Here is a 72,089-nt window from a genome sequence, read left to right as displayed (position 1 = left end):
ATTGTGTAGGTGACGGAGGAGAGGCCAGTTCATGGACGTACAGTTGAAGACTTTGTGCGAGCGGGTGGTGAAAACTATAATGTGCTCACTGACAACTGCCATGATGCTTCCAGCAGAATGATGCAAGAATAGACAGTTCTACTGCTATACGTCATGGACTGTAATTTGAAAATGATTAAATGATCCTAGTTACAAGTCAATCAGTGAAATCAAGCAAAATGTTGGATTCTTACACAATCTAAAACAAAAGAATCGAAAGATATCTTTAATCTGTTTCGTCTTTATGATACAATCATTTCCATTTCCACATTAACCACATGGTATCCTCTGGAAAAAACAGACATATAAATGTTCAGAATACTACACAATAAAGGGTTCTTCATACATGGCACAGTCTGACCAGATTGCTTCAACATATCTTTAGAGAAATGTTACATTTTTGCAATGCAAGAAATGTAAAATGGCTTTAATTGTTCCATTAGGATTAAATCAAATTATCAATGATTTCAAACTACAAAGTGGATATTTTGATTGTATATTTCACATTCTGGAATCTGAAATTGGGGGCCGTTCATCATTACTCACCATCGGTAATGCCTTGAAGTGTCCTTGAAAATGGAAAAATGCTTTCAATTTGTTATCATCAGACAAAACCCTTGCCTCTTATTCCCCTTTTCTGCTTCTGCTTTTCATTAACCCATTTTCACCTTTACTCATGCCATCAATTGTTGTTTTCTGTTGCAAATGTCTGCTTCTATCACACAAACTCAAAGCTGGAATATTTAACTGGGAAATTGTTTTCAATTCTTTCGTGGGATGTGGGTGTCACTGACTGGCCAGAATTTATTGCCTGAATGTAGTTGTCATTGAGAAAGTGCTGCCTTCCTGAACAGCTGCAATCCACACGCAATTGGATTGCAACACTCTTGTGAGGGAATTCCAGCATTATGACCCAATGACAGTGAAGGAACAGCAATATATTTCCAGTTCAGGATGGTGTGTGATTTGGGAGGGATTTGCAAGTGATGGCATTCTCATACATCTGCTACCCTTATCCTTCTAGCTGGAAGTGGTTATGGGTTTGGAAGGTGCTGTCTCCGGATCTTTGATGGGTTTCTGGTGGATCATGTAGGTCGGATGCTGTAATGTCTCAAAGAGAAAGTTACAGAGCATGCAGGGACATCAAACTCGGGAGCAAAGTTAAGCCATTCATCTTAAAGCCTGCTCCACCATTGAGTAACTTCATGGCTAACTTGATTGTAGTTTAAACTCAATTTCATAATCTGATCCCCCCCCCCGCCCAATTACCTTCCAATGAGTAAACCCAGGAATGTGTTGAATTGCCTTTCTCTGAAGTACATCAAAAGTTATTATATACCTTATCATAGAAGGAGAATAAAACTCCAGAAGTGGTCATACCAAGGCTCTATGAACCTTGTAGAATTTTCAAACTCTTGTGTTCCATTCCCCTGAACTCTTTTGTAGTTCATGCACCAGCACATCCTGATCCCTTAGTCCACAAAGCACTGCAAATGTTCTCCATTTAATTATATCCTGCTTTTCTCTCAATTTATTTGTCAACCAGACCCTTCGACTCATCGACATCGACCAGAGATCCCAACCCAACCTAGTCCCACTTGCCAGCACCTGGCCCATATCCCTCCAAACCCTTCCTACTCATATACCCATCGAAAAGCCTTTTAAATGTTGCTATTGTACTAGCCTCCACAACTTCCTCTGGCAACTCATTCCAGACATGCACCACCCACTGAGTGAAAAAGTTGCCCCTTAGGTCTCTTATATCTTTCCCCTCTCACCCAAAGCCTATGCCCTCTAGTTCTGAACTCCCCCACCCCAGGGAAAAGACTTTGTCTATTTATCCTATCCATGCCCCTCATGATTTTATAAACCTCTATAAGGTCACCCCTCAGCCTCCGATGCTTCAACATCTCCCTGTAGCTCAAATCCTCCAAACCTGGCAAGAACCTTGTAAATTGTTTCTGAACCCTTTCAAGTTTCACAACGTTTTTCCAATAGGATAGAGACCAAACTTGGACGAAATATTCCAACAGTGGCCTAACCAATGTCCTGTACAGCCGCAATATGACCATTCCAACTACTGTACTCAATACTCTGACCAATAAAGAAAAGCATACCAAATGCCTTCTTAACCATCCTAACTACCTGCAACTCCACTTTCAAGGAGATATGAACTTGCACTCCAAGTTCTTTTTGTTCAGCAACACTCCCTAGGACCTTGCCCTCAAGTCCTGCTGAGATTTGCTTCCCTAAATGCAGAACCTCGCATTTATCTAAATTAAACTCCATCTGCCACTTCTCAACCCACTGGCCCATCTGATCAAGACAGAACATAGAACTTAGAACAATACAGCGCAGAACAGGCCCTTCGGCCCTCGATGTTGCACCGACCTGTGAACTATTCTCAGCTCGTCCCCCTACACTATCTCAAAGTCATCCATGTGCTTATCTAAGTATTGTTTAAATCTCCCTAATGTGGCTGAGTTGACTACATTAGCAGGCAGTGCATTCCACGCCCTCACCACTCTCTGCATAAAGAGCCTGTCTCTGACTTCTGTCTTAAATCTATCACCCTTCAATTTGTAGTTAGGCCCCCTTGTATCAGCTGACATCATCATCTTAGGAAAAAGACTCTCATTATCTACCCCATCTTATCCTCTGGTCATCTTGTATGTCTCTATCAAATCCCCTCTTAGCCTTCCTCTTTCCATTGAGAACAGACCCAAATCTCTCAGCCTTTCCTCATAAGACATTCCCTCCAGACCAGGCAACATCCTGGTAAATCTCCTCAGCACCTTTTACAATGCTTCCACATCCTTTCCGAAATATGGGGACCAGAACTGTACACAATATTCCAAGTGTGGCCACACTAGCATTTTGTATAGTTTCAGCATGATATTATGGCTCCGGAACTCAATCCCTCTATGAATGAAACCTAACACATTGTATGCCTTCTAAACAGCACTATCCACCTAGGTGGCAACCTACAGGATCTATATACATGGACTCCAAGATCCCTCTGCACATCCACGCTATCAAGAATCTTTCCACGGACCCAGTGCTCTGCCTTCCTCTTATTCTTCCCAAAGTGCATCACCTCACATTTTGCTGCATTGAACTCCATTTGCCACCTCTCAGCCCAATTCTGCAGTTCATCCAAGTCCACCTGCAACCTAACATACTTCCACACTGTCTACTACTCCACCGACTTTAATGTCATCTGCAAATTTACTAATCCATCCACCTATGACTGCGCCTAAGTCATTTATAAAAATGACAAACAACAGTTTTCCCAAAACAGATCCTTGTGGACCATTAGTAATCGGACTCCAGGCTGAATATTTTCCATCAACCACCACTCGCTGCCTTCTTTCAGAAAGCCAGTTTCTAATCCAAACTGCTAAATCACCCTCAATTCCATGCCTCTGCATTTTCTCCAACAGCCCACAATGTGGAACCTTATAAAGGTTTTACTGAAGTCCATATATACCACGTCAACTGACCTACCCTCATCTACAAGCTTGGTCACCTTCTCAAAAAACTCAATGAGGTTTGTGAGACATGACCTGCCCTTGACGATCTGAAAACAAATTGTTGCTTTGCTAGATGATTCTAAATCTTATCTCTTATAATCCTTTCCAAAACCTTTCCTACAATAGAAGTAAGGCTGACTGGTCTATAATTACCCGGGTCATCTCTATTGCCCTTCTTGAACAAGAGCTCAACATTTGCAATCCTCCAGTCCTCTTATATTAAACCTGTAGACAATGACGACTCAAATATCAAAGCCAAAAGCTCTGCTATCTCCTCCCTAACTTACCACAGAATCCTCGGATACATCCCTTCCGGCCCAGGGAACTTCTCTATTTTCACTCCTTCTAGAATTGATAACACCTGTTCATAACTAACCTCGATCCTTTCTAGTCTAATGTCACGTACCTCATTCTTCTCCTCAGCTATATTCTCCTTTTCCTGAGTGAAATCGAATGAGAAATGTTCGATTAGCACCTCCCCAATCTCCACAGGGTCCACACTCAACTTCCCACTTCTGTCTTTGACTGACCGTATTCCTACCCTAAGCATCCTTTTATTCCTCACATTCCCAAAGAAAGCTTTAGGGTTCTCCTTTATTCTATTTGTTAAAGGCTGCCCGTGTCGTCTCTTTGCTCTTCTTAACTCTCTGTTTAAATCCTTGCAAGCTGATCTGTAACTCTCCATCGCCTCATCTGTACCATCTTGCCACATCAACACATAAGCTTCCTTCTTCTTCGTTACAAGAGATGCACTTTCTGTTGTAACCACGGTTAACTTACTTTATCACTTCCCCCCTGCCTGACAGGGACATACCTATCAAGGACACACAATATCTGTTCCTTAAACCAGCTCCACATTTCCATTGTCTGCATCCCCTGCATTTTACTTCACCATTCTATGCATCCTACTTCTTGCCTAATTGCATCATGATTGCCCTTGCCCCATTGGTAACTCTTGACCTGTGGCATGTACCTATCCCTTTCCATCGCTAAACTAAACGTAACTGAATTATCGTCACTCTCTCCAAAGTGCTCACCACAACTAAATCAACATCTGGTCGCTTCATTACCAAGCACCAGATCCAATGTGGCCTCCCCTCTTATCAGCCCTTCGATATACTGTGTCAGGAAATCCTCCTGTACACATTGGACAAACACTGATCCATCCAACGACTGGAAATGCTATAACTCCAGTACAATGTTGGGAAAGTTAAAGTTCCCCCATAATGACCACCCTGTTCTTTTCACTCCTACCCAGAATAATTTTGCTAATCCTCTCTTCCACCTCCCTGGAACTCTGCGGCGGCCTATAAAAGAAAACTCCAAGCAGTGTGACCTCCCCTCGCCTGTTTCTAACCTCAGCCCACACTACCTCAGCAGACTAATTTGCATCAAAAATTCTCTCAGCCACCATTATACTATCCTTGACTAACAAGGCCACGCCTTCCCCTCTTTTACTGCCTTGCCTGTTTTTAATGAAAGATCTAAACCCTGGGACCTGCAATATCCATTCCTCACCCTACTCTATCCATGTCTCCGAAATGGCCACAACATTGAAGTCCCAGGTACCTATCCATGCTGCAAGCTCACCCACCTAACTGCGGATACTTCTGGCGTTGAAGTAGACACACTTCAAACCAGTTTACTGTCTGCCAGCACATTCCTGTGACCCTGAAACCCTGTCCCTGTCCTTCCTACTCTCATCCTCCTGTGCACTGCAACTACATCCCCCTGCTGAGCCACCTGAATAGCACGAGCAAGTTTCCCACCCAGGATATTAGTACCCTTCTGGTTCAAGTGAAGATTGTCCTGTTTGTACAAGTTCCACCTTACCCAGAATGAGCCTCAATTATCCAAGAAGCTGAAATCCTCCCTCCTGCACCATCCTTACAACCACGTGTTTAGCTGATATCTCTCCCTATTCCTTGCCTCACAATCATGTGGCACGGATAACAATCCAGAGATAAAAACTCTGTTCTAGCTCTCAGCTTCCACCCTAGCTCCCTGAAATCCTGCCTTACATCCCTATCCCTCTTTCTACCGATGTCGTTGAAACCTACATGGACAATGACTTGAGGCTAGTCACCCTCTCCCTTCAGGACCACAAAAATATGATCTGAGGCATCACAGACCTTGGCACCTGGGAGTCAGCACACCAACCGCGAGTGTCTTTCGTTCCCAACAAACCTTCTATCTGAGCCTCTAACTATTGAGTCCCCAATGACTAAGACGCTCCTCCTTTCCCTCCTTCCCTTCTGTGCATTAAGTGAATACTGTCCAAAGCAAAGAGTTATATGTAGGAATGTAGACCGTAGACAGTATGTGAGAGAGCCTTCCTAGAGACCAACAGGGTTTTGATTTCACTGGGAAAATGTTACAAGTGAACAAAGCAAAGTTGTGCATTTGGCTTCAGCTAGAAGGTTCAAGAATTGTGCTTTTAGCCAAGGGAAATACTCACAGCTTGGAAAAGTTTCTTAATCTCAGTTTGATAAATTTATTCTTTGAAATTGAAGCTGAGCATGAAAACAATTGCGCATAAAGACCATTATAAAACAGATTGAAACTAAAATCCAAACACAGAAATAAAGTTCCAGACCAGAAGTGTTTAATTAAAATCCTGAAGGCATATTTGAAGCTGAGAAAATCTAGCGGCACTTGTATGAGGATCCAAGAAGAAACAATCAAATTCTCATGACTGAGAAACTGAAGCACAGTTAGTTTACGCCCTATTGATATGACAGGGAAGGGAATTTTCTCTTGTGTGTATTCAATAAAGTACAGCTGCTCAAATTAATTGGCTTGTATTTTACCAAGAGCTTCGAAGTCTTTACATTTGTGTCATATGTAAATAGTTTGATTTATTTATTTTCTCTGTTCATTTGTGTAATAAATCCTTTATTCCCATGAAAATCAAATAATTTCAGCTTTGCATGCTTGTGTTTCAGAGAAGACCCCCTTGTTAAAACCAAAAGTGATGATCTATCAAGGCATATTTAAGTCTTAGACATGGTCTCGTAATAACATTAATTGGAAACATAACACTTTGAAACAAAGCTTTGTACAGGCTCAGAGATAACCCTGTGAAGACAGTCCAAATATTACCTCCCACCCTTCAATTGTCTGGTTTCCCATTATCTATCTGTAATTCATTACATTATATATCTCATACACCTTTTCTCAGCAGATTTAAACTACTCTTTGCAAAAAGAAATTATATCTAATCTATTTGTCAACATTTCCTCATCTAATACATGAATCCACTTCTCCTTGCACTTCAACATGTACATTCAATCAGTGCTTTAAGTTGATCTGCTTAATAACATTTTGTTTGAATATTGTTACCTCATTGCATCTTGGTTTTTTTCTGCCTTGCATTGCCATTTTCATTTTAACATTGTTTCCATGAGTTGTCAGCATTGAAGTTGAGCACCTCCATCAGGGTTGTACATCACAGATTAGTGTCCGCTGCTGCCTGCACTCCTGATGCTTCTCCCCAGTTTTTCTGGTGATGGGTTTTTCTTTGCCCCAGTCTTACCTCTTTGTTCTTTGTTAAAAATGACACAACACCAGGTTATAGTCCAAAAGGTTTACTTGGAAGCACTGGCCTCCAGAGCGCTGTTCCTTCATCAGGTAGTTGTGGAGCAGGATCATAATACACAGAATTTATAGGAAAAATTTCAGTGTCATGCAACTGAAATGATATGTTGAACAAACCTAGATTGTCATTAAGTCTCTCATCTTTTAGAATGTGTCACAAAGCTGGTCCCTTTTTTTCTAAATGCTGCTCCTTTTCTTAAGGATGCTGTGTCTTGATTTTTTTCAGAAGGGTCATAAACCAGGCTGGGTTCCCATCAGTCTGATGAAAAGAATTTTTAGAGGCCTTTTGTTTATATGTAAACAGATAAGACTTCAGGCCAAAGTGGTCATGTTTTGGAAGTGTAATGAAAGGAGAGTGGTCAGCTCTCTAACTGAGCAGTTCAGTGCAGAACTGGTTGGGAGTTCAACAATGAGCTGTGTGTAAAGTCTCTCTCTCTCTCTCTCCCTCTCAGCCCTTCTTACATCAACCTGTAAGCATCTGTTCTTTTTATTTACTGTGTTTTAAAAGGCTATGCTTATCGGGAATGTTGTGTATATTCAGAACAGTATAATCAAGTCTAGTTTGGATAGTCTAAGCTCTGCAGGGTTCTTTATTCTGTTCTTTGTCTTTCGTTGTGTAATTTTGTGAATAAATTTCTGTCTGTTTTAACATCTAGTAGTCAACCTCGCTACCTCACTCCGGGTAATTTTCACTGTACACTTACTGAAACAAATTGTTAAGTTATGGTCTGGGCTGCCTGCTTAAGAATATTTTGTGTGATCTGGCCTCATCCATAACACAGGTTTCAGTTCATTTATATGTAAAACATCTCTTAAGGTCACATTCTTGAGATAACTTCAAGTTTTATATAAAAAAAAGTGACATTTCAACTCGGATAATGCAATAAAGGTATTCCAGTCTTGAGTCAGATCAATTCTATTTCCAAAGTGGAATTTATAAAATACTACATGGATTGACTGCCTGCAGATTGTGCATTTTTGAGCAAAATAGAATGCATCTGTAAATATTATTCTGCAAATACAAATTCACCCCATTGAGTTATATGTGTGCACGCATGCATGTGAAAGAGAGAGAGAGTGAGTGAGTGTGTGCATGTGAGTGTGAGCGCACGTAAGAAAGTGTGTGTTTGAATGTATGTAAGATTGATAAAGTGTGTGTGAGTGTGATGGAAGATCCGAGGCCAAATGTCCCTCACCACTGAAATGTTCACTGCCTTTGTTCTTACCTTTTGGCCCCATGTCTGTTCTTCTCTTCGTTCATGAATTCAAATTGAGATGATGCCCTCCATCTAGTGGCAGAAGTCAGTCAGTGCAAGTAGCTCTGGCAGCAGTAGAATTGACAATTCGGGCATGAAAAGGGTGGAAAGGGGTGGTGAGGGAAATATATCCCTGGTGGTGGGGTCTTTTTGTAGGTGGCGGAAATTCAGTGGATGATTTGGTTTATGCGAAGGTTTGTGGGATGGAAGGTGAGCACCAGTGGCGTTCTGTCCTTGTTACGGTTGGAGGGGTGGGGTCTGAGGGCAGCGGTACGGGTTGTGAACATCTCGTCCACTTCCCGCACCTCCACCCTCAGACCCCACCCCTCCAACCTTTCCGCCTACCGCAAAGACCGTTCCTTCTGTGACTACCTGGTCAGATCCACACCCCCCTACAACCCACCCTCCCATCCTGGCACTTTCCCTTGCCACTGCAGGAACTGTAAACCCTGCACCCACACCTCCTCCCTCACCTCTATCCAAGGCCCTAAAGGAGCCTTCCACATCCATCAAAGTTTTACCTGCACATCCACTAATATCATTTATTGTATCTGTTGTTCCTGATGCGGTCTACTCTACATTGGGGAGACTGGGCGCCTCCTAGGAGAGCGCTTTAGGGAACATTTCCGGGATACCCTCACCAATCAACCACACCGCCCCGTGGCCCAACATTTCAACTCGCCCTCCCACTCTCCCGAGGACATGGAGGTCTTGGGCCTCCTTCACGGCCGCTCCCTCACCACCAGACGCCTGGGGGAAGAACACCTCATCTTCCGCCACAGAACACTTCAACCCCAGGGCATCAATGTGGACTTCAACGTTTTCTCATTTCCCCTTCCCCCACCTCACCTTAGTTCCAAACTTTCAGCTCAGCACTGTCCCCATGACTTGTCCAGACCTGTCCTATCTGCCTATCTCCTTTTCCACCTATCCACTCCACGTTCTCCTCCCTGACCTATCACCTTCATCCCCTACCCCACTCACCCATTGTACTCTATGCTACTTTCTCCCCACTCCCACCCTCCTCTAGCTGATCTCTCCACGCTTCAGGCTCTCTGCCTTTATTCCTGATGAAGGGCTTTTGCCTGAAACGTCAATTTTGCTGGTCCTTGGATGCTGCCTGAACTACTGTGCTCTTCCAGCACCACTAATCCAGATATTGAGTACGGGAGTTGGGAGGTCATATTGTGGCTGTGCAGGACAGTGGTTAAGCCACTTTTGGAATACTGTGTGAAGTTCTAGACCCCCTCCTATAAGAATAGCATTGTGAAATTTAAAAGGATTCAGAAAAGATTTACAAGGATGTTGCCAGGGTTGGAGAGTTTGAGCCACAGGGAGAATCTGAATAGGCTAGGGATGTTTTCCCTAGAGCATTAGAGGCTGAGGGATGACCTTACAGAGGTTTATAAAATCATGAGGAGCATGGATAAATAGGGTAAATAGACACATCCTCAGGAGAATTCATACTTTCAACAAACAGTATTTCAACTCCATCTCAAATATCAAAAACTGTAAGTACAACAGATTTTTATCTACCCACTTCCATAACCAGCACTCCTCAAACATTCCAGTAGATTCCCCGGTCTCTGGAGCTGCTCAGATGCCATTAGCCGTGCGGCTGGTGCAGCCACCATCCCCACGCTGATTGATGACATCACTTCCGTCCCTATCATGGCCACTTCCACAGCCACTTCAGCCCCACACAATTCCTCATGTACCACACGTGACATCACTTCTGCAACTCATATCATCACTGATGTCACACGCTCAGTGACTTCCGCCCCCCATAGTGCTGTGTTTGCTACCACTTCCGCCCCCACCAATGCCATTCAACTGCATTCTGCTGTCACGCCCCCACAGATCCCACTGTCACTATCCCCACCCCCCAGAACCCTGAGGGGAACACCACCCCTGCTCATGACTCCACCCCCATTCCCCCCCCCAACCACAACCCAATTCAGTTACTGGCTCCACCCCCTCCCAGCTCCACACCCACTCCAGGTCCCAGCTTCCAGCTCTGCCGGGTTTTCACCATCCCTTCAGACCGCCCCCTTACTGAGGACGAACGATCAGTCCTCAGCAAAGGACTCACCTTCATCCCCCTCCGCCCATGCCTCAATGAATTAAATACATGCTGTGATGTCGAACACTTCTTCTGCCTCCTCCAACTCCGAGCTTACCTTCACAATCAGGACTCCCGCCCACCTTCTGAGGACCCCTTCGCCCACCTCCAACACACTGCACCCACCTGGCCACCCCGTGCTGGCCTATTATCCGCCCTCGACCTCTACATTTCCAACTGCCGTCAGGACATTAACCGCCTCAACCTGTCTACCCCTCTCCCCCACTCCAACCTCTCACCCTCACAATGCGCAGCCCTCCAATCCCTCTGCTCCAATCCCAACCTCACTATCAAGCCAGCAGATTAAGGGGGCACAGTGGTAGTCTCGTGCACTGACGTCTACATTGCTGAGGCCAGGCGCCAACTTGAGGACACCTCTTCCTACCGCCCCCTTGACCATGACCCCACCCCATCACCAAACCATCGTCTCCCAGACCATACAGAACCTCATCACCTTAGGAGATCTCCCACCCACAGCTTCCAACCTCATAGTCCGGGAACACCACACTGCCCACTTCTACCTCCTTCCCAAGATCCACATACCTGACCACCCTGGCTGATCCATTGTCTCAGTATGCTCCTGCCCCACTGAACTCATCTCTATCTACACTGTCCTTTCCTCCCTAGTCCAGGAACTCCCCACATACGTTCAAGACACCACCCACGCCCTCCACCTCCTCCAAGACTTCTGTTTCCCCCGGCCCCCAATGCTTCATCTTCACCATGGATATCCAGTCTCTCTACACCTCCATCCGCCATGACCAGGGCCTCCAAGCCCTCCATTTCTTCCTCTATCGATTTTCCCAACAGTACCCTTCCACCGACACTCTCATTTGTTTGGCTGAACTGGTCCTCACTCTTAACAGTTTCTCCTTCGAATATTCCCAGTTCCCCCAGACCAGAGGGGTAGCCATTGGCACCCATATGGGCCCCATCTATGCCTGTCTCTTTGATGGCTACGTAGAACAGAACAATGTAGGGGGAGGAGGGGTCCAGGATTTTGACCCAGTGATGCAGAAGGAGCAGCAACATATTTCCAGTCAGAATGGTGAATGATGGAACTTGCAGGTGATGGTGTTCCCATGCAGCTGTTGCTCTTGTCTTTTGAGATGGAAGTAGTTGAGAGTTTGGAAGGTGCTATCTCAGGATCCTTGGTGAATTTCTACAGTGTGTCTACTGCAACTCAACACTGGTGGTGGCGGAGGTATTGAATATTTGTGGATCTTGCGACAATCAATAGGACCTCTTGGACCTGGAAGCTATCAAGCTATTTGCGAGTTATTGGGGCAACACTCATTCAGACAAGTGGGAGTCACACCTGATCACATTCCTGAATTAAACCTTGGAGAATGGGGCCTGACCTTGGGGAGTTAGGGAGTGATTTATTCATTGCAGGCTTCCTGGCTTCTAATCTGCTCTTGCAGTAACAGTATTTATATGGGAAGTTTAGATCAGCTTCTGTTCAATGGTAATCTCCAATTTGGTAATATTGGGGACATCAGTGATGGTAATGCCATTGACTATCAAAGGAAAATTTTTTTTCAAAGAATGAGTGCTTATTAGTGAGTTAATGTAATCTAATTAGTAGAGGCATTGTAATGGAACATGCACCGGTTAGAGGATAAGTGATAGTTAACTGCCAATAGGATTCAAACTTTTAAACTTGGCTGGTTGACTCTGATTGTGAAAGCATTTCCCTGTCAGATGAATCAGAAAGTGATTGTCACCTATTCTATCCCATTGAAACAGGGGCCATGTGTGTACACATTCCTTCTGTTCTCAACAAACAGGACCGTGTATTAATATATGTAGCTTCCATTATGCACACAATGTGCAAATGTGCTACATTGCAAGTCCTACTGGAAAACCCAAATTGGTTGTTAGTATAATTCTTTAAGCACACAGGAGTATGGAACAAATGTTGCACAATTGCACATTATAACATTTGATTTTGAATTTTGCAAGTACATATTCATTGCCACACTCAGTACCCTGCCTATTGTGCACAACCAAAGAGATATGTTATCTGGTATATTCTTCCAGCCTTTAGGATATACAACCAACATACCTAGCACCACATCAGCATTGAAGTCAATATATCCACATTGCCGTTTTGTGTGACAGACTGAAAGTATCTCAGGATTATCAGCAGCATCCCATTCGTGACAGAGTGATAAATACTTAAAGGTAATATTGCAATTAACCTGAGTCCACCTGTCAACCAATCAGCACTCTCCTCTTACACAGTATAAATGTTGAATTGTTGCTTTCCCTTTACCTCAGTAATTGGTACAGATTGCTTTGATCACGGCAAAAAGAAATCCTTTGACAAAATGCATCTCTTTGTATCCATACTCAATCAATGTATTCTTTAGTAATAAAAGTAATGATTTAAGCCTTTCTGCTGCAATTAAAGCAAATATTTACCATGAAGTACCAACTTTAACACTGCTGTGTTCATATAACTCCTGCAGCAATGTCTCCACCCACAAACATGAGCAGTGGACCTGACAGGGTTGAAAGCCAGCAAAGCAGAGATGTCTAGCAAGAAAGACCTAACCATCTTTCACATCTGTGACCTTTACCACAAAGAGGTGAAGGCTGGTAGATGCATAGAAACACCAGCAGTATCAGGTTCACCTCCAAGCCACACAACATCCTGACTCCACACTTGACTGCAATCCCTTGACTGTCACTGGATCAAAATCCTGAAGTTCTCTAGTGGGTGCACCCCACCTTGGATGGAGCAGTTCCAGAAAGTGGCTCATGATCATTTTCTTGAGGCCTATTTGGGATGGATAAGAAATGCTGGCCCAGCCAGAGGTGCCCATATCCCATGAACAAATGAAATAAACAGTGGACATGACAGAAGCTCAGTGCAGGAGAAAGTTGCACCATTCCAGTCTGGCAGTCAGTTTTATCCCTGGAGTAATAGGTGCTGAGATGACATCCAATCTCTGGTGGTGGACATGCACCTGTACCTATTGAAAATGACTGTTATCATTAACGTTCACACCTCAGGATCATTCCAGGATCCTGGAGAGGAGTTTTACAATGTGTTGCAGCCAGCTGCCCTTAGTGAATGTAGTTACATGGGACACACTGTTCAGGGGGGTAAGTGCTCTTATAGAAGGGTCCCTTTTACACCTTTCCCCCTCACTTTAAATCTATGCCCTTGGGTTCGTCTGGTGACCACGTAAACGGGAATTGCAATTTATCCTTCAAGTTCAGCATTTCCACCAAGCCCTCTACCGGCATAGATTCTGGTTTTGTGGACTCCGACAACTCAGGGAAAATACCTTGGTAAAAACAGTGACTGCAGATGCTGGAAATCAGATTCTGGATTAGTGGTGTTGGAAGAGCACAGCAGTTCAGGCAGCATCCGAGGAGCAGCAAAATCGACGTTTCGGGCAAAAGTCCTTAATCAGGAATACAGGCAGAGAGCCTGAGGGGTGGAGAGATAAATGAGAGGAGGGTGGGAGGTGGGGACAAACTAGTATAGGGTACAATATGTGAGTGGGGGAGGGGATGAAGGTGATAGGTCAGGGAAGAGGGTGGAAAAGAAAATAGGCAGGTAGGACAAGTCATGATGACAGTGCTGAGCTGGAAATTTGGAACTGGGGTGAGGTGGGGGAAGGGGAAATGAGGAAACTGTTGAAGACCACATTGATACCCTGGGGTTGAAGGGTTCTGAGGCGGAAGATGAGGTGTTCTTCCTCCAGGCGTCTGGTGGTGAGGAAGCGGCGGTGAAGGAAGCCCAGGACCTCCATGTCCTCGGCAGTGTGGGAGGGGGAGTTGTAATGTTGGGCCACAGAGCAGTGTGGTTGATTGGTGTGGGTGTCAGGAGATGTTCCCTAAAGCACACTGCTAGGAGGCGTCCAGTCTCCCTAATGTAGTGGAGACCGCATCGGGAGCAACGGACACAACAAATGATATTGGTGGATGTGCAGGTAAAACATTGATGGATGTGGAATGTTCCTTTAGGGCATTGGATGGAGGTGAGGGAGGAGGTGTGAGCGCAGGTTTTACAGTTCCTGTGGTGGCAGGGGAAGGTGCCAGGACGGGAAGATGGTTTGTAGGGGGGCGTGGACCTGACCAGTTAGTCACGGAGGGAACGGTCTTTGCAGAAGTTTGAAAGGGGTGGGGAGGGAAATATATCCCTGGTGGTGGGGTCCGTTTGGAGGTGGCGGATGATTTGGTTTATGCGAAGGTTTGTAGGGTGGAAGGTGAGCACCAAGGGCTTTCTGTCCTTGTTACAATTAGCGGGTTTGGGTCTGAGGGCAGAGGTGCGGGAAGTCGACAAGATGCGTTGGAGGGCATCTTTAACCAAGTGGGAAGGGAAATTGTGGTCTCTAAAGAAGGAGGCCATCTGGTGTGTTCTATGGTGGAACAGGTCCTCCTGGGAGCAGAACCGGCGGAGGAATTGGGAATACGGGATGGCATTTTCGCAGGAGGTAGGATGGGAAGAGGTGTAATCCAGGTAGTTGTGGGAATCTGTGTGTTTGTAAAAAATGTGGGTGTCAAGTCGGTCATCATTAATGGAGATGGAGAGGTCCAGGAAGGGGAGGGAGGTGTCAGAGATGGTCCAGGTAAATTTAAGGTCAGGGTGGAATGTATTGGTGAAGTTGATGAATTGCTCAACCTCCTCGCAGGAGCACGAGGTGGCACCAATGCAGTCAGCAATGTAGCAGAGCAAGAGGTGGGGAGTGGTGCCGGAGTAATTACGGAAGATGGACTGTTGTACGTAGCCATCAAAGAGACAGGCATAGATGGGGCCCATATGGGTGCCAATGGCTACCCCTCTGGTCTGGGGGAAGTGGGAATATTCGAAGGAGAAACTGTTAAGAGTGAGGACCAGTTCAGCCAAACAAATGAGAGTGTCGGTGGAAGGGTACTGTTGGGAAAATCGATAGAGGAAGAAATGGAGGGCTTGGAGGCCCTGGTCATGGCGGATGGAGGTGTAGAGGGACTGGATATCCATGGTGAAGATGAAGCATTGGGGGCCGGGGGAAACAGAAGTCTTGGAGGAGGTGGAGGGCGTGGGTGGTGTCTTGAACGTATGTGGGGAGTTCCTGGACTAGGGAGGAAAGGACAGTGTAGATAGAGATGAGTTCAGTGGGGCAGGAGCATACTGAGACAATGGATCAGCCAGGGTGGTCAGGTATGTGGATCTTGGGAAGGAGGTAGAAGTGGGCAGTGTGGTGTTCCCGGACTATGAGGTTGGAAGCTGTGGGTGGGAGATCTCCTAAGGTGATGAGGTTCTGTATGGTCTGGGAGACGATGGTTTGGTGATGGGGTGGGGTCATGGTCAAGGGGGCGGTAGGAAGAGGTGTCCTCAAGTTGGCGCCTGGCCTCAGCAATGTAGACGTCAGTGCACGAGACTACCACTGTGCCCCCTTAATCTGCTGGCTTGATAGTGAGGTTGGGATTGGAGCAGAGGGATTGGAGGGCTGCGCATTGTGAGGGTGAGAGGTTGGAGTGGGGGAGAGGGGTAGACAGGTTGAGGCGGTTAATGTCCTGGCGGCAGTTGGAAATGAAGAGGTCGAGGGCGGATAATAGGCCAGCACGGGGTGGCCAGGTGGGTGCAGTGTGTTGGAGGTGGGCGAAGGGGTCCTCAGAAGGTGGGCGGGAGTCCTGATTGTGAAGGTAAGCTCGGAGTTGGAGGAGGCAGAAGAAGTGTTCGACATCACAGCATGTATTTAATTCATTGAGGCATGGGCGGAGGGGGATGAAGGTGAGTCCTTTGCTGAGGACTGATCGTTCGTCCTCAGTAAGGGGGCGGTCTGAAGGGATGGTGAAAACCCGGCAGAGCTGGAAGCTGGGACCTGGAGTGGGTGTGGAGCTGGGAGGGGGTGGAGCCAGTAACTGAATTGGGTTGTGGTTGGGGGGGGGGAATGGGGGTGGAGTCATGAGCAGGGGTGGTGTTCCCCTCAGGGTTCTGGGGGGTGGGGATAGTGACAGTGGGATCTGTGGGGGCGTGACAGCAGAATGCAGTTGAATGGCATTGGTGGGGGCGGAAGTGGTAGCAAACACAGCAATATGGGGGGCGGAAGTCACTGAGCGTGTGACATCAGTGATGATATGAGTTGCAGAAGTGATGTCACGTGTGGTACATGAGGAATTGTGTGGGGCTGAAGTGGCTGTGGAAGTGGCCATGATAGGGACGGAAGTGATGTCATCAATCAGCGTGGGGATGGTGGCTGCACCAGCCGCACGGCTAATGGCATCTGAGCAGCTCCAGAGACCGGGGAATCTACTGGAATGTTTGAGGAGTGCTGGTTATGGAAGTGGGTAGATAAAAATCTGTTGTACTTACAGTTTTTGATATTTGAGATGGAGTTGAAATACTGTTTGTTGAAAGTATGAATTCTCCTGAGGATGTGTCTATTTACCCTATTTATCCATGCTCCTCATGATTTTATAAACCTCTGTAAGGTCATCCCTCAGCCTCTAATGCTCTAGGGAAAACATCCCTAGCCTATTCAGATTCTCCCTGTGGCTCAAACTCTCCAACCCTGGCAACATCCTTGTAAATCTTTTCTGAATCCTTTTAAATTTCACAATGCTATTCTTATAGGAGGGGGTCTAGAACTTCACACAGTATTCCAAAAGTGGCTTAACCACTGTCCTGCACAGCCACAATATGACCTCCCAACTCCCGTACTCAATATCTGGATTAGTGGTGCTGGAAGAGCACAGTAGTTCAGGCAGCATCCAAGGACCAGCAAAATTGACGTTTCAGGCAAAAGCCCTTCATCAGGAATAAAGGCAGAGAGCCTGAAGCGTGGAGAGATCAGCTAGAGGAGGGTGGGAGTGGGGAGAAAGTAGCATAGAGTACAATGGGTGAGTGGGGTAGGGGATGAAGGTGATAGGTCAGGGAGGAGAACGTGGAGTGGATAGGTGGAAAAGGAGATAGGCAGATAGGACAGGTCTGGACAAGTCATGGGGACAGTGCTGAGCTGAAAGTTTGGAACTAAGGTGAGGTGGGGGAAGGGGAAATGAGAAAACGTTGAAGTCCACATTGATGCCCTGGGGTTGAAGTGTTCTGTGGCGGAAGATGAGGTGTTCTTCCCCCAGGCGTCTGGTGGTGAGGGAGCGGCCGTGAAGGAGGCCCAAGACCTCCATGTCCTCGGGAGAGTGGGAGGGCGAGTTGAAATGTTGGGCCACGGGGCGGTGTGGTTGATTGGTGAGGGTATCCCGGAAATGTTCCCTAAAGCGCTCTCCTAGGAGGCGCCCAGTCTCCCCAATGTAGAGTAGACCGCATCAGGAACAACAGATACAATAAATGATATTAGTGGATGTGCAGGTAAAACTTTGATGGATGTTAAAGGCTCCTTTAGGGCCTTGGATAGAGGTGAGGGAGGAGGTGTGGGCGCAGGTTTTACAGTTCCTGCAGTGGCAAGGAAAGTGCCAGGATGGGAGGGTGGGTTGTAGGGGGACGTGGACCTGACCAGGTAGTCACAGAAGGAACGGTCTTTGCAGAACGCGGAAAGGGTGGAGGGGTGGGGTCTGAGGGTGGAGGTATGGAAAGTGGACAAGATGTTCACATCCCGCACCGCTGTCCTCCAACCGTAACAAGGACAGAACGCCCCTGGTGCTCACCTTCCACCCCACAAACCTTCGCATAAACCAAATCATCCACTGAATTTCCGCCACCTACAAAAAGACCCCACCACCAGGGATATATTTCCCTCACCACCCCTTTCCACCCTTTTCATGCCCAAATCGTCAATTCTACTGCTGCCAGAGCTACTTGCACTGACTGACTTCTGCCACTAGATGGAGGCCATCGTCTCAATTTGAATTCATGAACGAAGAGAAGAACAGACATGGGGCCAAAACGTAAGAACAAAGCCAGTGAACATTTCAGTGGTGAGGGACATTTGGCTTTGGATCTTCCATCACACTCACACACACTTTATCAATCTTACATACATGCAAACACACACTTTCTTACGTGCACTCACACTCGCATGCACACACTCACTCACTCTCTCTCTCTTTCACATGCATGTGTGCACACATATAACTCAATGGGGTGAATTTGTATTTGCAGAATAATATTTGCAGATGCATTCTATTTTGCTCAAAAATGCACAATCTGCAAGCAGTCAATCCATGTAGTATTTTATAAATTCCACTTTGGAAATAGAATTGATCTGACTCAAGACTGGAATACCTTTAATGCATTATCCGAGTTGAAATGTCACTTTTTTTATATAAAACTTGAAGTTATCTCAGGAATGTGACCTTAAGAGAAGTTTTACATATAAACGAACTGAAACCTGTGTTATGGATGAGGCCAGACCACAAAAAATATTCTTAAGCAGGCAGCCCAGACCATAACTTAACAATTTGTTTCAGTAAGTGTACAGTGAAAATTACCCTGAGAGAGGTAGCGAGGTAGACTACTAGACGTTAAAACAGATAGAATTTTATTCACAAAATTAAACAACGAAAGACAAAGAACAGAGTAAAGAACCCTGCAGAGCTTAGCCTATCCAAACTAGACTTGATTATATTGTTCTGAATATACACAACATTCCCAATAAGCATAGCCTTTTAAAACACAGTAAATAAAAAGGACAGATGCTTACAGATTGATGTTAGAAGGGCTGAGAGAGAGAGAGAGAGAGAGAGAGAGAGTTTACACACAGCTCACTGTTGAACTCCCAACCAGTTCTGCAGACCACTCCCCTTTCATTATACAGGTCACTTCCAAAACATGACCACTTTGGCCTGAAGTCTTATCTGTTTACATATAAACAAAAGGCCTCTAAAAATTCTTTTCATCAGACTGATGGGACCCCAGCCTGGTTTATGACCCTTCTGAAAAAATCAAGACACAGCATTCTTAAGAAAAGGAGCAGCATTTAGAAAAAAAGGGACCAGCTTTGTGACACATTCTAAAAGATGAGAGACTTAATGACAATCTAGGTTTGTTCAACATATCATTTCAGTTGCATGACACTGAAATTTTTCCGATAAATTCTGTGTATTATGATCCTGCTCCACAACTACCTGATGAAGGAACTGCGCTCCGAAGGCCAGTGCTTCCAAGTAAACCTTTTGGACTATAACCTGGTGTTGTGTCATTTTTAACAAAGAACAAAGAGGTAAGACTGGGGCAAAGAAAAACCCATCACCAGAAAAACTGGGGAGAAGCATCAGGGGTGCAGGCAGCAGCGGACACTAATCTGTGATGTACAACCCTGATGGAGGTGCTCAACTTCAATGCTGACAACTCATGGAAACAATGTTAAAATGAAAATGGCAATGCAAGGCAGAAAAAAACCAAGATGCAATGAGGTAACAATATTCAAACAAAATGTTATTAAGCAGATCAACTTAAAGCACTGATTGAATGTACATGTTGAAGTGCAAGGAGAAGTGGATTCATGTATTAGATGAGGAAATGATGACAAATAGATTCGATATAATTTCTTTTTGCAAAGAGTAGTTTAAATCTGCTGAGAAAAGGTGTATGAGATAGGTAATGTAATGAATTTCAGAAAGACAATGGGAAACCAGACAATTGAAGGGTGGGAGGTAATATTTGGACTGTCTTCACAGGGTTATCTCTGAGCCTGTACAAAGCTTTGTTTCAAAGTGTTATGTTTCCAATTAATGTTATTACAAGACCATGTCCAAGACTTAAATGTGCCTTGATAGATCATCATTTTTGGTTTTAACAAGGGGATCCTTTTCTGAAACACAAGCATGCAAAGCTGAAATTATTTGATTTTCATAGGAATAAAGGATTTATTACATGAATGAACAGAGAAAATAAATAAACCAAACTATTTACATATGACACAAATGTAAAGACTTCGAAGCTCTTGGTAAAATACAAACCAATTAATTTGAACAGCTGTACTTTATTGAATACACACAAGAGAAAATTCCCTTCCCTGTCACATCAATAGGGCTTAAACTAACTGTGCTTCAGTTTCTCAGTCATGAGAATTTGATTGTTTCTTCTTGGATCCTCATACAAGTGCTGGTAGATTTTCTCAGCTTCAAATATGCCTTCAGGATTTTAACTAAACACTTCTGGTCTGGAACTTTATTTCTGTGTTTGGATTTTAGTTTCAATCTGTTTTATAATGGTCTTTATGCGCAATTGTTTTCAATTCCAAAGAATAAATTTACCAAACTGAGATTAAGAAACTTTTCCAAGCTGTGAGTATTTCCCTTGGCTAAAAGCACAATTCTTGAGCCTTCTAGCTGAAGCCAAATGCACAACTTTGCTTTGTTCACTTGTAACATTTTCCCAGTGAAATCAAAACCCTGTTAGTCTCTAGGAAGGCTCTCTCTCATACTGTCTACTGTCTACATTCCTACATATAACTCTTTGCTTTGGACAGTATTCACTTAATGCACAGAAGGGAAGGAGGGAAAGGAGGAGAGTCTTAGTCATTGGGGGAACTCAATAGTTAGAGGCTCAGATAGAGGGTTTGTTGGGAATGAAAGACACCCACTGTTGGTGTGCTGACTCCCAGGTGCCAGGGTCTCTGATGCCTCGGATCATATTTTTGTGGTCCTGAAGGGAGAGGGTGACTAGCCTCAAGTCATTGTCCATGTAGCTTTCAACGACATCGGTAGAAAGAGGGATAGGGATGTAAGGCAGGATTTCAGGGAGCTAGGGTGGAAACTGAGAGCTAGAACAGAGTTTTTATCTCTGGATTGTTATCCATGCCACATGATAGTGAGGCAAGGAATAGGGAGAGATATCAGCTAAACACGTGGTTGTAAGGATGGTGCAGGAGGGAGGATTTCAGCTTCTTGGATAATTGAGGCTCATTTTGTGTAAGGTGGAACTTGTACAGGACGGTCTTCACTTGAACCGGAAGGGTACTAATATCCTGGGTGGGAAATTTGCTCATGCTATTCAGGTGGGTTTAAATTAGCTCAGCAGGGGGATGTAGTTGCAGTGCACAGGAGGATGAGAGTAGGAAGGACAGGGACAGGGTTTCAGGGTCACAGGAATGTGTTGGCAGACAGTGAAGTGGTTAGAAGTGTGTCTACTTCAACGCCAGAAGTATCCACAGTTAGGTGGGTGAGCTTGCAGCATGGATAGGTACCTGGGACTTCAATGTTGTGGCCATTTCGGAGACATGGATAGAGCAGGGTGAGGAATGGATATTGCAGGTCCCAGGGTTTAGATCTTTCATTAAGAACAGGCAAGGCAGTAAAAGAGGGGAAGGCGTGGCCTTGTTAGTCAAGGATAGTATAACGGTGGCTGAGAGAACTTTTGATGCGAATTCGTCTCCTGAGGTAGTGTGGGCGGAGGTTAGAAACAGGCGAGGGGAGGTCACACTGCTTGGAGTTTTTTTATAGGCCGCCACAGAGTTCCAGGGAGGTGGAAGAGAGGATTAGCAAAATTATTCTGTGTAGGAGTGGAAGGAACAGGGTGGTCATTATGGGGGAATTTTAACTTTCCCAACATTGTACTGGAGTTATAGCATTTCCAGTCGTTGGATGGATCAGTTTTTGTCCAATGTGTACAGGAGGGTTTCCTGGCACAGTATATCGAAGGGCTGATAAGAGGGGAGGCCACACTGGATCTGGTGCTTGGTAATGAAGCGGCCAGGTGTTGATTTAGTTGTGGTGAGCACTTTGGAGAGAGTGACGATAATTCAGTTACGTTTAGTTTAGCGATGGAAAGGGATAGGTACATGCCACAGGTCAAGAGTTACCAATGGGGCAAGGGCAATCATGATGCGTTTAGGCAAGAAGTAGGATGCACAGAATGGTGAAGCAAAATGCAGGGGATGCAGACAATGGAAATGTGGAGCTGGTTTAAGGAACAGATATTGTGTGTCCTTGATAGGTATGTCCCTGTCAGGCAGGGAGGACGTGATAAGGTAAGGTAACTGTGGTTACAACAGAAATTGCAACTCTTGTTACAAAGAAGAAGGAGGCTTATGTGTTGATGAGGCAAGATGGTTCAGATGAGGCGATGGAGAGTTACAGATCAGCGAGGAAGGATTTAAACAGAGAGTTAAGAAGAGCAAAGAGAGGACACGGGCAGTGTTTAAGAAATAAAATATAGGAGAACCCTAAAGCTTTCATTGGGAATGTGAGGAATAAAAGGATGATTAGGGTAGGAAATACGGCCAATCAAAGACAGAAGTGGGAAGTTGAGTGTGGACCCTGTGGAGATTGGAGAGGTGCTAAATGAACATTTCTCATCGGTTTTCACTCAGGAAAAGGAGAATATTGCTGAGGAGAAGAATGAGGTACGAGATACTAGATTAGAAAGGATCGAGGTTAGTTATGAATAGGTGTTATCAATTCTAGAAGGAGTGAAAATAGAGAAGTTCACTGGGCTGAAAGGGATGTATCCGAGGATTCTCTGGGAAGTTAGGGAGGAGATAGCAGGGCTTTTGGCTTTGATTTTTGAGTCGTCATTGTCTACAGTTTTAATACAAGAGGACTGGAGGATTGCAAATGTTGTGCTCTTGTTCAAGAAGGGCAATAGAGATGACCCAGGTAATTATAGACCAGTCAGCCTTACTTCTATTGTAGGAAAGGTTTTGGAAAGGATTATAAGGGATAAGATTTAGAATCATCTAGCAAAGCAACAATTTGTTTTCAGATCATCAAGGGCAGGTCGTGTCTCACAAACCTCATTGAGTTTTTTGAGAAGGTGACCAAGCATGTAGATGAGGGTAGGGCAGTTGACGTGGTATATATGGACTTCAGTCAAACCTTTGATAAGGTTCCACATTGTGGGCTGTTGGAGGAAATGCAGAGGCATGGAATTGAGGGTGATTTAGCAGTTTGGATTAGAAACGGGCTTTCTGAAAGAAGGCAGCGAGTGGTGGTTGATGGAAAATATTCAGCCTGGAGTCCGATTACTAATGGTGTGCCACAAAGATCTGTTTTGGGAAAACTGCTGTTTGTCATTTTTATAAATGACTTCGGCACAGGCATAGGTGGACGGATTAGTAAATTTGCAGATGACATTAAAGTCGGTGGAGTAGTAGACAGTGTGGCAGAATGTTATAGGTTGCAGGTGGACTTGGATGAACTGCAGAATTGGGCTGAGAGGTGGCAAATGGAGTTCAATGTAGCAAAATGTGAGGTGATGCACTTTGGGAAGAATAAAAGGAAGGCAGAGCACTGGGTTAGTGGAAAGATTCTTGGTAGTGTGGATGTGCAGAGGGATCTTGGAGTTCATGTATATAGATCCTGAAAGTTGCCACCTAGGTGGATAGTGCTGTTTAGAAGGCATACAATGTGTTAGGTTTCATTCATGGAGGGATTGAGTTCCGGAGCCATAATATCATGCTGAAACTATACAAAATGCTAGTGTGGCCACACTTGGAATATTGTGTACAGTTCTGGTCCCCATATTTCGGGAAGGATGTGGAAGCATTGTAAAAGGTGCACAGGAGATTTACCAGGATGTTGCCTGGTCTGGAGGGAATGACTTATGAGGAAAGGCTGAGAGATTTGGGTCTGTTCTCAATGGAAAGAAGAAAGCTAAGAGGGGATTTGATAGACACATACAAGATGACCAGAGGATAAGATGGGGTAGATAATGAGAGCCTTTTTCCTAGGATGATGACGTCAGCTGATACAAGGGGGCCTAACTACAAATTGAAGGGTGATAGATTTAAGACAGAAGTCAGAGACAGGCTCTTTACGCAGAGTGTGGTGAGGGCGTGGAATGCACTGCCTGCTAATGTAGTCAACTCAGCCACATTAGGGAGATTTAAACAATACTTAGATAAGCACATGGATGATTTTGAGATAGTGTAGGGGGACGTGTTGAGAATAGTTCACAGGTCGGTGCAACATCGAGGGCCGAAGGGCCTGTTCTGCACTGTATTGTTCTAAGTCCTATGTTCTATCTTGATCAGTTGGGCCAATGGGTTGAGAAGTGGCAGATGGAGTTTAATTTAGATAAATGCGAGGTTCTGCATTTAGGGAAGAAAATCTCAACAGGGCTTATACACTTAATGGTAAGGTCCTATGGAGTGTTGCTGAACAAAGAGACCTTGGAGTGCAAGTTCATATCTCCTTGAAAGTGGAGTTGCAGGTAGATAGGATAGTGAAGAAGGCATTTGGTATGCTTTCCTTTATTGGTCAGAGTATTGAGTACAGAAGTTGGAATGATCATGTTGCGGCTGTACAGGACATTGGTTAGGCCACTGTTGGAATATTGCGTACAAGTTTGGTCTCTATCCTATTGGAAAAACGTTGTGAAACTTGAAAGGGTTCAGAAAAGATTTACAAGGGTCTTGCCAGGTTTGGAGGATTTGAGCTACAGGGAGATGTTGAATAGGCTAGGGCTGTTTTCCCTGGAGCATCAGAGGCTGAGGCGTGACCTTACAGAGGTTTATAAAATCATGAGGGGCATGGATAGGATAAATAGACAAAGTCTTTTCCCTGGGGTGGGGGAGTCTAGAACTAGAGGGCATAGGTTTAGGGTGAGAGGGGAAAGATATAAGAGACCTAAGGGGCAACTTTTCCACTCAGAGGGTGGTACATGTCTGGAATGAGTTGTCAGAGGAAGTGGTGGAGGCTAGTACAATTGCAACATTTAAAAGGCTTTTGGATGGGTATATGAATAGGAAGGGTTTGGAGGGATATGGGCCAGGTGTTGGCAAGTGGGACTAGGTTGGGTTGGGATCTCTGGTCGATGTCGATGAGTCGAAGGGTCTGTTTGACAAATAAATTGAGAGAAAAGCAGGATTTCATTAAATGGAGAACATTTGCAGTGCTTTGTGGACTAAGGGATCAGGATATGCTGGTGGATGAACTACAAAAGGGTTCAGGGGAATGGAACACAAGAGTATGAAAATTCTACAAGGTTCATAGAGCCTTGGTATGACCACTTCTGGAGTTTTATTCTCCTTCGATGATAAGGTATATAATAACTTTAGATGTACTTCAGAGAAATGCAATTCAACACATTCCTGGGTTTACTCATTGGAAGGTAATGGGCGGGGTGGGGGGGAGGGATCAGATTATGAAATCGAGTTTAAACTACAATCAAGTTAGCCATGAAGTTACTCAATGGTGGAGCAGGCTTTAAGATGAATGGCCTAACTTTGCTCCCGAGTTTGATGTCCCTGCATGCTCTGTAACTTTCTCTTTGAGACATTACAGCATCCGACCTACATGATCCACCAGAAACCCATCAAAGATCCTGAGACAACACCTTCCAAACCCATAATCACTTCCAGCTAGAAGGATAAGGGCAGCAGATGTATGAGAGTGCCATCACCTGCAAATCCCTCCCAAATCACACACCATCCTGAACTGGAAATATATTGCTGTTCCTTCACTGTCATTGGGTCATAATGCTGGAATTCCCTCACAAGAGTGTTGCAATCCAATTGCGTGTGGATTGCAGCTGTTCAGGAAGGCAGCACTTTCTCAATGACAACTACATTCAGGCAATAAATTCTGGCCAGTCAGTGACACCCACATCCCACAAAAGAATTGAAAACAATTTCCCAGTTAAATATTCCAGCTTTGAGTTTGTGTGATAGAAGCAGACATTTGCAACAGAAAACAACAATTGATGGCATGAGTAAAGGTGAAAATGGGTTAATGAAAAGCAGAAGCAGAAAAGGGGAATAAGATGCAAGAGTTTTGTCTGATGATAACAAATTGAAAGCATTTTTCCATTTTCAAGGACACTTCAAGGCATTACCGATGGTGAGTAATGATGAACGGCCCCCAATTTCAGATTCCAGAATGTGAAATATACAATCAAAATATCCACTTTGTAGTTTGAAATCATTGATAATTTGATTTAATCCTAATGGAACAATTAAAGCCATTTTACATTTCTTGCATTGCAAAAATGTAACATTTCTCTAAAGATATGTTGAAGCAATCTGGTCAGACTGTGCCATGTATGAAGAACCCTTTATTGTGTAGTATTCTGAACATTTATATGTCTGTTTTTTCCAGAGGATACCATGTGGTTAATGTGGAAATGGAAATGATTGTATCATAAAGACGAAACAGATTAAAGATATCTTTCGATTCTTTTGTTTTAGATTGTGTAAGAATCCAACATTTTGCTTGATTTCACTGATTGACTTGTAACTAGGATCATTTAATCATTTTCAAATTACAGTCCATGACGTATAGCAGTAGAACTGTCTATTCTTGCATCATTCTGCTGGAAGCATCATGGCAGTTGTCAGTGAGCACATTATAGTTTTCACCACCCGCTCGCACAAAGTCTTCAACTGTACGTCCATGAACTGGCCTCTCTTCCCTCACCTACACAATGAAAAAAAGATATTAATAAATATTATATTCCATAAATTCATTTGGGTTTTAGTAAGAGCTTCCAACAGCATTAATACGTACTGTCCACCGATCTGACATGTGAGCAGCATCAGTAACAACGGTCTGAGATGAGCGACCATATCCACCTCCTTTGTGAATTAGCAACTGGCGTCCATCATCTGTGGTAACTCTGATACATTAAGAATGTTTGTCTGTAAGTGATCCAAACTTTCTCAAATTAACGATCAATAGTACGTTTCTGCTTTTCTGCTGTTTTATTTTGTAGCTTTGTCTGAAAATTATTATATCAGCCAGTGTTACCCTTACAATTCCCACTTTGGAAATGATACATCAATTTTGCTGAACAAGCCTATTACATAGGACAATATTACAATTGCACAGAAACAGAATAATTACAGTCAAAAGAATCACAAGTTTTGAAAAACACTGCAGTGGTAATCTAGAAGCCTGAACTAATGGCGTGGAGTTCAAATCAGATCACAGAACCTCGGATAGTTTAAATTCCATCTAATTTATTAAAATCTAGTCTCAGTAATTATGTCTGTGAGATGACTAGATTATCATAGAAAATCTCTTGTTCAGCAATGTATGTTTAGGAAAGAATTCTGCAGCTCTGATTTAGTCTGTGTGTGACACGGGATCATTTAGCTGGGCAATTGGAGTGTGCTGCAGAGTGACACCAACAGGATGGGTTCAATTCCTGCACCAGCTGAGATTATCACAAAGGTCCATTACTCTCAACCTCTTCCCTTGCCTAAGGTAGGGTGACCCTGAGGTTAAACTCACCACCAGTTATCTCTTTCCAACGAGTAAGTGGCTGTATTGTCCTCAGGGACTTTACATGTGGCAACAATGTGTATTCTTTACAATGTTATAGATTCTGAAATACCCTTTAAAATGACCTGACTTATATGAACCACAATCGGAAATTCAATATTAAAGGTGGATGGATCATCTCTCAAAAACACAGACATCGGTTACTTCAAAGTCAAATTACACTCAGAGGAAAATCATCCTTTGCCAATAACTAAAGATTTCTGCCAAAAGCCAGAAAACCATCTCACAATCTGTCAAACAGCAGTTGGATATAGTCATATTCACAGAATCATTCCTGTCAATCGATGTCCCAGCCTCTTCCATCACCTCCCTTGATATGCTCAGTCTCACCATCAGAAGCATTGTGCTACTGACAGAACCGTGATCCCAAAACTGAAAAACCTGGTTAAAGGTCTGAGGTCATGTTGCATCCAATAGAGAATGATGGGGAACAGTAAAATAAATAACCAGAGAAGGAGGTTTTACAATCACTTCATCATGAATGATGGCACAGCCCAGCATAGCTGTGCATGGGATAAAACCGAAATGTTTGCAAACTTCTTCAGAGTCAAGCATCAAATAAATTATCTATCTTGGACTTCTCGTGAGGTCCCAATATCACAGTCATCTCTTCAGATAACGTCTTTAATTTCATTTGATAGCAAGACATGTTTGAATGCACTGGACAGAGGAAACCTGATAAAACCTGAATATATTCTGGTTTGTGCTCCCAGTCAACCTTTTTTTCCCAATACAGCTGCAATCGTTGTCATCTTTGCCATAAAGACCATGTATATACTGTTAAAAAAAAGATAAATATGGTCCAGCCAATTACTTTACTCATGGTCTACTCTGAATCATCAGTAATGTGATGAAAGGTTCCATGACCAAGCTATTAAGCAGAATTGACACAGAAATAACTTGTGCATTGATACTTCACTTCAGTTCTGCGAGGGTCACTTGCTGCCTTACCTCATTTCATCCCCAGTTTGTACATCGAAAACAAGTTGAATTCCAGAGTTGAGAAAGCATGTAGCCTTGTTATCATGGTGCACCAATAAAATCAAATCGAAGTGAAAATGCATCCCACTAACTGGAGTCATACTTAGCACAAAGGAAGATGATTGTAGTAGAGACAGCCCTTGTTCAGCCTTGAGTCATTAAATTCATTTAAGATCAAAAATCAGGTAATACAGTAGTTTCAATGATCTGTCAATCAATGGTTTCATTTGACTGGTAGGGGTAGGACTTGTACCAAGGACACATCAAGTAATTGCATTTGAATTAAATTTGAAAAGGTTAGAAGGACCATCAATATGAGAAACAGAACTGAGTCAGGCTTCATATGATTGCTAGGTCAGCGCAATGGCGGGTCATTAATGATGATTTGATCTGACCAGGGATGTTATGCACTGCAGTGGTCCAGGGGGAATAGATATAACATTCCCAAATGAGTCCAGGTGATGGAAACTCATTGTTTGTGAGTGATAGCATCATGGGTTTTATGGGTGAGAACTGTTTGAACTGAGTGGAATGTACAACCAAAGGAAAGAACTTGAGTATATACAGATTATAGACACAAAATAATAGGTTAACATAAAGCTTGGTTGGCAAGTTTTAAAGAACATCAAGAGGAGAGTGAGGTGGAGACACAGAAAGGAATTCCTGAGCTCAGGCAGCTGTCACCAGTGACAAAGTGATTAAAATTGGGGATTTGTAAGAGGTCTGATCGGAGGTACATACAGACCTTGAAACTGACTTGGTTATTTTTCTATTTATTTACTGTCACATGTATTTTGTTACAGAATGACACAAAGCATCAGGTGTTGCCTCACTCTGGCATCATCCTGAAACACAGAAAAATGAACCTAAACATTCAATATAAATGCAGAAATTTGAAGAAAAGATGTTCAATTTTGTAATTTCCTTGTTAAGTGCTCTACCACGGGCAATCTAGAGTTGGATGAGGAAAATGAGAAACAGGAACATGTTAGGTTAAGCAGCAAGGTGAGTATTTTATAACTTAGGTGTTGACAAACTGTGCCCTTATAGGTCAATGAGCATAGGAGGGATGTGGGAACAGGGCTTGGTTTAAGTCAGGAAAAAGGGGCAGCAGCGTTTTGAATGAGCTCCAGTTTATAGAAGCTAAAAGGTATAAGAGCAGACAAGAGAGGTTTGTAATGGCTCTAATGTCATCTATTTGAGGTAAAATGTGAAAGTTAAGAAAAGCTATTTTTCTCAAAGGAACGCCAATGATGATTTTTAAAAAATTCTTGTGTGCTCAAAGATTTGATAATGGCTGAATATGGCTTGTGAATTCTGTACCTACAATGCAGTGTGTTTGATTCGGGAGCAAAGAGGAGGCGTGAGAGATGTAACATGCTTGGGACTAAAAGCCAGTATGGAACTGGTATCGGAGGTATTGAGACATGCAGTTTTCTCACTTAAGTTGATTCCAGCCAGTTTTATTGATTTACTGACGTTGGTTGAGGAATTAATACCTCTTCTGCTGTTCTTCAAAATAGTACCAGAGGAACCTTTGCATCCTACTGAGAGGACATGCTAAACTATGAGAACACATCTCATTCAATGGACACTGGCTGTGCCAGTGCCTTACTCACTCAGTACTCTCAGCCTATAATTTTTGCTCCAGTTTCTGGAGTGGGATTTAAATCAACAACCTTCTGAATAAGATGCGAGCTAACATGTAATTAGAGGAAATGGTTGTGAAATGATTATCCATGGTCTTTGTCGTGCAGGTCTGTACTTGCTTCTACTAAAATGGCCCATGTTTGAAAGACACAAAATGGCCAACAAAATTGTTGTTTCTTTAAAATTACTCGCAATGTTAAGAAATAGTTAAAGTTTCTTCAAATAAACATAGAGGTAGTTTTCAAAACAAAAGATAAATAGATACACATACAAACAGAGCATAAGACAAGCATCAGAAAAAACACTTAAACATAGATGTGAAAGTTAATTAGCCTCAAGAAATGCCCTCCCTTGCAACCTGAACAAAATTTTTCACAGCTCATTAATCACAAAGTGCTAACAGCAGAAGTGGTTGTATAACTTTACTCTTTATAACTAACATCATAACAGAAATCAATATTGCACATCTTATACCATGTAATTAAATTACATGTATAATTAAGACAGTGGGATATATAAGAGGAATAACTGAATTTGATAAAGGCAGCAAAATGAACAACTGAATTTAAGCTACTCTCAGAGATAAGCCAACCTGAGACAAATCTGAAGAAGTATCGCCAGTAACTTTGGAATGCAAAGGAATAGAATGCATCAGAAGACTCCAAAGTCTACAGATTACAGTGACTGGTAAATATCATCAGACCAAGGGAATCTGGAGTTGTCCAAAGAGATGCACATCATTGATTAGGTGATACACAGGATTGGGTGTATGGAATAAAAGGGAATGACACAGTGACCACACTGTGTGTAATTATTGGAACATAAAATGTATTAAAATGCTGCATTTTACTTTAACACACAGGGTGCATCATTGATCTACTGAGCTGAGCCAAGGATTAAGCATACAATCACGTTTGTGAGTCAAGGCCAGATTCAGGGAAGATCCTTAGATCATCTCCGTGCATTAAAAGATTTCTTTTCTTGAATAAAAATCCACTACGTGCCTGTATTCTACCTGCCTCCTGAGTCTTTGTCTCCAGTTGGGGGAATCTCATACTTAAAGTCATGATGTTTGACTTTGCTTTGAAAGTTTCTCCACACACTCTTTCTTCATTCTTAATTGTTGGCTGTTCTCTCCAGAGATAGCTACATTTGATAGCCTCTTCTTTCATTAATTTAACATGAGCGGGGAGAAACACAAAGTTTGTGTATATTGGATTGTAAAGTGACCTCAAATGTCTACCATCTTGGATATTCATTACCAGTTGGATACTGATACTCACTGATGTTATAAGAATATCTAAATTTTACAATTTCACCACATCACTTTTCAGTTCTTATTTTGCAAATGCTAAACACAATGGAAAGTTCTTTGACATGGCACAGTTTTAGAGGACATCAAATCAAAATTGAAACTTAGTGCAATTAACTTACCTTACTCCTGAATGTGTTATTCCTAACCAACCAAGATAATCCAGGGGCCTTGTTACTCTTTCAGCTTGTACCACTGGAGTGTTGTATAGCTGTGTCAGTCCAGATTGGCTTGTAATATCATGAGGAAAAGTACGGTCTCCACCTGAACCAAAGCCTTATGAATAAAAATTAAAATTCACAATTAACACAAATCTTTATTGCTTGCATCAAACCGTGTAAATGACATTAGAATTAATGTGTTTACAGTTATTTGGTGTTAGACAACTTGAGTATATGTGAAAAAAATCATTTTTTGAAACATCGCATCTTACACCTATCAGGAGAATTTGCAAGAACACATTTTAAAAGAAATAATTCATAGGATGCTGGAGTCGCTGGTTGGTCCAGCATTTATTGCCTATCCCTAGTTGTCCTAGTGCATTGTTTATATAAATGGTTGCATCATGTTACAGGTTGGCCAGTCATGCTTTCAGACCTAGAACGGGCCTTTGTATTGAACCTTGAACAACAGGCTGTTTTCTTTATGGTCTGCAGAAATTTCATTTCATATGCCTCAGTGTGGTCTTATATTATCAGTCACATGTGTTGAAAGGTATAAAATTATTTAATTAGCACAGTTAAAGATCTAATAAATATCTAAATACATAAATACTTACTTGGTGCTGCATTAACAGCACAGAAGGAAATTGCAAGAATCACCAGGAACATGGTCCTCTCAGTGTCAGTGCCTAGACAGTGGACAGTTACATAACAGATTTAGCTTGTGATTAAAGTAAAAAGTTAAACACAGAAAATTCTTTGCATTTTGCTTAGAGTTACTATTTTGATTTTTTTGACAGAAAAGCTTTGCACCTAAATTAAAGTTTGCCCTGGTAAAATTTTTATGCTTATACTGACATATCCACGCCATTTCTCTATTTAAAATAAAATCAACAGCCACACACAGTTCGATTTTGTTCTCCAGTTAACCAAAATTCATAATTATTGTTCTTTAATTTCTATATTCCTTCAATCGATCAATTTACCTGAGGCTTAGAAGAGCTAAAGTCGTGTTTCTGTGGAGATTCTTTGATCGTGTTTCTGTCACTGGACTCTTTGCGTTGGGACACAGTGCAACCTGAAATTTAAAGAACTCGTTTACTGATGTCATAGACTGTAGGAATGACCATCTCAACCTTTGTAATCAATGCAAACTATTGGGACACAGTGATAAGGATGTTTGTCATGATACATTGAAAACATTATCAAACCTTACAAACTTAGTTTGCTATATTCAGTTAAATAGAGCATGATCTATATTATCTCAACCTACGATGAACTGTCACGCAGTAGAATCATACAATCCCTTCAGCAAATATAGAAGCCGTTCGGCCAATTGTGTCCGCACCTTTCCTCCAAAGAGCATCCCACTTCCCTATCCCCATGGCCCTGCCTTTCCCAAGATTAACCCACCTTGACTGCACATCCCTGAACATTATGGGCAATTTCCCACAACCAATTCACCTAACCTGCAATCTTTGGAATGTGGGGAGAAGTCAGAGCACTGGGTGGAAATGGGAAGAGGTCACATCTTTGAAAAGTTGTTTTCAAAAATAAGCAGAATATGTATTAATGCCACAAAACAATCCACTGAGTGATTGGAGGAGAAAATGGGTGACAGCTCCAGTCCCCTGAACACTGTGATGCAGACAGTACATTAACTTGCTGCTGCCTGTGTACCTATTGATCGATGTGTGCAGCGGTCATTCCTTTCTGTCTCATTTAACGTCTGCACGTATCATCAGGACTGGCAGTGCACCTGACTAATGGTATTTAAAGACATCTTGCAATTCTCAGAGGGGAAGGTATACTGCAGTTGGGAAAAATGTTGAGGGATTTTCAAAGTAAATCTGTTCTGTGATACTTTGTTAAAGGCTGAGCATGAGAAAGAGCAAAGTCTAAGATTTTCAGGTAATAAACTGGACATCTTAGAAGGAGAGCACCAAAGGGAAATACCGTCATTACTGGTACCAATGGAAGGTCAATATATTATGGTATTTGTGATCAGTAATACTGGTCATGACACCAGTAAAACTGGCCGTGGTGCAGTAATACCACCTGTGACACCAGCAAAACTGGCCATGATGCCAGTAATACTGTCTGTCACAGCACAGTCAAGAGTGTGGAGCAGGAAAAGCACAGCAGGTCAGGCAGCATCTGAGGAGCAGGAGAATTGATGTTTCAGGCATACGCCCTTCTTCAGGAATGAGGCTTGTGGACCAGGGAGCTGAGAGATTAATGGAGGGGAGGAGGGAAAGCACCAGAGGGAAATACCAACATTACTGGCATCTGTGGAAGGCCAATATGTTATGTATTTGTGATCAGTAATACTGGCTGTGACAACAGTAAAACTGGTTATGGCTCCTGTTAGGGTGCAGCATCATGGGACCTGTGTACATGAAGTGGTGGTAGTGCTATGTGCAGGTGCTATATGCTCAGATGGACTTTCTGCATTTTCCCATATAGAATGTAGGGAACTAAATCTAAGCATGTGCCTGCAGCTGATTAAAATAAAGTTGCATATGGCAATGTCAAATGTGATACTTAATTTAGAATTTGAAAGCTTATTTGTCGTTAATCTAAATCATGAAAGTACACACTGATATAATAAAGGACGGCATTTTAAAAAATACACCTTGATAAACAATTGAAAAAATCATTAACACACATGCTATCCCCATTCCCCAACAAACCATCACCCCCACCCCAGCCCTTATCCCCTTTGATTGGAGGTCAAGGTCATTACATTCTTCAGACAGGGAGAAAAGATGGAGAATATAATTCATGACTTCAAGCACAACAAAGTCATGAAGCTGTGGGACATACAGGCTGTGGGACATGCAGGATGTGATCAAGGGCATGTCGGTGAATGCATGATGCATACCATGCCTTTTTGCAATGGAGCTCACCATTAACAGCATTCAGAAATGATGCAGACCAAAGTAATGTGAACTTGTAGGTTGTACACATACAGATGTTACATTTTGAACCAGGTGACCACTGAGAGAATCCTGTCTTTAACATCGTACTTCTACCTTTTGATCACTTGGAGCAGCCAAGGAGCATGCAGTGCAGCTTACTGTGTATCAATGTTCTCAGCATTCTCTCCACTTCCTGAAAGACCAGAGTAGATCTTGAATCTTGAGCTTCTAACCAGCTGTCCAATGTACAATCTTGCCTCTCCCTGACATTTTATATACCTGAAAAGGATTCTTGCACTTATCTTTTACATTACAAGATAGCCTTTATTTTTAGATTTATCCTTTACCTTGAGTTTACAGTTTTTTTGCAAATGACACCACCGAATCCAACACTCACTGTTTAGTTTAAAGCCATATCCATAGCCTTAGTTATTTACCAGGAATCTGCTCCCAGTGTGATTCAGGTGGACCCAGTCTCATCAGAACAGCTCTCTCCCTCCCCAATACTGTTGGCAATGTTCCATGAATTTAAACTCGTTTCTCCCAAATGACTCTTTGAGCTACACATTTACTTTTTACTTGGCCAGAGATTATTACCTTGTAATTCAGCCCTGAACTGCTCATATTCCCTCAGCAGACCCTTTTTCTGCTTTCTACATATTTCCTCAGTGCCTATGTGGATCTTTACACTCCCACTCCAAGTGGATCTAATGTTAAATTGTTGCCAGGTTAAGCAGCCCAGGATGTATCATTATTAAAACCAAAACCTAAGAAATCACAAACCTACAATTCAAATAGTTTAAAAGACACATCCAAAAATGTTCAACTAAGTCAGGCGTTGACTTTTTTTCCTATTTCCTGTATAAATTTGATACTGTTATGTTCCAAATAGTTGGTTTTTATCTTTTATATATAAAATATTGGCATGTAGAATTATAAACTTAATTGTCTCAAGTGAACTTTACAATTCAAAAATACTTAGTTTCCAGTAAAGGTTTAGGTCAATTGTGTTGGGTATTTCTGGATTATATTGCTTAACACATTATCAGAAAGTCCCTTTAATAATTCATTCGGAGGTCACGTTTATCAACATATTGATAGTTCTGTGTCACTTGAACTAGATGTGGTAAAAGGTTACCAAATTCCAAGCTCTTTAGTTTAAATTGCATTTGATTTTACTGATGATAAAAACATAGAATTACAGAATTGTCATGGGCTGAAGGTCATCTTTCAGTCCATTGTGACTCAGCAAGTAAAATTAGTGCAATCTCTTGCCTTTTCCCCATATTTCAGCTCCTTGTTACCGTTTAACCAATCATCCAATATCCTCTCAAATGCCCATCGTGTCCAGGCTTGGTGGGTTAGCTATGGTAAAAGCATGGTTAAAGGGATAGAATGGAGGCATGTACCTGTGTATATGAGTGGGATGTCCTTCAGGGGACAGGTGAGATATATTCGGCTGAATAGCCTCTATATTAACTATAGGGATTCTTGATTTAAGTTGATTTGATTTATTATTGTTACACGTACCTAGGTACAGTGAAAAGTTTTGTTTTGCATGGAGTACAGGCAGATAAATCCATACAAAGATCACAGGGTGATAGAACAGAGCAAGGAATAGAAAGTTACAGCTGCAAAGAAGTTGCACGAAAATCAAAAACAACATCAGATTTGAATTTGAACAGATCCATTCAGCAGGTAAAAAGTGAGGTCTGCAGATGCTGGAGATCACAGTTGAAAATGTGTTGCTGGTTAAAGCACAGCAGGTTAGGCAGCATCCAAGGAATAGGAAATTCGACATTTCGGGCATAGATTCCTGATGAAGGGCTTATGCCCGAAACGTCGAAGATCCATTCAGCAGTCTAATAACAGCGGGAAGAAACTGCTCTTGAACCTGATGGTGCATGTGTTTAAACTTTTGTATCTTCTGTTGATGGAAGAGTTTGGAAAAGATTATGACCAGGGTGGGAGGGGTCTACGATAATGTTGGCTGCTTTTCTGAGGTAGCGAGAAGAATAGATGGAGTCAATGGATGGAAGTGTGATGGACTGGGCTGCATTGCAACTTTCTGTACTTTCTTTCGGTCCTGGACAGAGCAGTTGCTGTTCCAAATCGTGATGCATCCCGATCGAATGTGTTCCATGGTGCATCTTGTTACGACACAGTGGGGAGCTCTTCTGTTAATTAAACCAACCACCCAGAAAAGCTCACCTCACCTTGGAATCTGTGAAAGTATCAGTGACAGAGACCTCCCAAATTCTACTATTTAAAGAAAATAATATCAATTTATTCTTTAACTGTGAAAGTGAACATCAAACAACAATTATTTTAAACTCTAAGCCCTCTTTCTCTTAACTGCTTTTCTGCCTCCAAATCTATAACAATATATTGTTCCAAAAATAAAACCATTAAAACACCACGTCAAATTCATTTCAAAATCCACATAGCAGCTGTCGTCTCTGTATATGGAATTGTTTTTCCAGCATGTGTGTATTAGCTTGAACAATCCAAAACATTCATATTCCTGTAAAGAGGCAAGTTAATTCCCTTCAGTTACGTTGTGGCGATATTGCATAAACTGTTGTTTCACAAATACCTTTTCGTAATATGCCAGGAAATCAGTGATTTTTTTACCAAAGTATTGATAGCCCCATGTGACTATGTCAATTTGATTTAAAACCTCTGCCAAACCTCAAGGTCTGTGTTAATTTAAATGGCATTTTATTCTTCCACATAATATCTTCAAAAAATACCGAATGCCTTGAAAGGAACTGCATATAAAAGTAACTTCACCCATCATATGAAAAACATCAAATAGTTCACTATCCATTCTTTACAAACAGAAGTACATACCTTGCAAATGCTTTGAAAAGAATAATCTCGGAGTGTAGGTGCTGCCTGTCTCCTGTTCCAAAAAAGGAGCTTCAGCACTGACCCAGTGTTGGTCTCTGGGGATTATTCACATGAGGTGGGTGAGCTGCAGCTTCTGGTGGGCATCCACTGGCTGCTGCCGGCTGAGTTTTATTTAAATGGCAGTGAGTGAGCTGCAGGTAGATCCTCGGAAAGCCGTAGGGCAATTTGGAGAAGGGAGCAGTGACTAGAATGGGGGAGGGTAGCAGCCTCCTGTGTGGCATCCTCTCAAAGAACCTCTGAAAATTCAAACAGATAATATCCACTAGCTGCTCTGTGTCTAATTTGCTTGTTATCTCCTCAATGAATTGTAACAGATTTATCAAATACGAGCTCCCCTTGATAAAGCTGTGCTACCTCAGCCTTACTTTCACATGCTTTTCCAAGTACAACTCAATCACATCCATAATAATGAACTCTAACATCTGAATAGGTTGACTCCTTGTCCTACAGTTTCCTGTCTTCTGCCTCCCTCCTTTCTTAAACACTTTCATTAACTATTTTCAGATCCTCTGGGGCCCTACCTGACTCGGCCTGTCTTCAGTGATGCCTGAAAGATCACCACCAATACTTCCACAATCTCCTCAGGTTTCTCCTTCAGAACTCTGTGTGTAGTCCGGTGATTTCTCCACATTCATCCCTTCCAGCTTCTCAGCACCTTCTCCTTAGTAATGGCCACTACACTTAGCTCTGTCCCCTCACTTTCTTCAAGTTCTGGTATGCTACTGATGTCTTTCACAAAGAAAACTCTTACAAGTACCCTACTTAGCTCCTCTGCCATTTCTTTGTTCCTCATTCCTATTTCTCCAGCCTCATTTACCAGCTGTCCAATGTCCACTCTTGGCTCTCTCTTACTCTTTATATACCTAAAAAGGACTCTGGGACTCATCTTTTACATTACAAGATAGCCTTTATTATTAGATTTATACTTTACCTTGAGTTTATAGTTTTCTTGCATCTGACACTACATAATGCCAACCTTACTGTTTCGTTTAAAGAATTATCCATAGCCCTAGTTACTCACCAGGAATCTGCTCCCAGTATGATTCAGTTAGACCCCATCCCATCAAACAGCTCCCTCCCTCCCAGTACAGGTGGCAATGTCGCATGAATTTAAACCTGTTTCTCCCAAATGATTCTTTGGACCACACATTTAGTATTTTAATCTTGTTGATCCTTGCATCAAAATGCTCTTGGCCAAAGATTATTACCTTGTAATTCAGCCCTGAGCTGCTCATATTAGATTAGACTTACAGTGTGGAAACAGGCCCTTCGGCCCAACAAGTCCACACCGACCCGCCGAAGCGCAACCCACCCATACCCCTACATTTACCCCTTACCTAACACTACGGGCAATTTAGCTTGGCCAATTCACCTGACCCGCACATCTTTGGACTGTGGGAGGAAACCGGAGCACCCGGAGGAAACCCACGCAGACACGGGGAGAACGTGCAAACTCCACACAGTCAGTCGCCTGAGTCGGGAATTGAACCCGGGTCTACAGGCGCTGTGAGGCAGCAGTGCTAACCACTGTGCCACCGTGCCGCCCACATATTCCCTCAGCAGAACCTCTTTCCCCTTTCTACATATATCCTCACTGTCTATGTGAACCACAACAATTGGAACTTCACACTCCCACTCCAAATAGATCTAATGTTAAATAATTGGCAAGTTAAGCACCCCAGGATTCATCTTTATTAAACTGAAATCTAAAGAAATCACAAACCTACAGTTCAAACATTTTAAAAGGCACACACAAAAATGTTCAACTAAGGCCAAAGTTTAGTCAGGTGTTGGCTTTTTTTCTTAGTTCTGGTATAACTTTGCGATTGTAATTTTCTAAATAAATGGTTTTGTCTTCTTTATGTAAAAATATTGCCATGTAACAATTATAAAATTATTTGCATCAAGTGATTGCAACAAATTTAGCGATCAAAAATACTCAGTTTCCAGTAAAGGTTTAGGTCAATTCTGTTAGGTATTTCTGGGTTATATTGCAGAATGCATTATTGGAAAGAAACTTTTATAATTGATTTGGAGGTCACTTATAACAACATCTTGATAGTTGTTGTTATAAGTGACTAGGACTAAACATTGATAAAGTTAGCGAATTACAAGCTCTGCAGTTTAAATTGCTTTTGATTTTACAAATGCTGAAAACATAGAATCACAGAATTGTCATGGTGCTGAGGGACATATATCAGTCCATTGTGACTCAGTCATTCAAACTGGTACAAACTCTTGCTTTTTCCCCATATCTCTGCTCTACATATCTCCATTTATGCAATCATCTCTTGAATGCCTATGACTCCAGGGATGTGCATGCTGGGTGGATTAGCCGTGATAAAGGCAGGGTTACAGGGATAGAGCGGAGGTGTGTATCTGTGTATCTGAGTGGGATGCCCTTCGTGGATAGGTGCAGATACAATGGACTGAATGGCCTATATACTAGCTATCAGGATTCTTGATTTGATTTGATTTAATTTATTATTATCACATGTACCTAGGTACAGCGAAAAGTTTTGTTTTGTATGGAGTACAGGCAGATCAATTGATACAGAGATCAGAGGGTGATAGAACAGAGCAACATGAGTGGTTGATGACAGATTGTTGGTGATCGTCACACCTAGTAACTTGACACGCTCAATCATCTCCACCTCAGCTCCATGGATTGGGGCCTGTCATACCCTCCTTGCTTCCTGAAGTCAATGATCAGACCTTTAGTTTTGATCACGTTGAGGAAGAGATTGATATCTTTGCACCACAACACCAAGCACTATATCTCTTCCTGTATTCTGTCTCATCATTGATATCTGGCTTATAACGGTGGAGTTGTCAGCACACGTGCAGGTGGAGTTCAGGCAAAATTTGGCCGCACAGTTGTGAGTGTAAATGGAGTAAAGTAGTTGGGGGGGGTGGTGAGGGGCTGAGTACCAACCCAACGGATGCTGGTGTTGAGGATTATGGTGGAGGAGGTGCTATTGCCTATCCTCACTGATTATGGTCTGGTGTCAGGAAGTCAAGAACCTAGCTGCAGAGGGTGGAGCACAGTCCTAGGTCTCAGAGTTTTGAGATTAGTTTGGTTCAGATTTCAGAGTTGAAGGAGGAGATTTAGTCAATAAGTAGGAGCCTGACATCGGTACCTTTATCCTCCCAATGTCTCAGGGATGCATGTGGAGCTTGGGAGATAGCATCTGCTCTAGACCTGTTACACAGGGAAGCAAATTGCAAAGGATCAAGGCAGTCAGAGAGGCTAGAGTTGCTCTGAGCCATGACTAACATCTCAAAGCACCTTCTATGATTCTGATCAGTGGCAGTTCATTAAAGCTTTAGATAATATGTTTGAGTGGGCTTTCCAGGTTCAACCTGGCATGATTTAGTTTGAATTTATCTGACTAAACCAGAATTTGTATTAAGCCACAGGAAAAGTATTCCCTCTTTTACCATGTTGATAAAATTCCAAACTCTGAGTGCATTCATCCCAAACACGAATCTAGATTAATAAAGCAAACACTCTAGCCATATCAAAATTAAAAGTATATGTATTTTCTTGCATTAACAGAATTTGTGGACCAAATTAATTTTGTAATGTTTTACAAATCTTTGCAATTTATTATGATAAATATGTTTATCAGTTTGTCCCAACAGTTTGTATTGTTTACAAAGGTTGAGATGGTCACTTCTACAGTCTGTGACATCAGTAAAGAGTTGTAGAGTGTCCCAAAACAAACAATCCAATATCAAAGAATCTCCACGGAAACACAACTTCAGTTCTTCTAAGCATCAGGTAAATTGACTGATGAAAGGAATACAGAAATAAAAGAACAATAATTATGAATTTTGATTAATTTGAGAAGTAAGTCAAACTGCGCATGACAGTTGTTTTTATTTTACAATTATAAATGGTGGAGAAATGTTAGTATATGCTGAAGAATGTTACCAGTACCAACATTTATTTAGGTGCAACGTTTCTCTGCTAAAACCAAATCAAAATGGTAACTCTGGAAAAATGCAAAGGTTTGGTTTCTTTAATTTTTAACTTCAATTGCAAGTTGAATCTATAATTTAATTTTTCAATTCTGTAGCCACTTATATCATGAGGATTATGTTCCTGGTGATTCTTGCAATTTACTTCTGTGCTGTTAATGCAGCTCCAAGTCAGTATTTAAGTATTTAGATATTTATTCAAACTCTAGCTCTGCTGATTAATTAAATAATTGCATACCTTTTAACCTACAATGTGACTGGTAATATGAAGACCACATTAAGGCACATTTGACTTAAGTTCTGCAGATCATAAAACAAGGAGCTCTGTGGTTACGTGTTAATGCAAAGGTGTATTCTTGATCAGATCTGACTCTTAGACTAAAACCTGCCTGGCCAATCTGTAACATGATGGAAACGCTTATATAAACAATGCACGAGGATGATCCAAGTTGTAGAATGACCATAATTTATATTTGCTGCCTTAGCAGCCTTGATTAATACAAAGAAAGAATGCTTGAGAAAATCAGAAGGTGTGGCAGAGTCTGTAGAGAGAAAGTAAAGTTAATGTTTCAAGTCTAGCGATCTTTCGTCAGAGCTTTCCCCCTGTTTTGGTTTCAGAATTCCATCATCTACAGTTTTTTTTTGTCTATTTACCTGATTAAAACAGTAGGTATAACTTTACAAACAGTTGGGTCAATTTTAACACTTTCTGTTGTTTGAGTATTGGGATTCAGAATGCTGATGCAGACCAGTCAATGGGTGCTGGTCTCTTTCCCGACTCTAACATGGGGATTCGACAGGATATGGTGATCAGAAGTGCCCAGGGCTGTGAGCATGTGAAATCCCAGCATGCCCCTCAGTTACTCTGACTACCACATGGCTTCCACTCAATGGCGTCCTGGCTTTTCCAGAAACAAGAGATCATCCCCCTCACCTCTTACACATCCTGAATGCAAGTTCTCCTGATTTGCTCTGAACTCTACAATAGCATTTACCCTCCTGAACAGTGTGTCCCATGTAACTACATTCACTGAGGGCAGCTGGCTGCAACACAATGCAAAAATCCTCTCCAGGAGCCTGGAATGATCTTGAGGTGTGAACGTTAATGATAACAGTCATTTTCAATAGTACAGGTGCATGTCCACCACCAGAGATTGGATGTCATCTCAGCACCTATTACTCCATGGATAAAACTGACTGCCAGACTTGAGTGGTGGAACTTTCTCCTGCACTGAGCTTCTGTCATGTCCACTGTTTATTTCATTTGTTCATGGGATAGGGGCACCTCTGGCTGGGCCAGCATTTCTTATCCATCCCAAATAGGCCTCAAGAAAATGATCATGAGCCACTTTCTGGAACTGCTCCATCCAAGGTGGGGTGCACACACAAGAGAACTTCAGGATTTTGATCCAGTGACAGTCAAGGGATTGCAGTCAAGTGTGGAGTCAGGATGTTGTGTGCCTTGGAGGTGAACCTGATACTGTTGGTGTTCCTATGCATCTGACAGCATTCACCTCTTTGTGGTAAAGGTCACAGATGTGAAAGATGGTTAGGTCTTTCTTGCTAGACGTCTCTGCTTTGCTGGCTTTCAACCCTGTCAGGTCCACTGCTTATGTTTGTGGGTGGAGACATTGCTGCATGAGTTATATGAACACATCAGTGTTAAAGTTGGTACTTCATGGTAAATAGTTGCTTCTATTGCAGCAGAAAGGCTTAAATCATTACTTTTATTACTAAAGAATACATTGATTGAGTATGGATATAAAGAGATACATTTTATCAACGGATTTCTTTTTGCCGTGATCAAAGCAATCTGTACCAATTACTGAGGTAAAGGGAAAGCAACAATTCAACATTTATACTGTGTAAGAGGAGAGTGCTGATTGGTTGACAGGTGGACTCAGGTTAATTGCAACATTACCTTTAAGTATTTATCACTCTGTCATGAACGGGATGCTGCTGATAAGCCCGAGATAATTTCAGTCTGTCACACAAATGGGCAATGTGGTATATGGACTTCAATGCTGATGTGGTGCTAGGTATGTTGGTTGTATATCCTAAAGACTGGTAGAATATACCAAATAACATATCTCTTTGGCTGTGCACAACAGGCAGGGTACTCAGTGTGGCAATGAATATTTACTTGCAAAATTCAAAATCAAATGTTATAATGTGCAATTGTGCAACGTTTGTTCTATACTCCTGTGTGCTTAAAGAATTACACTAACAACCAATTTGGGTTTTCCAGTAGGACTTGCAATGTAGCACATTTGCACATTGTGTGCATAATGGAAACTACATATATTAATACACGGTCCTGTTTGTTGAGAACAGAAGGAATGTGTACACACATGGCCCCTGTTTCAATGGGATAGAATAGGTGACAATCACTTTCTGCTTCATCTGACAGGGGAATGCTTTAACAATCGGAGTCAACCAGCCAAGTTTAAAAGTTTGAATCCTATTGGCAGTTAACTATCACTCATCCTCTAACTGGTGTATGTTCCATTACAATGCCTCTACTAATCAGATTACATTAACTCACTAATGAGCACTCATACATTGAAAAAAATATTTTCCTTTGAGAGTCAATGGCATTACCATCACTGATTTCCCCAATATTAACAAATTAGAGATTACCATTGAACAGAAGCTGATCTAAACTTCCCATATAAATACTGTGACTGCAAGAGCAGATTAGAAGCCAGGAAGCCTGCAATGAATAAATCACTCTCTAACTCCCCAAGGTCAGACCCCGTTCTCCAAGGTTTAATTCAGGAATGTGGTCAGGTGTGACTCCCACTTGTCTGAATGAGTGTTGCCCCAATAACTCACAAACAGCTTGATACCTTCCAGGTCCAAGAGGTCCTATTGATTATTGCAACATCCACAAATATTCACTACCTCCGCTACCACCAGTGCTGAGTAGCAGTAGTGTATGTCATCTTGTAGACGCACTGCAGAAATTCACCAAGGCTCCTGAGATAGCTCCTTCCAAACTCTCAACCACTTCCATCTCAAAAGATCAGGGGAACAGCTGCATGGGAACACCATCACCTGCAAGTTCCATCATTCACCATTCTGACTGGAAATATGTTGCTGCTCCTTCTGCATCACTGGGTCAAAATCCTGGACCCCTCCTCGCCCACCCTCCCCCGCCCCCCATTTCTAACAGTATTGTAGAAATGGTTACACCAAAGGACAGCAGTGGTTCAAAAATGCAGCTCAGCATCAACGTCTCAAGGGCAACTGATGATGGACAATAAATGCTGGCCCCCTTGGCAACCCTCACTTCCTGTGAATAGTTTTGTTTACAGAAAGTATTCTTGCAAATTCCCCTCATAAGTGTTTCAAAAAATGATTTTTCTCAGAGATATTCAAGGTCTCTAACACCACATGACTGTTCACATATTATTTCTGATGTCATTCACATGGTTTGAAGCAAGCAGCAGACATTTGTGTTAATTATAAATTGACATTGTTTTTATTTAGGTTCTAGTTCATCTGGAGATCATAGTTTACCTCATGATATTACAAGCCAATCTGAACTGACACGGCTCTACAACACCCCAGTGGCAAAAGCTGAAAGGGTAATGAGGCCTCTGAATGATTTGGGCTGGTTAGGATTAAGACATTCAGCAGTAAGGTAAGTTAATTGCACTAAGTTTCAGGTTTTGATTTGGTATCCTCTAAAACTGTGCCATATAAGGGAACTTCGCACTGTGTTTTGTATATGCAAAAATAAGGTCTGAAAAGTGATGTGGTGACTCTCGAAACTTCAGATATCTTAAAATTTCAGTGTCAGTGTGCAAGTGGAAATGCACATTCAAGGTGATAGATCTTTGAGGTTATTTTGGAATGCCATGCCTTCATTGATAAACCTATCCTAGTAAACACAATCCGACATGCACAACACTTGTCACTCATGTCAAATTAATGAATCAAGTTGCTATCAAGGATAATTATCACCTAAGCCGAATAACTAACCCCTTAAAACAAGGACGTATGTGGAGAAATTTTAAAAGCCAAGCCAAATGACTGTGGATAATCCGTTACCTCTAATTACATGTTAGCTCACATCTGATTCAGGAGGTTGTTGATTTAAATCCCACTCCAGAAACCAGAGCAAATACTATCGGCTGAGAGTACTGAGGGAGTAATGCACTGTCGGAGGTACCATCTTTGGAATGAGATGTTTACTTATCGTGTAAGATGTCCTCTCAGTAGGATGCAAAACACCTAACTTTTAAAATACTCACCCTGCTTCCTAACACAACATGGCTAACTCATCCAACTCTGCAATAGCTGTTATGGAGCACATGACATGAAGAACTGTAAAGCTGAATTTTTTTTAAAATTCCTAATTTTTCTGCTTTTATATTCTTTGTTTTGGTTTGTTTTTCCATATTTTAAGATGGAGTCAGAGAGTGGTGACACTGTAGAACACCTTTCATTTCATTTTCTCACAAAATACACATGATGAGAAGTAAGGGAGATAATGGCCTCGTGGTATTGCCATGAAAATGTTAATCCAGGTCATGTTCTGGGGACCTGAGCTCAAATCGCACCATGGTAGATGGTTGAATTTGAATTCAATACAATATATGGAATTAGCAATCTCATGGCTACGATAAATTTAATGTCAGAAAAACCCATCTGGTTCACTGATACGCATAAAGGAAGGAAACTGCCCTCTGTACCTGGTCTGGCTTACATGTGACTCCAGACCACAGCAATGTGGTTGACTCTCAACTGCCTTGTGGGCAATTAGGGATGCCGCTTAGCGAGTGACAACCTCATCGTTTTACAGAATAAATAAATAAATAAACTTTGCGGCCTCCAGTCATCTCTCTTGCAAAAACCCAGTTTTACTCACTTTGTCATTGGTGAGAGCTGAGTGAGTTCTGGAATTTGTGACCTAAACCTTTCTGTTTCTCCACCTCACTGTCTTTTTGATGTTCTTTAGAACTTGCCAACCAAACTTTGTGTTGGCCTAATATTTTTTGTTCGTAATCATTTTATGATTGCGTGTCATAATTTTGTTTCATTTTCTTTAAAAATTCCATTCAGGTCAAGAAGTTTTCACCCAAGAAACCGATGACACTGTCACAGAGCTCCTAATTTGGGAATGTCTTCTACATTGTACCTGACCATTGCAGTGCATAAACAGTCCATGGTCAGATCAATTCATCATTAAAGATCTGCCATTGCACTGACCCAGCAGTCATATGAAGCCTGATTCAGTGCGGTTGATGGTACTTCTAATCAGTTTAAATTTAATGTAACTAAGCTTAAATGCAGTTAACTGTTGTGCCCTTGGTGCATGATCGACAACTATTGGCCTTTTGAAACCACTGATTGCCTGATCACTGAAACTACTGTGTTATCTGATTTTTGTACTTAAATAAATTTAACTCCTAATGTCTGAACAAGAGCCATCTCTACTATAAACATCCTTTCTGCTTATTATGACTCCAGACAGTGGAACACACTCTCCCTTTGGTTGTATTCTATTGATGCACCTCAATAATAAGATCACTTGCTTTCTTCTCCTCTCAGGATTTCAACTCAAGTTACTACGTACAAACTAAGGATGAAATGGGGTAAGGCACCAAGTGACTCTCCCAGAATTCAAACTAAGTATCAGTGGTCAGGTAATTTCTGAGTCTAAACTGCTTGGTAGCATTGCCATGGGACCTTCCATCACATTACTACTGATTCAAAATGGAAGAATAGGGCAGTAATTGGCTGGAACATATTTCTTTTTATGTAAGTAGTATATACCTGTTCTTTGTGCCATCAATGACATCGATTGCAGCTGTATTGGAAAACAAAAGTTGACTGGAACCACAGGCTTCATCAACATTCCTGATGAAGAGTTGATGCCCGAAATGTCGACTCTCCTGCTCCTCGGATGCTGCCTGACCCTGTGTGCTTTCCAGCACCACACTTTTCGACTCGGATCTCCAGCATCTGCAGTCCTCACTTTCTCCTCTGTCCAGTGCACTCAATCATTACTTGGTGTCACCTAGAATTAAGGGAATTATCTGAAGAGGATAGCAAATGGATCCATGGTTAGTACATCGGCCCGAATTCATCAGGGAGCTGGGCTCAATTCCACTCTTGGGCGACTGTGAGAATTTGTACATTCTCCCTGTCTCTGCATGGGCTTCTTCTGGGTGCTCCCACAGTCTGAAGATGTGCAGGCTCGGTAGACTGGCTATGGTAAAATTGCCCATGGTGTCCTGGGATGTGCAAGCTGGGTGGCTTGGCTGTGGGATATGCTCAGTTACAGGGATAGAGTCTGTGGGGGGATTGGGGATTGGGGGGGAGGCGGCGGGGGGGTCTGTGTGGGATGCTCTTCAGAATGCCAATGTGGACCTGATGGGGTGAATCTCCTGCTTCCACACTGGGGATTCCCTGAGGTGCTTGTGATGTTGGGACCTCAGGAGAAGGCCAAGAGAGACAATTCACTAGATGCTTGAGGCCAAAGAGGTTTGCAAACATTTCAGTTTTATTCCTTGCACAGCTACGCTGGGCTGTGCCATCATTCATGATGAGGTGATTGTAAAACCTCTTTCTCCAGTTATTTGTTTTACTGTTCACCACCATTCTCTATTGGATGAAATATGACCTCAGACCTTTAATCTGGTTCTTCAGTTGTAGGATCATATAGTTCTGTCAATAGCACAATGCGTCTGATGGTGAGACTGAAAATATTAAGGGAGGTGATGGAGGAATCTGGGACATTGATTGACAGGAATGATTCTGTGAATATGACAATATTAGATTTCTGCTTGACTAGGTTGTGAGATGACTTTCCCACTTTTCACAAACATTTTCAGATATGTGGAAAGGGTGATTTTCCTCAGGGTAGAATTTGCCATTGTGGTTACTAATGTCTCGTTTTATGCTGGGTGGTCAACCCCCATGCTTCCTTCTTGAATTTCCTGCAGTGGTTTATATAAATTATCTTTTTTAAGATTAGTTATTACATGTGAAGAAAGATAAAATCCCAGAGGGCCATAGGGCTGCTCTCTCATTGGAGGGTCATGACTGACCATAGAATCATAGAATCCCTGCAATGTGGAAGCACTGAGTCCTCACTGACCCCTCTGAAGAGCACCCCACTCGGTCTCATTCCCTACACTATCCCTGTAACCCTACATTTCTCATGGCAAATCCCTGCTGCCTGCACGTCCTTGGATTGTGGGAGGAAAATGGAGCAGCCGGAGGAAATCCACACAGACATGAGGAGAATATGCAAACTCCACACAAACAGTTACTCAAGGGTGGACTCACATACAGTTCCCTGGTGCTATGATGTAGTAATGTTGGCTACTGAGCCATTGTTCTGCCCATGGTGATGGTGACTTTAACTGGAGGGTAACATGCTTTAAGCAAGAGAAGAGATAGAGAGAGGCTTTCATGATAATTTCAGCTGGTGCAGGAATTTTACCCATCTGTTGGCATCAGTCTGCATCATGCCAGCTTCCCAGCTAATCTTCCCAGCTAATGGAGGGTACCTATCATATGTACAGATTTTCTTATCACTACAACTTCTGTGTTAGTTATTTTTATCAATGCTTTCATAGAGAGATGCTATTCCAACAGGTGGAATGGTGGGGCTAAGGTAAAGTAAATTGCTTTTCCCTTTGCTGTTTCTCCCAGCCCCGGCTACTGGCCCAATCTGGTAGCCGTGTCCTTCAGGACATGAGGGGTTGTGTGTTAGAAATGGTGCTCCTGAATAATAGACATTGGAATACCCCCCAAGTCGGAGAGAATCTTGTGCCCTCTGTCAGAATTAATTTGGTTTCTTTTTAAATCTCCACACTCATGCTTGCACTGAATTACTGGTACATGATTCTCAAGAGGTCAGCCAGTCCCTAGTATCTTACGAGAGTAGTCACTGTTCATTTGTTAATCTTAATGGTAAAAGCTGGCAGGATGTTCATCGCAAGCAGGATGTTCCTTTCCTCCAGAAATGCATAATTTCCAGCTGCCCTTGTCCTCCATCTGGAGGTGACTTAAATGAGAACCTTCAGTTAATTGGAGTGCAGTGACTTCAGCCATGGGGCTATCACTAACTCAGAAGAGACTGTACTTCTCCTCATTGGCCAGTTGCATACTGATCAGCATCCAGAGTCATTACTTAACCTGCATACTTTTCTTGTAACAGTAAAACTATTTGATAAACAAGCTTTTGTTCAAAGACTTTCTTTATTAGTTTGTACAGAGGTGCTATTTATTACAAGCTTTATCAAATGATCACTACAATTTTAACATCCGTTCAATAGTTCAAGTTGTATTGTGTTCCTTGTCCTTTGGTAGAAATGTTGGATTGTAAGGACGCCTCCGTCTTGGGCGCTGACAAGGTGTGCTTTCTTCTTTGATGTAACCTGACCATCAATGGCAGACATATTTGATTTTGAGAGATTTGATTACTTCAAGTTGCAATTTAAACTAAATACCACTAGATGGTGCAATGTCAGCTCTCTGTGGAAAAGGAAAATAGAAATGGTGTTAGATGGAAATGTATCAAAATAAATGTATTTCACTGGAGAAAAGTGTCATTTTGCATCCTGTCTGATGACAATCTGTTTGCAGCCTTGAACATGGAGACTAGAACTGAAATCTCAGAGTTAGAGATGTGGTTTTCCATTCATAGGACACTGGCACTATTACTGAAGGAAGTGGGAGCTGTCCTGCAGGAGGTAATTCAGCGGGACCATACAGGGATCTGTGTTCTTTGGTGGTGGAGTGGGCTTCAAACTATATAAGGAGGAAAGGGATCATGTAAGAGAAGACGTGCTACATGAACAGGAAACAACTAGATAATACAGCAGGATAGCAACTCAGGTAATGATAACTAAAGCATAGTCAGAAGGGGCACAGAGTCTAATCGTAAGGATAGCACGAGCAGATAATGCTGAAGTTTGGCAATAGGGTGAAAAGACAGAGTTAAAGGTTCTGCTTAGATGCACATGACATTCATGACAGAATATGAATTGTTACCACAGTTAGAAATAATTATGTATGAACTTGTAACTTTTACTGAGACATGTTTGCAAGAGTAGGACTTAACTTTGTTGACATTTCTAACTGGTTTTCAAACATAGAAGATGACAGAAAATGATGTTGTAGTAGTTCTGATAATCAAGATTGTAATTCACACTGAAGTGAGAGATTGCCGTAGTTCAAAACATCAAGCTGTAGAATTAGTGTAGGTCGAGATAAGAAATAGGAAATGTCGGAGGTCATTTGCATTTTAACTATTCCCAAACGGTTAATTACACGAAAAAATAAAGAAGGTGTGTAAGAAATATTCCACAATAACCATGAGTAAATTTAATCAGGATGCAGATCAGTCAACACAGACTGGTAAAAATAGCTTGCAAAATTAAGAGATAAAATGTACTCATGCTATCCAAGAGTATCCCACACCAGCAGGTTGAAGAACAGCTTCTTCTGTGCCATTGTTTGAATGATGAACTTTCTCACTAACTTCGAATATTGATCTTGTTGATGTTAACCATGTCTTGTGCACAACTTGTGCAGTGTAATCTGTGTGCCTTACTCTGTCCAAGGATTTTCACCATATAATCTGTATGTCACTGCTTAAAATGATCTGCTTGCAAACAAAGTTTTTCACTGTACTTAGGTACGCGTGGCAATAAATCAAATCAATCAATGTCTGAGAGCAGAGTGTTCTAGAGCAAAATTGGGAGTACGCTATTCTAAACCAAGAAATGAGCAATGAGAAAAATTAAATAATAACCTCATAGAAAAACAACTTCTGAGCAAGTGCAATTGTACCATGACAGAAGTTCATGTATAGTTCAAAGGGAGAAGTTTGATTCTAAGACAACATTTTTAAACCAAAATAAAAAGGTGAGTATAATGGCATGAAGCCAGATCCCACTAAAGAAAACTGGGAATGTTGGTTAATAGGCATGATAGCAGAAATATAGTGGAATTTTTTAATGGAGATATTTAGTAATGGCTAGCAAATATTTCTTTCACCTGTTTCCCCATTTCTTCACAATTTATGTCATCCATGACTAAATAACAATGGTAAGGATGTTAAACTTTAGTGATGCTTCACAACATTGGAAATATTTTAAGGACTAGCAAAGAATGACAAACAAAGCATAATATCTCAGAAGGAGTCAGGGAATGAGAGAAAGCTAGTGAGCAATTAACAAAACAGCTAATCAGAAATAACACAAGTATTTGAATAGTAAAAGAGTAACTAAAGGTAATGGTGGTCCTTCAGTGAGAGTGCTTGGGAAATTAATGAGGGAAACAGGAAAAAAAACAGAGCCATTGAACAGATATTTTGAGATTTCCTGCACTGTTGAATACTTAGAAAACTTCCCATTGACTTGAATATCAAAAGGTGAAAAAGAAACTTGAAAAGGTTACCAGCAACAGTGATGCAGAACTGGGAAAACTATTATGACTAAAATCTGTCAATCCCCAAGACCACCATGATCAGGTCTATAAGGAAGTGACTACAGAGATAGTGGAAGCCTTGGTTATAATGTTCAGATGTTCTTTAGATTATGAAAGGTTCCCCTTGGATTGAAAAGTAACTCATGTCAAGTTCCCCTTGGATTGAAAAGTAACTCATGAAAGGAGGTAGACAGATAGCAGAAAAGGGTAGGCCAGTTAGCCAAATATTTGTCACAGGGAAATTGCAAGAATAGATTATTAAGGAGTTTATAGTAAGATATTGACAAAATCATAACACGATGTGATATTTCTGTCAAAGGGCGATCATACTTAAGTAATTTCATTTGAAATGTTGGAGGAATAAAAATAAAAGGAGTAATCTTTGGAAATGGGGATATTATTGAATTTCCAAAAGGCATTTGATAAACTGGTACAGCATAAGCTCTTATTTTATATCAACTTTTGATGTTAGTAGTATATCAGTAAGTCTAAAGGATTGATTATCAGAACCAGAGGGGATAAATGGATCTTGTTTTTCAGCTTAGTGGGCTGTAGCTATTACAGTGCTACAGGTATCAGGGTAGGGGCTTGATTTACAATACATATCAATAACTTGAATGTGAGGACCGAATGTATGGTAGCCACATTTGCCAATGACACAGAGATAGCTCAGGAAGTAATTTATGAGGCGGAGGTAGAAAGTGTGTAAAGGATTATAGGTAGGTTAGGTGTGTCATCAAAACCATTGACAGATAAAATATAATATGGGAAAATGTAAACTTATTAACTTTGACTGCTTGTAAACAGGAGCTTAAACAACAACAAATTGGCCATGAAGTTATTGAACAGTGGAGCAGGTTTGAAGATGAATGACCATCCTTTGTTCCAACATCCAATGTTCCCGTGTTCTCCGTAACTTTCTCTTTGTTGTCTCATTGAGACATGGCACTGCAGAAACATGTGAGCCAGTCGATGCTTCCCTCCTGGGTGGGTAATTGGGTCAGGTGGCTATTTGAGATGGATTGGGGTGAGTAGTCAGCTAGTGTGGGTTAGCTTGTCAAAGCGCAATCAGATTATGGGGGAGATTAGTTGAGGCAGGCCCCTAGAGAGATGGTTAATCTGGGTTCAGTGAATATTTGTATGGGAACTAGGTAAAGGCTGTATCTGTTCAGGTGCTGTTACATGCAGAAGATTTAGTGGAATTTTATTATAATTAATGCTTTGTCAATTGTTAAATTTAAATCTGTGATTGATGTCTGATAGGTAATAAGAAGAGTAGGATGATCACTGAATCCCATACTATCACCAACTGTGTGATTAGCAATGATCAGAAACTCAACTGGACTTGCCATATAAACACAGTAGCTATAGCAGCAGGTCAGAGGCTGGGAATACAGCAGCAAGTAACTCATCTCCTGACTCTTTGAAGCCTGTCTACCATCAACAAGGAACAGGTCAGGAGTGTGATGGAGTACTCACTTGTCTGGATAGGTGCACTCATGTAGTTTACATCCAGAACAAAGCAGCCCTCTTGATTGGCATCACATCTACAAACACCCACATCCAACAGCGTATCCTGGCTACAAGATGCACAGCAAAAATACACCAAAAATCATTAGACAGCATTTTCTAAACCCATGACCACTTCCATCTAGAATGTCAAGGGCAGCAGATGCATCAGAACACCACCACCTGCAGTCACCCTCGCAGTCACTCACCATTCTGAATTGGAAATATATTGCTGTTCCTTCACTGGTGCTGGATCAAAACCCTGGAATTCCCTCACTAAGGGCATTGTTGCTCTACTCATGTGGGCTGGAGCAGTTCAAGAAAATAGCACATCACCACCTTCTCAATGGCATCTCGGGTTCGGCAATAAAATACTGGCCAGCCAGCAACACCTACAGCCCCTGAGTGAATTTACAAAACTCCTGGTTAAATATTCCAGCTTTGAGTAAGTGCGATGGAAGCAGAGGTTTACAACAGAAAATAACAACATTTTATTTGGAAGCATATCAGCATTATTAAAGTTGAAAATAGGTTAATCTGAAAAGCAGAAGCATAAATAAAGCAATAAGATGCAAGAATTTTGGATGATAATAACAGCTTGAAAGCATTTTTACATTTTCAAAGACACATCAAGGCATTACCGATAGTGAGTAACGATGAACGGCCCCCCATTTCAGATTCCAGAATGAACCCCTGTGAAATATGCAATCAAAATACCAACTTTGTAGTTGGAAATCATTGATCATTTTAATACATTTTAGTCGAACAATTTAAGCCATTTTACAATCCTTGCAATGCACAATGTAGCATTTCTCTAAATATGTGTTGGAGCAGTCTGATCAGACTGCCATGTATTCAGAACCTTTTCTTGTGTTGTATTCTGAACATTTATGTGTATGTTTTTTCCAGAGAATCCCACGCAGTTTATGGAGAAATGGAAATGATTGCATCAAAAAGACGAGGCAGATTAAAGATATTTCTCTACTCTTTTGTTTTAGATCACACGAGAATCCAACATTTAGCTGACTGTCTTATAACTAGGATCACTAAAACATTTCCTCATTGCAATCGAAGACATGCAGCAGTAGAATTGTCTATTGTTGCAACATTCTCCTGGAAGCATGGTGCCAGTTGTCAGTGAGCAAATCATAGTTTTCACCGTCTGCTTGCACAAAGTCTCCAACTGTACGTCCTCATACAAATCTCACGTCTGTCACCTCCACAATGAAAAAATGATGCTAATATATCCACTATTCCAGAAATTAATTTGGGCTTGAAAAAGAGCTTCTAGCAGATGTTTCGACTTACTCTCCACTCATCTAACATATGGACAGCATCAACGATAATAGTGTCAGATGAGATACCAAATCCACATCCTTTATGAATTAACCACTTGTGTCCATCAACTGTGGTAACTCTGAAACATTGAGAAGTTTTGACTGTAAATGATCCAAACTTTCACACATTAACTAACAACATTAAGTTTCTGCTTTGCTGCTGTTTGTGTGTGTTTTATAGCTTTGTCTGAAGATTATTGTAACAGCCAGTGTTTATCCTAATTTGGCTGAACAAGTCTATTGCATTGTAAATGAGTTACCATTGCACACAAACGCAATAATTAGAGACACAAGATTAGCTGGGAAGCTGGCATGATGCAGACTGATGCCAACAGATGAGTTCAATTCCTGCACCAGCTGAAGTTATCATGAAAGCCTCTCTCTGTCTCTCCCTTTGCTTAAAGCATGTTACCCTCAGGTTAAAATGGCTCATTAACCAGCATTGCTACTGCATAGCACCAGGGAACTGTATGTGATTCCATTCTCGGATATCTGTTTGTGTGGAGTTTGCATATTCTCCTCATGTCTGTATGGATTTCTTCTGGGTGCTCCATTTTTCTCCCACAATCCAAGGTTGTGCAGGCAGGAGGTATTTGCCATGGGAAATGTAGGGTTACAGGGATAGCGTGGGGGATGTGTCTGGGTAGAGTGCTCTTCGGAGGGGTCAGTGAGGATTCAGTGCTTCCACATTGCAGGGATTCTATGATTCTATGATCAGTCATGGCCTTCGAATGAGAGTGCAGCGCTATGGCCCTCTGGGATTTCATCTTTCTTCACGTGTAACAACTAATTTTTAAAAAGATAACTTATATAAACCACTGCAGGAAATTCAAGAAGGAAACATGGGGGTTGACCAGCCAGCTTAAAACTAGACATTAGTAACCACAAAGGCAAATTCTACCCTGAGGAAAATCACCCTTTCCTCATATCTGAAAATATTTGCGAAAAGTGGGGAAGCCATCTCACAACCTAGTCAAGCAGAAATCTGATATTGTCGTATTCACAGAATCATTCCTGTCAATCAATGTCCCAGATTCCCCCATCACCTCCCTTGATATGTTCAGTCTCACCATCAGACGCATTGTGCTATTGACAGAACTATATGATCCTACAACTGAAAAACCAGATTAAAGGTCTGAGGTCATATTTCATCCAATAGAGAATGGTGGTGAACAGTAAAACAAATAACTGGAGAAAGAGGTTTTACAATCACCTCATCATGAATGATGGCACAGCCCAGCGTAGCTGTGCAAGGGATAAAACTGAAATGTTTGTAAACCTCTTTGGCCTCAAGCATCTAGTGGATTGTCTCTCTTGGCCTTCTCCTGAGGTCACAACATCACAAGCACGTCAGAGAATCCCCACAGTGTGGAAGCAAGCCATTCACCCCATCAGGTCCACATTGGCATTCTGAAGAGCATCCCACTCAGACCCCCCGCTCTCCAATTCCCCCACAGACTATATCCCTGTAACTGAGCATTTCCGACAGCCAAGCCACCCAGTTTGCACATCCCAGGACACTATGGGCAATTTTAGCATAGCCAGTCTTGCACATCTTCAGACTGTAGGAGCACCCAGAAGAAGCCCATGCAGAGACAGGGAGAATGTACGAATTCTCACAGTCGCCCAAAAGTGGAATTGAGCCCATCTCCCTGATGATGTGGGGCTGATGTGCTAACTGCTGATCAGTGGATCCATTTGCTATCCTCTTCAGATAATTCCATTAATTCCATGTGACACCAAGTAATGATTGAGTGCACTGGACGGAGGAGAAAGTGAAGACTGCAGGTGATGGAGATCCGAGTCGAAAAGTGTGGTGCTGGAAAAGCACACAGGGTCAGGTAGCATCCGAGGAGCAGGAGAGTCACCATTTCGGACATAAACTCTTCATCAGGAATATTGATGAAGCCTGTGGTCCCAATCAACTTTTGTTTTCCAATACAGCTGTAATCGATGTCATTGATGGCAAAAAGAGCAGGTATATACTACTTATATAAAAAGAAATATGTTCCAGCCAATTACTGCCCTATTCTTCCATTTTGAATTAGTAGTAATGTGATGGAAGGTCCCATGGCAATGCTACCAAGCAGTTTAGACTCAGAAATAACCTGTCCACCGATACTTAATTAGAATTCTGGGAGAGTCACTTGGGACCTTACTCCATTTCATCCTTAGTTTGTACGTAGTAACATGAGTTGAAGTCCTGAGAGGAGAAGAAAGCAAGTGGTCTTATTATTGAGATGAATACAATCAAAGGGAGAGTGTGTTCCACTGTCTGAAGTCATATTAAGCTGAAAGGATGGTTATAGTAGAGATGGCTCTTGTTCAGACATTAGCAGTTAAATTTATTTTAGATCAAAAATCAGATAACACAGTAGTTTCAGTGATCAGGCAATCAGTAGTTTCAGTTGGCCAATAGTTGTAGGTCATGCACCAAGGGAACAACAGTTAACTGCATTTAAGCTTAGTTACATTAAATTTAAACTGATTAGAAGTACCATCAACCGCACTGAATCAGGCTTCATATGACTGCTGGGTCAGTGCAATGGCAGATCTTTAATGATGAATTGATCTGACTATGGACTGTTTATGCACTGCAATGGTCACGTACAATGTAGAAGACATTCCCAAATTAGGAGCTCTGTGACAGTGTCATCGCTTTCATGGGTGAAAACTTCTTGACCTGAATGGAATTTTTAAGTAAAATAAAACAAAATTATGACACGCAATCATAAAATGATTACGAACAAAAAATATTAGGCCAACACAAAGTTTGGTTGGCAAGTTCTAAAGAACATCAAAAAGACAGTGAGGTGGAGAAACAGAAAGGTTTAGGTCACAAATTCCAGAACTCACTCAACTCTCACCAATGACAAAGTGAGTAAAACTGGGCTTTTGCAATAGAGATGTCTGGAGGCCGCAAAGTTGATTTATTTATTTATTCTGTAACAGGATGAGGTTGTCACTCGCTAAGCAGCATCCCTAATTGCCCACAAGGCAGTTGAGAGTCAACCACATTGCTGTGGTCTGGAGTCACATATAGGTGGCAGTTTCCTTACTTTATGGGTATTAGTGAAACAGGTGGTTTTTTTCTGACATTAAATTTATCGTAGCCATGAGATTTGCTAATTCCCTATATTGTATTGAATTCAAATTCTACCATCTACCCTGGTGGGATTTGAGCTCAGGTCCCCAGAACATGACCTGGATTAACAGTTTCATGGAAATACCACGAGGCCATTATCTCCCTTACTTCTCATCATGTGTATTTTGTGAGATAATGAAATGAAAGTTTTTCTACAGGGTCACCACTCTCTGACTCCATTTTAAAATATGGAAAAATAAACCAAAACATAGAATACAAAAGCAGAAAAATTAGGAATTTTAAAAAAAATTCAGTTAGACAGTTCTTCCTGTTATGTGCTCCATAATGGCTATTGCAGAGTTGGATGAGTTAGCCATGTTGTGTTAGGAAGCAGGGTGAGTATTTTAAAAGTTAGGTGTTTTGCATCCTGCTAAGAGGACATCTTACACTATAAGTAAACATCTCATTCCAAAGATGCTACCTCCGACAGTGCATTACTCCCTCAGTACTCTCAGCCGATAGTATTTGCTCATTTGTTTCAAGGGGTTAGTTATTCTGCTTAGTTGATAAGTATACTTGATAGCAACTCGATTCATTAATTTGACATGAGTGACAAGGGTTGTGCATCTCGGATTGTGTTTACTAGGATCGGTTTATCAATGAAGGTATGGCATTCTAAAATAACCTCAAAGATCTATCACCTTGAATGTGCATTTCCAGTTGCATACTGACACTGTAATTTTAGGATATCCGAAGTTTCGAGAGTCACCACATCACTTTTCAGACATTATTTTTACATATACAAAACACAGTGCAAAGTTCCCTTATATGGCACTGGTTTAGAGGATACCAAATCAAAACCTGAAACTTAGTGCAATTAACTTACCTTACTCCTGAATGTCTTAATCCTAACCAGCCCAAATTATTCAGAGGCCTCATTACCCTTTCAGCTTTTGCCACTGGGGTGTTGTAGAGCCGTGTCAGTTCAGATTGGCTTGTAATATCATGAGGAAAAGTACGACCTCCAGATGAACTAGAACTAGAACTTAGGGGCGGCACGGTGGCACAGTGGTTAGCACTGCTGCCTCACATCGCCAGAGACCCGGGTTCAATTCCCAACTCTGGTGACTGATTCTGTGGAGTTTGCACGTTCTCCCCGTGTCTGCGTGGGTTTCCTCCGGGTGCTCCGGTTTCCTCCCACAGTCCAAAGATGTGCAGGTCAGGTGAATTGGCGATGTAAATTGCTGGTATTGTTAGGTTAGGGGTATGGGTGGGTTGCGCTTCGGTGGGTCGGCGTGGACTTGTTGGGCCGAAGGGCCTGTTTCCACACTGTAAGTAATCTAATCTAATCTAAAAAAAACCCTGAGTTAGAAAAATGTCAATTTATAATTAACACAAGTCTCTGTTGCTTGCTTCAAACCATGTGAATGACATCAGAAATAACATGTGACCAGTCATGTGGTGTTAGAGACCTTGAATATCTCTGAGAAGAATCATTTTTTGAACCACTGCATGTTACATTTATGAGGAGAATTTGCAAGAATACTTTCTGTAAAACAAAACTATTCACAGGAAGTGAGAGTCACCAAAGGGGCCAGCATTTATTGTCCATCACCAATTGCCCTTGAGAAGTTGATGCTGAGCTGCATTTTTGAACCACTGCTGTCTTTTGGTGTAACCATTTCTACAATACTGTTCGGGAGGGTTGGGGGTTGGGGGGGGCAGGATTTTGACCCAGTGATGCAGAAGGAGCAGCAACATATTTCCTGTCAGAATGGTGAATAATGGAGCTTGCAGGTGATGCCATTGACCATCAAAGGAAAATGTCTTTTTCAATGTATGAGTGCTCGTTAGTGAGCCAATGTAATCTGATCAGTAGAGGCATTGTAATGGAACATGCACCAGTTAGAGGATGAGTGATAGTTAGCTGCCAATAGGATTCAAACTTTTAAACTAGGCTGGTTGACTCCGATTGTTCAAGCATTTCCCTGTCAGATGAATCAGAAAGTGATTGTCACCTATTCTATCCCATTGAAACAGGGGCCATGTGTGTGCACATTCCTTCTGTTCTCAACAAACAGGACCGTGTATTAATATATGTAGTTTCCATTATACACACAATGTGCAAATGTGCTACATTGCAAGTCCTACTGGAAAACCAAAATTGGTTGTTAGTATAATTCTTTAAGCACACAGGAGTATGGAACAAACGTTGCACAATTGCACATTATAACATTTGATTTTGAATTTTGCAAGTACATATTCATTGCCACACTGAGTACCCTGCCTGTTGTGCACAACCAACGAGATATGTTATTTGGTATATTCTACCAGCCTTTAGGACATACAACCAACATACCTAGCACCACATCAGCATTGAAGTCAATATACCACATTGCCCATTTGCATGATAGACTGAAGGTATCTCAGGCTTACCAGCAGCATCCCGTTCGTGACAGAGTGATAAATACTTGAAGGTAATATTGCAATTAACCTGAGTCCACCTGTCAACCAATCAGCACTCTCCTCTTACACAGTATAAATGTTGAATTATTGCTTTCCCTTTACCTCAGTAATTGGTACAGATTGCTTTGATCAGGACAAAAAGAAATCCTTTGACAAAATGTATCTCTTTATATCCATACTCAATCAATGTATTCTTTAGGAATAAAAGTAATGATTTTATCCTTTCTGCTGCAATAGAAGCAACTATTTATCATGAAGTACCAGCTTTAACACTGATGAGGGAATATGTGGGCGGCACGGTGGCAAAGTGGTTAGCACTGCTGCCTCACAGCGCCTGTAGACCCGGGTTCAATTCCCGACTCAAGCGACTGACTGTGTGGAGTTTGCACGTTCTTCCCGTGTCTGCGTGGGTTTCCTCCAGGTGCTCCGGTTTCCTCCTACAGTCCAAAGATGTGCGGGTCAGGTAAATTGGCCATGCTAAATTGCCCGTAGTGTTAGGTAAGGGGTATATGTAGGGGTATGGGTGGGTTGCGCTTCGGCAGGTCGGTGTGGACTTGTTTCCACACTATAAGTAATCTAATCTAATAACTCCTGGAGCAATGTCTCCACCCACAAACATGAGCAGTGGACCTGACAGGGTTGAAAGCCAGCAAAGCAGAGACGTCTAGCAAGAAAGACCTAACCATCTTTCTCATCTGTGACCTTTACCACAAAGACGTGAAGACTGTCAGATGCATAGGAACACCAGCAGTATCAGGTTCACCTCCAAGGCACACAACATCCTGACTCCACACTTGACTGCAATCCCTTGACTGTCACTGGGTCAAAATCCTGAAGTTCTTTTGTGTGTGCACCCCACCTTGGATGGAGCAGTTCCAGAAAGTGGCTCATGATCATTTTCTTGAGGCCGATTTGGGATGGATAAGAAATGCTGGCCCAGCCAGAGGTGCCCATATCCCATGAACAAATGAAATAAACAGCGGACATGACAGAAGCTCAGTGCAGAAGAAAGTTCCACCATTCCAGTCTGGCAGTCAGTTTTATCCATGGAGTAATAAGTGCTGAGATGACATCCAATCTCTGGTGGTGGACATGCACCTGTACCTATTGAAAATGACTGTTATCATTAACGTTCACACCTCAGGATCATTTCAGAATCCTGGAGAGGAGTTTTACAATGTGTTGCAGCCAGCTGCCCTCAGTGAATGTAGTTACATGGGACACACTGTTCAGGGGGGTAAATGCTCTTATAGAAGGGTCCCTTTTACACCTGTCCCCCTCACTTTAAACCTATGCCTTCGGGTTCTTTTGGTGACCACGCAAACGGGAATTGTAATTTATCCTTCAAGTTCAGCATTTCCACCAAGCCCCCTACCGGCATAGATTCTAGTTTTGTGGACTCCAACAACACAGGGAAAATATCTTGGTAAAAACAGTGACTGCAGATGCTGGAAATCAGATTCTGGATTAGTGGTGCTGGAAGAGCACAGCAGTTCAGGCAGCATCCGAGGAGCAGCAAAATCGACGTTTCGGGCAAAAGTCCTTAATCAGGAATAAAGGCAGAGAGCCTGAGGGGTGGAGAGATAAATGAGAGGAGGGTGGGGGGTGGGGACAAACTAGTATAGGGTACAATATGTGAGTGGGGGAGGGGATGAAGGTGATAGGTCAGGGAAGATGGTGGAAAAGAAGATAGGCAGGTAGGACAAGTCATGATGACAGTGCTGAGCTGGAAATTTGGAACTGGGGTGAGGTGGGGGAAGGGGAAATGAGGAAACTGTTGAAGACCACATTGATGCCCCGGGGTTGAAGGGTTCTGAGGCGGAAGATGAGGTGTTCTTCCTCCAGGCGTCTGGTGGTGAGGAAGCGGCGGTGAAGGAAGCCCAGAACCTCCATGTCCTCGGCAGAGTGGGAGGGGGAGTTGTAATGTTGGGCCACAGAGCAGTGTGGTTGATTGGTGTGGGTGTCAGGAGATGTTCCCTAAAGCACACTGCTAGGAGGCGTCCAGTCTCCCTAATGTAGTGGAGACCGCATCGGGAGCAACGGACACAACAAATGATATTGGTGGATGTGCAGGTAAAACATTGATGGATGTGGAATGTTCCTTTAGGGCATTGGATGGAGGTGAGGGAGGAGGTGTGAGCGCAGGTTTTACAATTCCTGTGGTGGCAGGGGAAGGTGCCAGGACGGGAAGATGGTTTGTAGGGGGGCGTGGACCTGACAAGTTAGTCACGGAGGGAACGGTCTTTGCCGAAGTTTGAAAGGGGTGGGGAGGGAAATATATCCCTGGTGGTGGGGTCCGTTTGGAGGTGGCGGATGATTTGGTTTATGCGAAGGTTTGTAGGGTGGAAGGTGAGCACCAAGGGCGTTCTGTCCTTGTTACAATTAGCGGGTTGGGGTCTGAGGGCGGAGGTGCGGGAAGTCGACAAGATGCGTTGGAGGACATCTTTAACCAAGTGGGAAGGGAAATTGTGGTCTCTAAAGAAGGAGGCCATCTGGTGTGTTCTATGGTGGAACAGGTCCTCCTGGGAGCAGAACCGGTGGAGGAATTGGGAATACGGGATGGCATTTTTGCAGGAGGTAGGATGGGAAGAGGTGTAATCCAGGTAGTTGTGGGAATCTGTGGGTTTGTAAAAAATGTGGGTGTCAAGTCGGTCATCATTAATGGAGATGGAGAGGTCCAGGAAGGGGAGGGAGGTGTCAGAGATGGTCCAGGTAAATTTAAGGTCAGGGTGGAATGTATTGGTGAAGTTGATGAATTGCTCAACCTCCTCGCAGGAGCACGAGGTGGCACCAATGCAGTCAGCAATGTAGCAGAGCAAGAGGTGGGGAATGGTGCCGGTGTAATTACGGAAGATGGACTGTTCTACGTAGCCATCAAAGAGACAGGCATAGATGGGGCCCATATGGGTGCCAATGGCTACCCCTCTGGTCTGGGGGAAGTGGGAATATTCGAAGGAGAAACTGTTAAGAGTGAGGACCAGTTCAGCCAAACAAATGAGAGTGTCGGTGGAAGGGTACTGTTGGGAAAATCGATAGAGGAAGAAATGGAGGGCTTGGAGGCCCTGGTCATGGTGGATGGAGGTGTAGAGGGACTGGATATCCATGGTGAAGATGAAGCATTGGGGGCCGGGGAAACACAAGTCTTGGAGGAGATGGAGGGCGTGGGTGGTGTCTTGAACGTATGTGGGGAGTTCCTGGACGAGGGAGGAAAGGACAGTGTAGATAGAGATGAGTTCAGTGGGGCAGGAGCATACTGAGACAATGGATCAGCCAGGGTGGTCAGGTATGTGGATCTTGGGAAGGAGGTAGAAGTGGGCAGTGTGGTGTTCCCGGACTATGAGGTTGGAAGCTGTGGGTGGGAGATCTCCTAAGGTGATGAGGTTCTGTATGGTCTGGGAGACGATGGTTTGGTGATGGGGTGGGGTCATGGTCAAGGGGGCGGTAGGAAGAGGTGTCCTCAAGTTGGCGCCTGGCCTCAGCAATGTAGACGTCAGTGCGCGAGACTACCACTGTGCCCCCTTAATCTGCTGGCTTGATAGTGAGGTTGGGATTGGAGCAGAGGGATTGGAGGGCTGCGCATTGTGAGGGTGAGAGGTTGGAGTGGGGGAGAGGGGTAGACAGGTTGAGGCGGTTAATGTCCTGGCGGCAGTTGGAAATGAAGAGGTCGAGGGCGGATAATAGGCCAGCACGGGGTGGCCAGGTGGGTGCAGTGTGTTGGAGGTGGGCGAAGGGGTCCTCAGAAGGTGGGCGGGAGTCCTGATTGTGAAGGTAAGCTCGGAGTTGGAGGAGGCAGAAGAAGTGTTCGACATCACAGCATGTATTTAATTCATTGAGGCATGGGCGGAGGGGGATGAAGGTGAGTCCTTTGCTGAGGACTGATCGTTCGTCCTCAGTAAGGGGGCGGTCTGAAGGGATGGTGAAAACCCGGCAGAGCTGGAAGCTGGGACCTGGAGTGGGTGTGGAGCTGGGAGGGGGTGGAGCCAGTAACTGAATTGGGTTGTGGTTGGGAGAGGGAATGGGGGTGGAGTCATGAGCAGGGGTGGTGTTCCCCTCAGGGTTCTGGGGGGTGGGGATAGTGACAGTGGGATCTGTGGGGGCGTGACAGCAGAATGCAGTTGAATGGCATTGGTGGGGGCGGAAGTGGTGGCAAACACGGCACTATGGGGGGCGGAAGTCACTGAGCGTGTGACATCAGTGATGATATGAGTTGCAGAAGTGATGTCACGTGTGGTACATGAGGAATTGTGTGGGGCTGAAGTGGCTGTGGAAGTGGCCATGATAGGGACGGAAGTGATGTCATCAATCAGCGTGGGGATGGTGGCTGCACCAGCCGCATGGCTAATGGCATCTGAGCAGCTCCAGAGACCGGGGAATCTACTGGAATGTTTGAGGAGTGCTGGTTATGGAAGTGGGTAGATAAAAATCTGTTGTACTTACAGTTTTTGATATTTGAGATGTAGTTGAAATACTGTTTGTTGAAAGTATGAATTCTCCTGAGGATGTGTCTATTTACCCTATTTATCCATGCTCCTCATGATTTTATAAACCTCTGTAAGGTCATCCCTCAGCCTCTAATGCTCTAGGGAAAACATCCCTAGCCTATTCAGATTCTCCCTGTGGCTCAAACTCTCCAACCCTGGCAACATCCTTGTAAATCTTTTCTGAATCCTTTTAAATTTCACAATGCTATTCTTATAGGAGGGGGTCTAGAACTTCACACAGTATTCCAAAAGTGGCTTAACCACTGTCCTGCACAGCCACAATATGACCTCCCAACTCCCGTACTCAATATCTGGATTAGTGGTGCTGGAAGAGCACAGTAGTTCAGGCAGCATCCAAGGACCAGCAAAATTGACGTTTCAGGCAAAAGCCCTTCATCAGGAATAAAGGCAGAGAGCCTGAAGCGTGGAGAGATCAGCTAGAGGAGGGTGGGAGTGGGGAGCAAGTAGCATAGAGTACAATGGGTGAGTGGGGTAGGGGATGAAGGTGATAGGTCAGGGAGGAGAAGGTGGAGTGGATAGGTGGAAAAGGAGATAGGCAGATAGGACAGGTCTGGACAAGTCATGGGGACAGTGCTGAGCTGAAAGTTTGGAACTAAGGTGAGGTGGGGGAAGGGGAAATGAGAAAACGTTGAAGTCCACATTGATGCCCTGGTGTTGAAGTGTTCTGTGGCGGAAGATGAGGTGTTCTTCCCCCAGGCGTCTGGTGGTGAGGGAGCGGCCGTGAAGGAGGCCCAAGACCTCCATGTCCTCGGGAGAGTGGGAGGGCGAGTTGAAATGTTGGGCCACGGGGCGGTGTGGTTGATTAGTGAGGGTGTCCCGGAAATGTTCCCTAAAGCGCTCTCCTAGGAGGCGCCCAGTCTCCCCAATGTAGAGTAGACCGCATCAGGAACAACAGATACAATAAATGATATTAGTGGATGTGCAGGTAAAACTTTGATGGATGTGGAAGGCTCCTTTAGGGCCTTGGATAGAGGTGAGGGAGGAGGTGTGGGTGCAGGGTTTACAGTTCCTGCAGTGGCAAGGGAAAGTGCCAGGATGGGAGGGTGGGTTGTAGGGGGGTGTGGATCTGACCAGGTAGTCACAGAAGGAACGGTCTTTGCGGTAGGTGGAAAGGTTGGAGGGGTGGGGTCTGAGGGTGGAGGTGCGGGAAGTGGACGAGATGTTCACATCCCGTACCGCTGCCCTCAGACCCCACCCCTCCAACCGTAACAAGGACAGAACGCCACTGGTGCTCACCTTCCATCCCACAAACCTTCGCATAAACCAAATCATCCACTGAATTTCCGCCACCTACAAAAAGACCCCACCACCAGGGATATATTTCCCTCACCACCCCTTTCCACCCTTTTCATGCCCGAATTGTCAATTCTACTGCTGCCAGAGCTACTTGCACTGACTGACTTCTGCCACTAGATGGAGGGCATCATCTCAATTTGAATTCATGAACGAAGAGAAGAACAGACATGGGGCCAAAAGGTAAGAACAAAGGCAGTGAACATTTCAGTGGTGAGGGACATTTGGCCTCGGATCTTCCATCACACTCACACACACTTTATCAATCTTACATACATTCAAACACACACTTTCTTACGTGCGCTCACACTCACATGCACACACTCACTCACTCTCTCTCTCTTTCACATGCATGCGTGCACACATATAACTCAATGGGGTGAATTTGTATTTGCAGAATAATATTTACAGATGCATTCTATTTTGCTCAAAAATGCACAATCTGCAGGCAGTCAATCCATGTAGTATTTTATAAATTCCACTTTGGAAATAGAATTGATCTGACTCAAGACTGGAATACCTTTATTGCATTATCCGAGTTGAAATGTCACTTTTTTTTATATAAAACTTGAAGTTATCTCAAGAATGTGACCTTAAGAGATGTTTTACATATAAATGAACTGAAACCTGTGTTATGGATGAGGCCAGATTACACAAAATATTCTTAAGCAGGCAGCCCAGACCATAACTTAACAATTTGTTTCAGTAAGTGTACAGTGAAAATTACCCGGAGTGAGGTAGCGAGGTTGACTACTAGATGTTAAAACAGACAGAAATTTATTCACAAAATTACACAACGAAAGACAAAGAACAGAATAAAGAACCCTGCAGAGCTTAGACTATCCAAACTAGACTTGATTATACTGTTCTGAATATACACAACATTCCCGATAAGCATAGCCTTTTAAAACACAGTAAATAAAAAGAACAGATGCTTACAGGTTGATGTAAGAAGGGCTGAGAGGGAGAGAGAGAGAGAGAGAGAGAGACTTTACACACAGCTCATTGTTGAACTCCCAACCAGTTCTGCACTGAACTGCTCAGTTAGAGAGCTGACCACTCTCCTTTCATTATACAGGTCACTTCCAAAACATGACCACTTTGGCCTGAAGTCTTATCTGTTTACATATAAACAAAAGGCCTCTAAAAATTCTTTTCATCAGACTGATGGGAACCCAGCCTGGTTTATGACCCTTCTGAAAAAAATCAAGACACAGCATCCTTAAGAAAAGGAGCACCATTTAGAAAAAAAGGGACAAGCTTTGTGACACATTCTAAAAGATGAGAGACTTAATGACAATCTAGGTTTGTTCAACATATCATTTCAGTTGCATGACACTGAAATTTTTCCGATAAATTCTGTGTATTATGATCCTGCTCCACAACTACCTGATGAAGGAACAGCGCTCTGGAGGCCAGTGCTTCCAAGTAAACCTTTTGGACTATAACCTGGTGTTGTGTCATTTTTAACAAAGAACAAAGAGGTAAGACTGGGGCAAAGAAAAACCCATCACCAGAAAAACTGGGGAGAAGCATCAGGAGTGCAGGCAGCAGCGGACACTAATCTGTGATGTACAACCCTGATGGAGGTGCTCAACTTCAATGCTGACAACTCATGGAAACAATGTTAAAATGAAAATGGCAATGCAAGGCAGAAAAAAACCAAGATGCAATGAGGTAACAATATTCAAACAAAATGTTATTAAGCAGATCAACTTAAAGCACTGATTGAATGTACATGTTGAAGTGCAAGGAGAAGTGGATTCATGTATTAGATGAGGAAATGTTGACAAATAGATTAGATATAATTTCTTTTTGCAAAGAGTAGTTTAAATCTGCTGAGAAAAGGTGTATGAGATATATAATGTAATGAATTACAGATAGATAATGGGAAACCAGACAATTGAAGGGTGGGAGGTAATATTTGGACTGTCTTCACAGGGTTATCTCTGAGCCTGTACAAAGCTTTGTTTCAAAGTGTTATGTTTCCAATTAATGTTATTACGAGACTATGTCTAAGACTTAAATATGCCTTGATAGATCATCACTTTTGGTTTTAACAAGGGGGTCTTCTCTGAAACACAAGCATGCAAAGCTGAAATTATTTGATTTTCATGGGAATAAAGGATTTATTACACAAATGAACAGAGAAAATAAATAAATCAAACTATTTACATATGACACAAATGTAAAGACTTCGAAGCTCTTGGTAAAATACAAGCCAATTAATTTGAGCAGCTGTACTTTATTGAATACACACAAGAGAAAATTCCCTTCCCTGTCATATCAATAGGGCGTAAACTAACTGTGCTTCAGTTTCTCAGTCATGAGAATTTGATTGTTTCTTCTTGGATCCTCATACAAGTGCCGCTAGATTTTCTCAGCTTCAAATATGCCTTCAGGATTTTAATTAAACACTTCTGGTCTGGAACTTTATTTCTGTGTTTGGATTTTAGTTTCAATCTGTTTTATAATGGTCTTTATGCGCAATTGTTTTCATGCTCAGCTTCAATTTCAAAGAATAAATTTATCAAACTGAGATTAAGAAACTTTTCCAAGCTGTGAGTATTTCCCTTGGCTAAAAGCACAATTCTTGAACCTTCTAGCTGAAGCCAAATGCACAACTTTGCTTTGTTCACTTGTAACATTTTCCCAGTGAAATCAAAACCCTGTTGGTCTCTAGGAAGGCTCTCTCACATACTGTCTACGGTCTACATTCCTACATATAACTCTTTGCTTTGGACAGTATTCACTTAATGCACAGAAGGGAAGGAGGGAAAGGAGGAGCGTCTTAGTCATTGGGGACTCAATAGTTAGAGGCTCAGAAAGAAGGTTTGTTGGGAACGAAAGACACTCGCGGTTGGTGTGCTGACTCCCAGGTGCCAAGGTCTGTGATGCCTCAGATCATATTTTTGTGGTCCTGAAGGGAGAGGGTGACTAGCCTCAAGTCATTGTCCATGTAGGTTTCAACGACATCGGTAGAAAGAGGGATAGGGATGTAAGGCAGGATTTCAGGGAGCTAGGGTGGAAGCTGAGAGCTAGAACAGAGTTTTTATCTCTGGATTGTTATCCGTGCCACATGATTGTGAGGCAAGGAATAGGGAGAGATATCAGCTAAACACGTGGTTGTAAGGATGGTGCAGGAGGGAGGATTTCAGCTTCTTGGATAATTGAGGCTCATTCTGGGTAAGGTGGAACTTGTACAAACAGGACAATCTTCACTTGAACCAGAAGGGTACTAATATCCTGGGTGGGAAATTTGCTCGTGCTATTCAGGTGGCTCAGCAGGGGGATGTAGTTGCAGTGCACAGGAGGATGAGAGTAGGAAGGACAGGGACAGGGTTTCAGGGTCACAGGAATGTGCTGGCAGACAGTAAACTGGTTTGAAGTGTGTCTACTTCAACGCCAGAAGTATCCGCAGTTAGGTGGGTGAGCTTGCAGCATGGATAGGTACCTGGGACTTCAATGTTGTGGCCATTTCGGAGACATGGATAGAGTAGGGTGAGGAATGGATATTGCAGGTCCCAGGGTTTAGATCTTTCATTAAAAACAGGCAAGGCAGTAAAAGAGGGGAAGGCGTGGCCTTGTTAGTCAAGGATAGTATAATGGTGGCTGAGAGAATTTTTGATGCAAATTAGTCTGCTGAGGTAGTGTGGGCTGAGGTTAGAAACAGGCGAGGGGAGGTCACACTGCTTGGAGTTTTCTTTTATAGGCCGCCGCAGAGTTCCAGGGAGGTGGAAGAGAGGATTAGCAAAATTATTCTGGGTAGGAGTGAAAAGAACAGGGTGGTCATTATGGGGGAACTTTAACTTTCCCAACATTGTACTGGAGTTATAGCATTTCCAGTCGTTGGATGGATCAGTGTTTGTCCAATGTGTACAGGAGGATTTCCTGACACAGTATATCGAAGGGCTGATAAGAGGGGAGGCCACATTGGATCTGGTGCTTGGTAATGAAGCGACCAGATGTTGATTTAGTTGTGGTGAGCACTTTGGAGAGAGTGACGATAATTCAGTTACGTTTAGTTTAGCGATGGAAAGGGATAGGTACATGCCACAGGTCAAGAGTTACCAATGGGGCAAGGGCAATCATGATGCAATTAGGCAAGAAGTAGGATGCATAGAATGGTGAAGTAAAATGCAGGGGATGCAGACAATGGAAATGTGGAGCTGGTTTAAGGAACAGATATTGTGTGTCCTTGATAGGTATGTCCCTGTCAGGCAGGGGGGAAGTGATAAAGTAAGTTAACCGTGGTTACAACAGAAAGTGCATCTCTTGTAACGAAGAAGAAGGAAGCTTATGTGTTGATGTGGCAAGATGGTACAGATGAGGCGATGGAGAGTTACAGATCAGCTTGCAAGGATTTAAACAGAGAGTTAAGAAGAGCAAAGAGACGACACGGGCAGCCTTTAACAAATAGAATAAAGGAGAACCCTAAAGCTTTCTTTGGGAATGTGAGGAATAAAAGGATGCTTAGGGTAGGAATACGGTCAGTCAAAGACAGAAGTGGGAAGTTGAGTGTGGACCCTGTGGAGATTGGGGAGGTGCTAATCGAACATTTCTCATTCGATTTCACTCAGGAAAAGGAGAATATAGCTGAGGAGAAGAATGAGGTACGTGACATTAGACTAGAAAGGATCGAGGTTAGTTATGAACAGGTGTTATCAATTCTAGAAGGAGTGAAAATAGAGAAGTTCCCTGGGCCGGAAGGGATGTATCCGAGGATTCTGTGGTAAGTTAGGGAGGAGATAGCAGAGCTTTTGGCTTTGATATTTGAGTCGTCATTGTCTACAGGTTTAATATAAGAGGACTGGAGGATTGCAAATGTTGAGCTCTTGTTCAAGAAGGGCAATAGAGATGACCCGGGTAATTATAGACCAGTCAGCCTTACTTCTATTGTAGGAAAGGTTTTGGAAAGGATTATAAGAGATAAGATTTAGAATCATCTAGCAAAGCAACAATTTGTTTTCAGATCGTCAAGGGCAGGTCATGTCTCACAAACCTCATTGAGTTTTTTGAGAAGGTGACCAAGCTTGTAGATGAGGGTAGGTCAGTTGACGTGGTATATATGGACTTCAGTAAAACCTTTATAAGGTTCCACATTGTGGGCTGTTGGAGAAAATGCAGAGGCATGGAATTGAGGGTGATTTAGCAGTTTGGATTAGAAACTGGCTTTCTGAAAGAAGGCAGCGAGTGGTGGTTGATGGAAAATATTCAGCCTGGAGTCCGATTACTAATGGTCCACAAGGATCTGTTTTGGGAAAACTGTTGTTTGTCATTTTTATAAATGACTTAGGCGCAGTCATAGGTGGATGGATTAGTAAATTTGCAGATGACATTAAAGTCGGTGGAGTAGTAGACAGTGTGGAAGTATGTTAGGTTGCAGGTGGACTTGGATGAACTGCAGAATTGGGCTGAGAGGTGGCAAATGGAGTTCAATGCAGCAAAATGTGAGGTGATGCACTTTGGGAAGAATAAGAGGAAGGCAGAGCACTGGGTCCGTGGAAAGATTCTTGATAGCGTGGATGTGCAGAGGGATCTTGGAGTCCATGTATATAGATCCTGTAGGTTGCCACCTAGGTGGATAGTGCTGTTTAGAAGGCATACAATGTGTTAGGTTTCATTCATAGAGGGATTGAGTTCCGGAGCCATAATATCATGCTGAAACTATACAAAATGCTAGTGTGGCCACACTTGGAATATTGTGTACAGTTCTGGTCCCCATATTTCGGAAAGGATGTGGAAGCATTGTAAAAGGTGCTGAGGAGATTTACCAGGATGTTGCCTGGTCTGGAGGGAATGTCTTATGAGGAAAGGCTGAGAGATTTGGGTCTGTTCTCAATGGAAAGAGG

Source organism: Hemiscyllium ocellatum, chromosome 4, assembly GCF_020745735.1.
Source record: "Hemiscyllium ocellatum isolate sHemOce1 chromosome 4, sHemOce1.pat.X.cur, whole genome shotgun sequence".
In the NCBI taxonomy this organism is placed as follows: domain Eukaryota; kingdom Metazoa; phylum Chordata; class Chondrichthyes; order Orectolobiformes; family Hemiscylliidae; genus Hemiscyllium; species Hemiscyllium ocellatum.
This window is presented reverse-complemented; position numbering follows the sequence as displayed.